The 69,434-nt window shown below is 50.9% G+C and overlaps 3 protein-coding genes across 4 annotated transcripts; all 3 read right to left on the bottom strand.

Annotated features, from left to right (window-relative positions):
• Positions 1-17,788: 17,788 nt before the first annotated feature.
• Positions 17,789-22,004, bottom strand: LOC128149661 (cytoskeleton-associated protein 5-like). The gene is made up of 2 exons (XM_052805140.1): positions 18,278-22,004; positions 17,789-17,841 (listed from the first exon to the last, which is right to left on the bottom strand). Exons 1-2 carry the CDS (start codon positions 22,002-22,004, stop codon positions 17,789-17,791), a joined length of 3,780 nt encoding a protein of 1,259 aa, XP_052661100.1.
• A 6,038-nt stretch (positions 22,005-28,042) lies between these two features.
• Positions 28,043-29,797, bottom strand: SST (somatostatin). The gene is made up of 2 exons (XM_052804040.1): positions 29,563-29,797; positions 28,043-28,560 (listed from the first exon to the last, which is right to left on the bottom strand). The coding sequence occupies exons 1-2, from the start codon at positions 29,698-29,700 to the stop codon at positions 28,348-28,350; spliced, it is 351 nt and encodes a 116-aa protein (XP_052660000.1). The 5' UTR covers positions 29,701-29,797; the 3' UTR covers positions 28,043-28,347.
• An 8,630-nt stretch (positions 29,798-38,427) lies between these two features.
• On the bottom strand, positions 38,428-57,547 carry BCL6 (BCL6 transcription repressor). Of its 2 annotated transcripts, none has more exons than XM_052803858.1 (10): positions 57,454-57,547; positions 48,496-48,534; positions 47,245-47,412; positions 45,907-46,128; positions 44,790-45,773; positions 44,004-44,185; positions 42,736-42,903; positions 41,244-41,374; positions 40,674-40,811; positions 38,428-39,748 (listed from the first exon to the last, which is right to left on the bottom strand). In XM_052803858.1, the coding sequence occupies exons 3-10, from the start codon at positions 47,403-47,405 to the stop codon at positions 39,605-39,607; spliced, it is 2,130 nt and encodes a 709-aa protein (XP_052659818.1). In that variant the 5' UTR covers positions 47,406-47,412; positions 48,496-48,534; positions 57,454-57,547; the 3' UTR covers positions 38,428-39,604. The 2 variants fall into 2 exon arrangements, with proteins under 2 accessions (XP_052659818.1, XP_052659819.1); XM_052803859.1 differs by lacking the exon at positions 57,454-57,547 and adding an exon at positions 48,657-49,505.
• Between the last annotated feature and the right edge of the window lie 11,887 nt (positions 57,548-69,434).

Below are 69,434 nucleotides of genomic sequence, written 5' to 3'. Positions count from 1 at the left end.
TACACTAAATCTGAACATTGAGTTGTATTCACTGTACATCTGGGAGGTGTTTTGGAAACCACCTAGCAGTAATCTGGCCTCTGACCCTACTCAAAATGGGAATACCCAGAAAAATCTATGAAAGATGGTATCTGGGGTCCAAACTGGCAGGTAATGGAGTCTTCAGAGCTAATAACTTCATGCCCTTTTGTTGACTGGCAGCTTCAAAATTGAATGTCTCTGGTTGTTGCTCTTGGGAGCAGAGCTTCCTGTGGCTGTTCCTCAGCAAACAGTGATTAAACTGCATCTTTATGCTGCCAGAAAAAAAAAGGTGGAGGAAAAAAAGCAGCTTTGTAAACAAGCTCTCAGGAGAAGCCCTCCGGCTTGCCCTGCTCACCTTGTGCATTCAGACAGTGAACACCAGCCTCCTTCTTCCAAATTCTGAGGTTCACTTAAAAATTGCCAGACTGAACAGGTTTTTTTATTTCAAACACAGCTGGGAAACTCATTTGTTGTTTTGATTTTGCCACTGTTCAGGTTCTTATTTTTCCAGCTTGAATGTGAGCTGCACTCACAGAGGAGAGCAGAGACAGGGTACTTGGAGCCCTGGCTGCACAGGGCAAAGACGTGGGGATCACTCATTATCCAGGTAAAGCTCTCTGCTTGCTCATTTTCTCTCTTGGTTGATCAGAGACTCTGCACCCCAAATGGGAGCTGCCTTGGCCAGACCTATTAGGGTGCTAAGGTACAGCAGGGCCATGTGGTATCACTCCTGACACACAGAGTTACTGCCCGAACGCAGCCAGTGATCCACTCCCAGAGCATCGTTTCCCTGAATTTCCCTGCTGAGCAGCTCTTCTGCTAGAACATTTGGAAATGAGACACCCATGCATGCCATAAATGAGCAATCACATTTTTTGTTTGATTTGCTATCCTCTGACTTTTTCTCCTCTTTTCTCCATTTTCACTTCGAGGTACTCGGGACCAAGACGCGACTACAATGGATGTGACACAGGAGCCACCTACAACTGCCCCATCCCCATGCAGGGGCTCTGGAGCAGGCACTGGCTGCGAGGTCGAAGCAGATGCTGATAACAATAAACACTGAGATTAAACCCAGAAGAATCAGTCATTTTCCTTATGCCCTTCAAATAAAGCCCATTCCTGTTGAACAGGGGCTCATTATTGCAGCATCATGAGAGGAGGGATGTTGCCATATAGCTAATGTGATGATTTCAGGTACAGTTGCTGATGCCTGATTAAACATCTCTGGGATCAGGCAGACTGCTTGGATTGAACGGGCCATTATTCTATCCCACTAATAGCAGACTCACAGAAGCACGTTATAATTAAAACCAGAATAGATGTCATCGCTAAACTTTGATGAGAAGAGCTTCTGGCTTTGTGCACATCCAGGCATGTCAGGTGAAATGCAGAGGACAGATTCTGCAGCACCCTCTGTTTTGGCACATGGGAGCACATTGTACTTGTGCTGCATTGGGGGAATTAGGAATATAAAATATAAGGTAATTTCAGAGACTTGAAGGAGTAGACTAGCTATATTGCTATTGCCTTAACTGATGATAACACCTGCCATGTCCTTGATTCAAAGAAGCTAGCACGGGAGGTGGGTGGTAGGACCCTGAGTCTCAAGCCCTGCTGTGGGTTTGGGGATGCACTTGAGCACTGTGGGCAGCCCTGGTCTCCACACTGATGTAGGATGAAGGGGGTTAGAGGGGCTACAGGGAAGACAGTAGTGATGCAGGGGATGGGAGAGCTGCCTTATGAGGAGAGAAGAAAAAAGCCGAGACTTTTACCAGGGAGAGGAGAAGACTTGTGAGGGATGAAATCATGAAGGTTTTAGGTAAGGTAACTGCCAACTTGTTCACCACATCCCACAGCACAGTCACTGAAACTAGCAGGATACCAATTTAAACCAGGTACAAGGTGGCAGGCTTTTGCACAGAGGTAGCACATTTCCAAAACTCGTTGCCTGGAGATTGTGGAGGCTGACAGTGTCAGCAGGGTCAGTGTGGCTGTTCATGCAGGAGCCAGTGTTATTGTGGCTGTCCTTCAACCTATGGCACAGGGCAGAAACAGCACAGAGCACAGCACTACCCCGCTGCTCAGTGCTCAGCAAACTCTCCTTGTTTCTCAGTGTAAGCTATTCAAGTAAAGGCTGTAAAATTCCTGGGGCTGCTTTGCAAGTGGGATGTTTGTCATGATCAGTGTGGGGTGTCACTTAAAACCTGATTCATCCGGATCCCCCTGGAATGACATGTTTAATATGAACTATTTTTTATCCCCCAGCAATTTTCTGACTGCTCCTCTCTATAGATCTGCGAGATATAGAAAATGGCATATATCTCCTTTCATGCAGCCAATGTGGAAATTAAACAACTTGCTTCCTCAAGGGACACATTTTCCCCCAGGCAGGAGCCCAGGTAGCAGAGCTGTCAGGCTGCTTCATCGCTTCTGGTTGCAGAGACACAGCCCTGATCAAAGCTTGGGGACACAAGCCGTTTGTGTCCAGCAGACCAGGTAGCACCCCTTCAGTTCAGTGCAGCGGGCTTCCACCTCTCTTTCCCTGAGATAAAAGCCAGCTGGGGATGCTCCAGTGCAATTCCTGCATCATGAGATCCCTGAACCTTTTTGTAAAGGTGAAGCCCCCAAAATTTTACACGAGGCATAAGAAAATGGATTCATTTGCTCATCCCATCAACACCTCCCTGCTCTACCCAGCATGGGTCATTTCCCAGAGCTTTTCCTCTTGGAAGAATTTTCCATCATTTCTCTGGGTTTTGTCCTCCAGCCCTCACCCTGGCTCAGTACCATCTCGCTAGTCCCGCTCAGGTTTCCCTCTCTGAGCTGGAGATGCTGCCCCATCATCAAGGGGGCTGCTGTGCCCCCAAGTCCCACCAGGGAAGGCAGCCCTATGGCTGGGGAGTCCCTGGCCCGTTTGCAGTCTGCAGTAGCAATACACGGAAAAAGCCCTGAGCAGGACCAAGGTTTACAGGCTGAGCAATGCATGGGTCTGGGTCTGGGTCTGGAGGAGGACCATTGCCTGCTCCGCAGGGCTCAGTGCATACCAGACACGCGTGACAACAGTGTGTAATGAGTGCGTGTAAGTCTCTGCATGTGTCCACCCCATTTGCTTGCCTCTGTGAGTACATATGTTTGCAAGCACACGTGTGAGCCTGCGTGTCCAGACTCCTAACCCCATTTCTCTGGGAAGAAGCCACTCAAGAGCTCTTTCCAAGTAACATTTCCAATAAAGAAACCTGCGTAAATGGTGCGTAAAGCTTTTATGAATCAAGCCCTTAATCAGAACTTCAGATTTCCAAGCACATCCTTCAGGCCTAACAGCCCTTTAATGCATTCATCACATTAAGAGTTAATTTACAACACGCGGTTTGAGACAAGCTCTCGGCCTTTCGGTAAGGATCCGCCTGAAGTGCAAGCCATGCGTTAACAACCCAAATGTATTCTGCTCTCAGGAAAAAAAAATTACCCTTGATATTTTTGCCCTTCAAGGGAGACTCTGGGCTGTGGAACAACATAGCAATGGTGTGACGGGACCACCGCCGCGTTCATGAATTTTAGATGCCTGAGAGAAATTATCTATTTTGCCGGACCCTTGCTGGGCTCAATCAGTTCCTCCGTAGTTGGTGACAATTAAGAGCCAGTATGATGCAAAGAGGATATTTTAGACGCTGCTTGACACCAAGGCTCCCATCCCACTAGCTTTGGTCTCTTCTCTGCCTCCCAGGACATGTCCCTTCTCTCTCTTTCCCCCAAAAGGATCAGCATGGTTGACATGCTCCCAGTTTCCAGGAAATGGGCTTTCATGTCCAAAGGTTGTGTGTTTCAATGCAGAAATGATAATTATGTTGGAAGGAGAGGAGTTCATTGCCTAACTCCATCTGCCCATGCAGGACGTTGGGAAGTCTTGTGGCTGAACTGCAGAGCACTTTGTTCCATGGAGAGTGGGTATCAGAAAGGCAGATCTTCCCTCATGTCTCACTTTTCTTCCTCTCTCTCTTTTCTAAGCAGATAACAATTTCCAGACCATTTTTCTCTTTTGAGACGGTACTATTCTGGAGCAAAGCCACAAATCTGCTAGTGAAATAAAAAGGCCATGCCAAGAGCTTTGTTAAGCAGCATCTTTCCTGGGGAGATCTTGCAAAGCTTTGCAAAGTTTGCAGATCCAGAAGGTCACAATAGTAGCACTCAATGTGGTGGTGTCCCCATGTCCTCTTTTGTCTTCTCTCTCATAGTAACAGGTCAAAAACTGAGACACAGGGGACATGAAGGGAGATTACAACACCATACTGCCAGCACTACAACAATCTCCCCCATCCTCAGTCCCACTGTCCCCCTTTGCTGCACCAGTAATGCTGCATGGCACAGCTCCCTGCCTCAGCCTGTCACATCCCAGCTGCAGACGTGGGCTCCACTGCATTCAGTAGAGTCATACCAGGAGAAAGGAGATGATAATCAGCTGTACCCCTAATAGAGATGGCCAGAAAAGCTTTACAGTTTTGGATGAAAAAAGGCTATTTTAATTTAAATGAAAATCTTTTTCAAAACATATCAATTTTAGCACAATATTGTCTAGGAAAAAGAGGCTCAAATTATCCTGTATTCATATGCTGGCATTGGATGATTTCCATTTTTCATCTGTTTTGATTCAAAACCAAGCCCACAGTTTATAAGAGAGAGAGAGAGAGAGAGATCTCATATAGCTTTAAAGGTCAAAGCAAACCGAAGCTCGAATTCACTAAAACTAAACATTTTAACTAAAACAGTTTTATAAGTTAGTAATATTGGAAAAGTTTAAAACTTTGGGTTTTTCTACTTCAGAACTGGAAAAAAAGAGGATTTGTGGAATTTTAATGAAAAAAACCATGGAGTTCCCACCCTGATCTTCTACTGACAGACGGACATGAGGAACACAGGAACCTTCACATCCCTCACCTGCTTGATTTGGACTGGAGATATGGACATACCCCTTCTACAAAAAAAGCCTTACTTATCTGTTATCTCTCTCTCTCATTGGCCCATGCTCAAATTGCTCCACTTTTCCACAAGGTAAATAGAATAGACCTGTTACACTTTGCCTGGACCCTGCTTAGAGTATCATCCCTCCAGCAATATATTTTCCCCTGCCGTGGTCTGACTCATTTTAAACAGCCAATGATGAAGATGACATTGCTTTTGCTAGGCAAAGTTTGCTCAATCTTCCCGCCAAAAACCCCATTCCTTGATATGTAATTTCATTCCCAGCCTCTGCTCATTCCTCCTGTTGTGTCTGCCTTGTGTCCCTTGCTCAGCAGAGAGTCTCTGCCCGCGAGCATCTTCTCAACATTGCAAAGCCTGGCTCACAACTGGGGACATATGCTCTCTTCGCTTTTGTATGAGGATCTCGGTTAGCTAATGCCAGCTACTGAGGTTTTCCTGTGTTTATAGAAGATGGTGAAAGCCGTATGGTGTGATTGGGAAAGCTGCAATTTCCCAGCCTGGGCAAATACTCTGTTGACTTTTGCAACAGAGCACAGACAAGTTCTCTGCTGCGCAACAGGCAGACAAATAATCCTCACGCAATTTATCGCAACTCTCTTGATCCAGTCTTTGAATTTGGGAGCCTTATATCATGTAAATACGTATGAAAGCCTATTAGCTTCTTTGATCATATTAACCTGCCGCTGTGCCCAATTAGTTTGAAATCTTTGTCTGAAAAGCTCCATATTAGTGTAAGAAGAGACGCAGGGGAGGGATTCAGCCTGTCAGAAGAAAATGACTTTTGAGAAGATGAAAATTTTGTACGATTACGTGATTCAAACATAATTCTTGCTAGTCTAACATGGAAACCAAGTCCAACTGTATCATAAAGAGCTCTAGGATGCTGCTGAGCCCTCGGCTAGGCTTGTCTCGGGCAGACACAGTGCCTGGCTGTGGGTGGACACAGCATGGAAGAGAAGATGATGTCAAGGCCTTGATATTAAAGAATTTATGATCTTATCAGTGGTTGGTATAAAAAATTCCAGATTAAATGCTGGGTTTCCAGTCCAGTATCTTCTTTTATCCATGGGATGATTGCTCAGTTTCTGGAGGGAACCAGTTTTGTGTTCTTTGAAAATGTGTTGATCAGCTCATGGGATGGAAGTTTTTGTATGCTGCAGCTTCACCTTGGCTGTTGACCATATCAATTTCATTGCCTTGAATACCCTTGTCCAGAAGGGATGTCCATCCTGTTTTCTCCAAACACTGCCTGACATCATCCTTTGAGTAATGGATTGAAATTGAAATTGAATTTCAAATTCCAAATTGAAATCCTTTGATTTTCCAATCAAAGACGCTCACTATCCTTGTGAGATCAGCCTGGCCTCTGCTGGAATGGATCCCATCTCCTCTCCCCCACATGGACCATTCACCTGACCATTTATCATTTTTAGCCTCTCCAATTAGGTGAAAGGATCAAGAGAATGACAGTGTTGTTTCTCCTATACAAGGCATGGGAATTACTGCTTCTACTCATAGATTTCTGCCTCTGCCTTGGTCTTACTGCTCGAGGTGGCTGGAACTGCAGCCTCCCAAGGGAGATATAAACCCCTCAAAGCCACTTCTCCACTTGTGCAATAGCAGCACTGTCTCTTATCTGCAAAGACCATATAAGCAGTAAAATACTCCATCTGAGCTGGGCACAGCCAAGTTTCCCGTGTAATTAAATGTGAGGATCAGTTATGGGGGAAGGGAAGAAATCTAACCCTGTTGAATGAGGGTATTCCAGAGGGAGCTGGTTAAAATAATTCATGAGGCTAATTAGCCATGTTATTTTCCTGTTATTTCTTGGACCCCTGCATGGTGTCAGATGTTTGATAGTGGCTATTCTCCAATCACCAGCAAAAGGAAGCAAAGAGCATCCTCTAAACACTCTGCTGGGAGAAAGTTCGTTATACCGCATCTTCATCTGTGCAAGACCCAGTGAGATCAGCATCTTTACACAGTTCCCTGGTCTGTCAGTGCTACTAAACCACAGTGGTTCTCCTTGTTTCATGTGTCTGACAGTGCTGATATGCTCTGGTCTTCCTGGAAAAAGCCCACCCCACACTGCTTGAAAAATCTGCTAAGCTCCTTTCTCTGCAACTCACACTGCTGTCACATCCTTAGCTGACAGTCAGTCTACACAATTAGAATTAGGTGCTTTGTTTTTCAAGAGGGAGATGGAGGCAGAGATGAAAGAGCTACACATGCCACATGTTTTGTATTTGCACACATGCTGATTTAGCCTCTTGCAAAGGTTGAAGCGGAGCAGCAAAGAGGCTCTTCTGGCCATGCTAAAGGACCTTGTTGGCAAACGGACCTGGGTCCTGACATTGCCTCACTGAGCCCTCTATGTATTTTGTGTGGCAGGAGTGCACTAAGGTGGTTAGAGGAGAATGTGAGTCTCTTGCAAACCTAACCAGAGTCTGGGAAATGTTCACCTGAATACGGCATCCTGGTTTGTGCCAGACAGCAAACTGTTGGCTTAAAATACCCCAGCCAAGTGTTTTGGTGCACAGACCTAAACCTTCAGAAGTGGGAGGAACTAGACATATAAGAAACTCAATGGTCATCAGTTACTTAGCACCTGGCTCTTTCAGAGGATGTGAGACCTCATCTTAGGCAGAAAATGTGCACATTACAGATTGAGTCCAATTTCAGGCCTGTTCTTGTGCTCCTAGATGTAAATGGAGTGTAATAACAGGCAGCGAACAGCAGCGGGGAGACAGGGGGATTGCTCCTGTTCATATAGGCAGAGGAGATGGTTCCCCACGGTTGCATGCACTTTCAGCAAAAGCAGTGCAACTTTGGGATGGGCTGTGGAAAAGCTATATCCCTTGGACAATTTGATGGGGGATGATACTGGGAATAATGATAGCATCTGAGCATTGTCATGCTTCTCTCCTAACTGAGCTGAATGACCTGTATGCTTTTTGGCACCGTGGGAGACTGTTTGCTAAATGAGACAACAGCTAGGCATTTCCAGGCTTGTCATAATTTGGGGAATTGTAAAGAAATAAATTATTTACCAGCTGAATAGAGAAGAGAAGAAAATAGCAGGGATTGCAAACACCTGATATATCTTTTCTGCCCTGTTAGTAATGGTTCTATGAGCAGTGATAATTCAGGAGCAGCCCTTTACCTCCACAGCCAACAGAGATGATTTTCCAATTAGCCAAACTTTCAGGTTACCTCCCGTGAGCGCTGTGGAGAACTCACCAATGTGTTATGCAGCCCTGCTTGTCATTTCTGTCCTTTCAACTTACCTTGCTGCTTGCTCCTTCTTGCAGAAACCACGAGAGCCAGGCATAGGTTCATACATGGACATGTCCTTGCGTCCAGCAAAATGCCAGAGAGCTGCTTTACAACAGTTGTGGCAACGAGGAACAAATGAAGGTAAAGGGAGCTCTGCTTCTCTGTCTGGGGCTTGCCCTGAGTGTTGGACCCCTGCAAATGCTACTGGATCAATGCAGTTCCAGGGACTGCTGCAGCAAAGGGGTCGGGCTCAGGGAGAGGATCTGCTGGTCCCCAAGCAAGGAGGCACCCAGTGAGCTCAGCAATCCCTTTAGCTCAATCAGCTCCTGCAGGGCCACAGAGAAACCTGACTGTCCAGGTGAAAACTAAAGAAACCCACCGTCTCATTTACAGCAGTGATTCCTTGCTGACAGATACAAATCGCCATAGCCTTATGGGCAGATCTTGCTTTGAGCACACTTGGTCTGTGAATACCAGCTTATCTAATACATTTTCTTCCCTGAATCTGTATCTTGGAGGCTTTCATGGGGCTTTTCCAACGTGGCCTGCAGGACCTTCTGTGCCTGCCAAAGTACCCTGGCTGGAGGGGACCCAGGTCTCCATACAGGCTGTTCTGAGTTAGTCTTGGAGTTGCAGCAGTGCCAGGACTTTTCAGGTTTGCAGGTGTCCAACAGCCTGAACACTGATGGGAAACCTCCCTAAAAATATATGGTCCATTCAATCAGGAGTGCTCATTGGATTTCTGAGTGGAGTTTTCTGAACTGTGTGGTCCAGAAAGTCAAAAGAAATGGTCAGATTAGTATTTCTAGTCCTAAGAATTTACTAAAATCCCCTGCTTCTCTGTTGCTTGGCTTCCCCTGACCAAAGACCAACATGCAACCAGACTTTCTACTGCCTTTAATCTTCCTGAGACTCAGAGAAGTAAAATCCCAGGGACTGACTTTCAGCTTTTTCTTTTGTAAGGACTCAAACCATCCCTTCCTTGGGGTCTGTGAGGATGCTTACTCCAGTGACCTGCCTGGGCAAAGAAGCATGCTGGGGACAGGATAAGAAATAACCATAAGGAGGCAAGTGTCACCCAATGAAAAATACTGCTCTGCTCTGCTAACCTTTAACTTTCCAATGAAATAGCCACCTCTTGTGTCTGGTGGCAGGTGACCCACAGCCAGTCTGCCTGTGTGATGGGTTCAGGGGGCTGGAGGGGGGATACTCCTTAGAGGTGTGAGCACAGAGTCAGGACATCACTTGCGTACCCGGGGTACAGTCTGCTTTCATCACTGCTAAGCGCTGCCACACGTGTTAGCAACATGATGGGGAATCTCTGAGGGGTGCCTGTCCTTGGGCACCAGCACTTGCGCTTGCATGAGGATGCAGTCATGCAAAGTGGCCTCTCAGCATGAGGCACGTACCTGTTACCAAAGCACTCTGAAGAAAGCTAAGGTTCTCATTATTTTCTGAGCCTGGCGACAGCGCTCTTGCTTCATCATCTGAGGCTCTTTCTCGTGCTTCTGAGGAGCTGACGGGAGTCCACCCACTCCCAGTCAGTGGGGAGAGCTCCTGAATAAGCACCCTGCAGCTATGTGCACTCCTGCAGGGCCCAGCTTGATCCCTGAATTGCTTTACAGACCAGGGCTATATTCACATCACCAATAAGCAGCCATGTAAGGAGGACTCTGGAGAATATCCTGGAGACCTAATCCTGGCTAGATCTATGCCAAAGACGAACTCACAGCCCATGGTAGTGTCTCTAGCCCAGGCAGCCTTTTCTAAATGGATACTGAAAGGCAAATAAAGGTGGCGAAGAGCAACTGGAAGCAGGGAAATACCTCAGCTATAAGATCAGAGCTGTCTTGATATTTCCTTTAGGTATGGAAATTGTAATTAAGCTTTTATCCTCATCCCTCAGTGGGTTTTGGTTCAAGCCCTGTAGGTCACTTTGATGAAGCAACGGTGCTGCTCTGCAGATTCCAGAGAGTAAGTGGCTTCTCTACTGGACTATTTGCCTTGGTGGCATTTAGTCACATTTCTCACACTGGCAGCACCTTCAGCCTGACCCAACAGGGAACCCCTTCTGAAGAACATCACTGCATAAATACTGTAAATCACATTGGCCCCAGCAATGGGACTTGCAGGGATAGGTGTGTGTTGTGGGAGGGCAGAGTTTGGGAGAGGCATTGGAGAGCCAGGCTGCAAGTTGCTGGTATGCTAAAAGTCCCATTACTAAAGACTTAGCCTGAGTTTCTTGGGCATAATGGTATGCTTCCCAGTTATAATGCCTTCTTTCCATGGGCTCCCAGAGTTGTAAGCCATGCCAGGTACCTCAAATGCTCTCAGATCTGCATATTGAAGTTTCTCAGAGATGAATTGCCATGTATAATTGCCATGATGGATAACACGGCAAGGTATTGAACAGGGCCCTGGAGTCATTCAGGACCTACATTCGCCCCTTTTGTTCAGATGGAAAATTAAATGATTCTTAAAATAATAAATGTGCACCCTGGAGAGAAATACTCAGCTGCTCCCTCAAGAGGTGCAGTGCTGTTCATGTGTTGAGCAAGGAATAATGAAGGTAATTGAAAAGTTATTACTTTGGGGGCAAATTTATCTTGGCTTGTATAGCCTTGCAAATACACTTGACTGGTGAAGAAATCCATGCACCGCAACAGGGAGAACAGCCGTGCTTTAGAAAAACCAGGCCATCAGATCTGGGGTCAGATTCTGCACTGCCTTTTTCTTTCTGTGGTCACAAAGGTCTTGAGCTAATCCTGTGCCAACCAGTTGTACCGTGCTACCTGATCAGACCAGGGTGAGAATGTGCAAGTTAACGTGTGTCACCCGGGCTGGGACAGGCTAAAACCTCTGCTGGCCAGGCCATGGAGGAGAACTCACTAAGATGCCAGCAACTGATCAGGGAAACAGTGTGCTTGGATATGAACAGCAGTATAAGCGCTGTATGGGAGAGGTTGGCCCTAGCCAACCCGTTGGCATTACTGAGTCACGTCAAGGGAGACCGCAAGGATTTGGCCATGCTTCCTCTCTCTGCTATCAGCCATTTGGTCTCTTCCATGGAATTTTGTCTTCTCTGTGGCAGTAGCCAAATTGTGGAGGTGGAAGCAGGATGGGAGGACCAGCAGGTGTGGGGAGGAGTGGCTGGACAATTTGGTTTGAAGCACACTGAGCTGGAGAAAGTCCGTGAGAAGCCACTGAGATGGCGAAGGCAGATGTACAAGGTGAGGTGGAAGGGTTGGGTTTGAGGCTGAAGACGAGAAGGACAAGGAGCATCTCACTGCTGGCTTCAGCTACTGATGAGGGAACTGAGAAGCTGGAGCTGGACTGACCTCAGAGATGCACAGCAACAGGACAAGAGGCCACGAGCATAGGCTACAGCAGGGGCAATGCCAATGGGGTATAATGGAAAAACACCTTCATAACAAGTGGTGTGGTCCCAAGACAGGGCAGAGGTGGGGGAATCTCTGTCTTTAGAGATACTAAAAACTCAGTAGGACAAGGCCCAGAGCAACATGACCTAACTTTGAAGTTGGCCCCTTTGTGCAGGGGGGGAGGACCAGAGACCTCCAGAGGTCCCATCCTGCCTCGGTTGTGCTGCTGCTTTGGTGCTGATTTGAAAAGAAGAGAAATTAAACTTTGCTAGTTCTGCAGAGGCCAAGGAAGATGCGGGAGCTGCACTCTGCCTCAGTGGAGAGGTGTGTCTCAGACTAAGGTACAGCTGATGAATACTTTCTGGTTGTGCTAAAGGTTTGAAAGGTTTTTCAGATTTCTCAGACTGGGCAATGACAGTGACTCTGTCCCCTGCAGCTCAGTGAGGGGTCGGAGTCTCCTACAAGTCGGTGCATTGATTCCTTGAGATGTTTTAAGAGATGGTGCAGGAGCAGTTGCGTGAGCATCCCGTGTGTGAGTGGTCCCCCCTGCCCTGCACACCCTGAAGAGAGAAAAGCAAGAAAAAAACAAAAGGGAAAATTCACTCCTCAGTGTCTGCCTGGGACCTGGCCCGGCTGCAGGGAATTTCAAAGCAACACTTCAAAAAGGGGTTTTTGTTTCTTTTTTTTTTCCCCTGTTTGTTTTTAAAAATTAATTCAAATTAAGTGAAAGTTTTCACATGTTGTGTTTGGTTTTTTTAAAAAAGCTCTCAAATGATTAGAGTACTCAAAGTAAACAGGCTTTTCATGCTTTATTACCTGATGTGTATTATGGCTCCATTAATGCACTGTGGCACTTCTGCCATTTTCCATATTTCAAATAGTTTTAAAGATGGGACTCAAATCATCAACATTAATTGCCAGCAAAACAGAAATGAACCTTCTAAAAGGCAAATAATTTTATAGCTCTAATTTGATTAAGTAGTAAAGCTTATTGTTTCCATCTTAGGTGGACAGTAAAAACACAAGTTAATATTTATTAATCTTAATGTGCAGGCCAGGTAATTACACAGCCCATTGTGACAGTGAGGACTGTGTGACTCTCACTTCTCTCGCTGTATGTTTGCACACCCTTTGGGTAAACAGGAAAGAGAGGAGGGTTTGGTGCTAATTAGAGAGATGAAATTCTCTTTCCAAAGGGCTGCTGATTTTAATTGTGTGCTCAGGACTATGGATGCAGGTAGGTAATTGTGTTTGGTGACAACAGCCAAAAACCAGGAGTGGGTAAGCAGCTCCTGAAGGAGCGGTGACTTACGCACACAGAAGTACTTGTGTAGGCATGCACACACAAACACAGAGTCACACATACATTCTCCCCATGTGGTGTTCATTTCCCACACAGAAATCTTTCCACACTTCCAAAATGATTTTTTTCCCCATGTTTTTTTTCTTCTTGTCCCTTTCCTTGCAGCCTTTAGGCAAATCCAGGTGAGACATGGAGCATCCCAATGCTGTGAGCAGGACCAGCACCGCACTGTCACCAGCATGAGCTGTGGGACAGACGTGTCGGGGGCATTGCTGGAAGCTGAGTCTTGAGCTCAGGAACTTTTGGGGCTGTTTCTGCCCTGCTGTGACTCTCCCTGTGCAGACCGTAACAAGGGGATGGAGCAAAGGACAGAGCTGTAAGGGAGGAGAGAGCTTTTGCAGCCAGTGGACAATTGCCTCTCCTTGGCTGCTGGTTCAAACCCACCTCAGGACAGCCGTGTCTGGAAGGCTTTGCCTGCAGCAGTTTTACTTGCAATGTGTCTGTGAGGTGTCCATCACTGCACTGAGCACTTGTCAGCCTCTTGGCTGGTAGACACTGGGCTCTTCTGTAGGAAAGATGTTTTTACAGGGCAGGTGTAGATACATATGTGGGAGAAAGATCAAGACAGTTGCCCAGGGCAGATAAGACCCATCACTTTGCTAAGTCAGAACCATGCCAGGTGCAGAGAGCTTTCATGTCTCTCGTTTGCCTGTGCCTGCACTGAGCCCACTCTAACCACAGGGGCTTCACATGGCAAACTGAGCATTGCCTTCAGCCACACCGTATCTGTTCAAATGCCAAACCCGGCTGGGACCTGCTGAGCCAAGGCAAGATTGGCCCCACAGCTTCGCAGACTGGGCTAGCTGGCGGTGAGTAGGTACTAAACCTGTGACCTCTGGATCGGCACTGACCTGAATTAACACAAGCTACTTCCAAGACCATTTGTGCTGGGCAGGAGCAGATTTTGAAATTTTCTAACATCCTCTCTATTGACCCAGTGAGGAAGAAAAGAGCCCCAGAGAATCACAAGTCTACCATTTGATTTCCCCACCAAGCCTGCTCAGCATCTTGCAGGATTGGCCCTCCTGCATCCTGCCTTTTAATTGCTGACTGATTGTAATATAGGATTTTATTTTCCCTATAATGACTCTTGGGGCCCCCAGATGTTCTCCTCAAGTGTGGTTGCGTCAGCACTAGAGACTGAATGACTGATACCAGCAATTTTTACAGCCTGAAAGAAGAGAAATATGTGAAGGGGATTTAATTTAGCTCCAATATTGTGTCTTCATCTTCAAGACTCTACAAGAAAACGACACCAAAAGGTTATTTTACAACAAGAGGAGGGAGAATTAGCCTGAGAGAGGGAGACATCACCAAGCTGGCTTTCTAATATCAGTTCATTACAGAAAACACGTTTGCACAGCCACTTTGCTGCTGCTGTTAATTTAAACCTGGATGATTAAAAGCTGTAATTGCACCATTTAAAATAAATGTCCGCTATCTGGATTATTATATTTTTAATTAGTGTAGCTCTGTCGAATGTTTTTATCCCTCTGATTGATTTGTTTATACTGTATTTATTTATAAGTCATTGATCTCCCTGACCCTGCTATCTCCTGAGCATGCAGTTTGGTCATGATTCCAGCAAATGGAAGAGGACTGAACCAGGAAAGAGCAAAAGGTACCAGGTCAGCTCTCCCTTATGAGCTCTTTGCAGCCCTCTTTCTTCACCTCCCGACCCAGGTGCTCTTTTGCTCTTTGCTCTTCCCTAGGGCTGTGAGGGAGGATGAACGGCCTGGAGGACTGGCTGTCTGGGAGGCAGAATAGGGGAAAATTGAATTGCCATCCAGCAAATCTCAGGATGTGGTGCTGACAGGAGCATCACAGGACCCCGAGGTTTCATCCTGTGTGTTAGGACCCATTCCTTCACCATTGCTTCGCAGGCAGGAACCTGCTCCCCTCTCTCTGGGGGACTCTCTAAAAATGTAAAGTTTCCCTGGCAGAAGGCATGATTTCCTGGCAGGCTGGGTTCAATGTGCTGGAAATAGCTCTTCCAGGGCACAGGCCTCCACTGTCCAGATCTAAGTGCAAAGCATATTTCTAAGCCTCACTCTCTTTCCTAACACTACCTGAATGTGACTGTTGGGTAAAATCCAGAATAAGCACCTAGACCCAGGCTGGACCATGATACCCCATTGCATGCTGTTCTTTGCTGGGGCAAGGAGGTGCAAGCAAGAATAACTTGTAGATCATCTTGATGTTCAGGGCACTCCTGATTGCTGCTCGGGGGCTGTGCTGAGGGGCACATGTGAGAACGTGCTGAGAATATTCAAGAGGCTGCTTGCTCCTGTAGGACTCCAGGTCATCTCTGCTGATGCACTTATCTCCTATCACATGTAATATCTGCAGGACAGGGACTGTCACTTGCTCTGACTTTGTGCTGCACCCACTACAGGAGGTTTCTGACTGCTGACAAGGGCACTGAGGCAGTCTGATAACGTGATGCATAACGATGAATAGTCTGTGGCAAATACTGCGAGGCAAGTATTTGCGTGGCAAATACTGCAAGGCTTCCAAACACTTGACTTTCCCCCATTTTCTACATTGTCTGGAACCCTTAAGGAATGGATCGGGCCTTTAGCATTATAGAAGAGGAGTCTGCCTGTGTCCCCTGGCTACAAGATAGTGTGTGGCCTCAGCATATGAGTGCTGTCTGCTAGTTAATGGCTTTTCCTCTAGCAATGTGCCAGATGCAGCACTGCAGCTGCAGCATGGGTCAGGAGGACAGCCTCGTGATAGCACATTGCCAGGGAGGTTTTTGCAAAGGGAATGCTATTACTGGGCAAGTTTCAGTGTGGACTGAGTGACAGGGAAGTAGAAGGACAGCCCTTCCAGGTAACTGTGCCAGAATGATGTTTGTGCATCTGTGTAGAGCATTTCCAGGACTCAGTGGCGAGGAAGCTGTAAAAGCTGCTGCTCCTGGGGCACTGACTACCAGCAAAAAGGGAGCACAGCATTGAAGGAAACCTCCTGGAACAGCATGTCCAGTCACCTGACCTCACAGCTCAACAGGGGTATGAATTTACTTTTGGATGTCCACATAAATGGCACCCAACTGCATTGCATGTAAGCTACACTGCTCCACTCCAGCATCAAAGCTTATGTCCTTCAGCACAAAAAGAGAGGGTGTCCCAAGGACAGAGCAGGAAGGAATCAAAGAATAGAAACTGTAGAGGCTTCAGCCATGTTCTCATTGTGAATCCTCTAGCTACCCACCCAGAAAGTAAGGCAGAAACTAGATATGGATGTACCAGAGCTTGATTTCATGGGTACTGGAGCAGCCCCTGGGCAGGTACAGCACTGGATGAATGGGGTAGGTGAGGGGGTGGCCATGACTTCGTAGCGGCATTAGAGAGAATTATATTCTGCAGCAAACAAGTCACTTTGGCCATTCAGAAAGGACAATTACACTTTGAGATCTCTGGGGTGTATTTTTCTTGTTGGCCAGTGATCAGACTGTGTATTCCTTTTTTCTTATTTTAATTAAAAATATTGGTTTGCCATGTTCACCAGGCAGCTAGCTCGCTCTGCCTGAGTACAAACGCTTAATAGCATTTTGTAATTGGCTGAATTGTCTATTAGTAAATAAGCCTTGTAATTTAGTGAGCATCCTTGAAGTGCTTACTGTTATACCCGACACAAAGCTGAAGAGTCCTGCCTTCAGGAACTTACAGGCAAGAGGGGTGTTAAAGACAAATCAAAGTGGTTTTACGTGAGAACAGCAGTGTGCTCCCTGGTGGAAGGGATGGGCTGGGATGAGGCATTGATGTTCTGCAGTTGTCCATAGCAACTCTGCTTTCTTGAACTGTTTCAGTTTGACAAGTGGAAGTGGGTTTGAAAGTCTATGTCTTATTGATTTTACCTAAGAGAAAACAGAAACTTGTACAAATCGCTTTCCCTAATGTATTTCCTATTGCAACCTTTGCCTTTGGTAGGCTCATTGTGCAACTGGTGGCCGTCGTGCAGAAAGGTAGAGATGCTGTTTGAAAGCCCCGATCTCTTCAGGGAGCTCCCAGCTGGGAACCAGGGCACTGTTGGCCTGATACTTTACTAACCATGAACGTGCTGATTGCTAGAAAATCCCATGTCAGAAGGACCTTTGTGGAGGTTGTCCAGTCAGGGTCAGCATGCCAACTGGTTCTCTGCCCCATGCCCCGGCCAGATTTGTGTGCTCTGGTTCAGTTGTGCCCCAAGGTATCTGTGTCACCCACCTTATTTTTTTAAAGGCTAAAACGTTGTGCTGTGACATGGAAACATGAAGACTTTAAGCTCTGGAAACAAAGCAAACCCTATAGCTGTTCCCTGCAGCACACAGGGGACCTGGGAGACCCTCTTCCCTTTGCCTGGGTTCCACATCTGCTGGTCTTAAGACCTACCTCCTCTTTGGCTTTGGAAAGAGCAGCAATTTGCTCTTCTTTCTATCTACCTGCACCCCTTGGAGAAGGGATCAGCCTCCGCATGCTCACTCAAGGAGCCCAGCCTGAGCTGGAGTGACACCTCCCTAGGTACACACATGCTTTTAATGCTCCCCAGCTGAGTGCCTGTGCCTCAACACTACCTGCCTCACTCTTTGCTCTTCTGAACAACAGCAAGAGAGACATCACCAGAAACTGGGACCAGCTCCTGGGGGCTGCAGCCCTGGGGTGCTAGTGCACAGATAACTCACGCGGTATTCATGCTGGAGTTCTTCTTTATTGGTTTGTGGTTCACGCCATCTGCCCGTTGATGTGTGTGTGGAGGAGGGCTGGCTAGTTCTGAAGTCCCAGTGCTATTTCTGCTGGTGGTTCTTCATGCCCCCAGGAACATCACTGTTGCGCAGCCCTGGAAAGGAGGGAGAAGCATGAGATTGGCATCCTTCGAGGGGAGCTGGCTGGCAGGGAGCCTGACGTGGGCTGTCTTGCTCTCAAGGCTGTGTTGCTGCTGCAGGTGAATGGCACATTTTCCAGGTGGCAGGTTGGCATCATCTCCTTCCCCTTTAGGGTCCCTCCTGGGTTCCCCATTGATCTAAGGGGAGATGCTTCCACCTCAGGATACATCCCCAAGGGAGAAGGAGGAAGATGCTCTCTCATGTCCTGTTCTGTCCAGATGATGGCCAGGCTTTGCTTCACATAGCTCTGCAAGAAGAAGGAGAGGTTGTCCAGGAAAGACTCCAACTTTCCCTCGGGCCATTTTTTCTTACATTCATATAACTCCTCTAGACCCTCTTTCAAACTCTTCTTGAAGCAAATTTTTTAGAAGATGCTCTCTAAAAGATTACCTGCTTTGTCCTTTGCAACCCTGCGAGCTGCCCAGGGGACCTCCTCCCCTGCTCCTACAGCTGTTTCATTTGACCCCTGCTTGGCAGTAGGACTGACTGTCTTTCGGAGGTAAGCTTCCACCTCGGAGCCAGCTGCGTCCTCAATCAGGGTGAGGTGGTTCAGGATCCTCACTCCTTTCAGCTTGCACAAGTTGTGCAGCAGGGTTTTCAGGGTCCACAGCAGAAGTTTGTTTGTGCACTGCCTCAGTTTTTCCTTTGAGAGAGCCTTCATGAGCATGTGGACATCCAGCAGGATTTCATCGAGGTTGATGGTGCTGATGGTGCCTGGGAGAAGCCATGTGGTCCTCCACAGGCACTTGACCAGCAGGTCAGAAAACTTATCTGGGCTGCCCTCAGCAGTCAGGCTGCCTTGGAGCAGCTTCAGCAAGGCACAAAAAATCCTTGTCTGGTCAGATTTTTCCAATACCCTCTTCATGAGGACATTAATGGACTGTACGAGCTTCTGATCTTCCTCTACGTCTCCGTCCAGGAAGTCTAGCATTAAGGTAAAGAGATTGTTCATTACATCCTTAAGCACTTCCACTGAGGCCTCCTGAGCCAGTTTCTTCTCCTGGAAGACACAGTTACAGGCCTGGATGACACAGTTACATTGCGGAATGATTTGTTCCTTCCCCCATTTCTTATCTGCTTCCTTTTGCTGGTGGCTAAACTTGAGTGATTGAAAGCTGGCTACAAGGAATTCATTAATGTGCCCAGACATGGCTTCTATTTTGTTCTTCTGTCTCAGGATCTCCTCAATTTCCTTCATTGCCTGGATGCTGGTGTCAGTATCACCACTGTTAATGCGACAAATAAGGGAATTAATGGTGAAGGTCATGTTATGACATGTGTCATCAGTGTCTGAGGAGATAGGCAGGGTTTGGAATTCAGGGATCGTTTCTAGCCGAATAATATCCTTCAGTCTAAAGCGATTATATTTTCTGGAGACCAGCCTGCTTGCTTGCTCACCTACACGTGGAGGCAGTGTCTGGGGAGCCACATCCACCATATTGGAATTCCCTCCTTGAGAGCAGGTGGGCTCTAGCTTTGAAGGTGCATCTCCGGCATACTGATGGGTGACTTCAGATCTTGTGTTTGAATCATGCTGAGGTTTCTCACTGAAACACTTTGCTGAAGAAACCCTTGACCTGCCAGGTTCCTGTTTTGCAATTTGTCCCAGCATTCTCATACGTTCTTCAGGAAGATCCCTAACCATTCTGAATAGGGCTTCCCCATGAGTTTTGCAAGCTGTGACCATTATGTTTAGAGCAGCACTATGAACAGCACTGTCTTGGTCTCCAAGGAAGGCAGCTATCCTCTTCAAGGCTTTGCTAGGGTTTGGGTAACATACATCCAGGCCATACATTTCAAGGAGATAACCCATCTCCACCAGGCAGCCTTCCTGCTGCTTAGTGTTATTGGACTTGATGCCTTCCATGAGAAAGCCAAACACCTTCTTAGCTGGATACACCAGGCACATCCTCTTCAGGACAACATGCACCAATTTAAGAACAGTTTGCCTTGGCTCCCCCATCTTCAGGATCAGGTATGGGAGGAAGGAAAAGGCCTCATCGTCCATCAGCTGGTACTTTTCTTGGATCAGCAAGGTTAGCAGCAGATTGAGGTAATCTAGGCTCTTGATAAGCACCCATGTGTTGGTGTCAAAGAAACGCAGGGTGAGCCATTTCAGGATCAGGTCCAGGCAGCTGATAACTCCTTCCTTCTCTGTCTCTAAGTGCCTGGCCATGATGGCCAAGGCTTTGATGTGGTGTGGGAAGCTGGAGTGGAACATTTCCACCTGGAAGCTGCTGGACACACAACTGCTCATCTGAGCTTTCAGCTGCTTGACGTACCTGTCGCTGGGAGCAGTGAAGTTCCACTGTAGCACTTTTCTGCCTTTCTCATCCCTCATTCTCTGCTCTTTCCCCCTGGGGACAACGATGAAGATAGGTCCCAGTTTGCTGACCCCATCCTTCAGGGTGGAATTCGTTTGTGCATTTCCCTTGGCTGCACCTGTGTGTTTCAGGACTGCTTCTCCTGACCTGGGCTCCCTGGGACCCTGCTTCTCCTCTCCTCTGGTTTTGGGTGCTGGCTCTTTAGCTGATGCTTGTGAAGACAAGGCTGTTGCTGCAGGTGGTGTGGTTAGAATAGAGGGGAAAGCGGTCATGGTGGTGAGTCTAGGGTGTCTGGAAAGTGACTTAGCAGAAGCAGTGGACTGGGCTGACGTACTGTCATTGGCATTCTCTAGTATCGCAAGTACGTGGTCCTTTGCAGCTGCCTTCAGCGCACTGGTGGCTTCGGTCATCTTCTCAAAGCCAAGGTGCATTATGAAGAAAGGCAGGGCTGCCTGTGAGGCTGTCTGCACATCCCTGTTGCTGTCCTGCAGGGAAGAGTAGAGGTGAGGCACACACCGAAGCAGGTCCGAGGGAGCTGACTTGAGGGTTGGCAGCTGTTCAGCCAGCCACTGCACCAGCTCTTGCTTCTGTAAAGGCATTTCTTCACCTATATCTTCTGAAATGTCCTGCCCATCCAGCCACTCCAATATGTTGATCTGTGCAGCCCAGGCATTCACAGCAGCCAGGGCAGCAGCTCTCATGCTGCTTTTGCTTTCCCTAAACAGAGCAATGAGGGGAAAGCCCAAGTCCTTCATGTGCCGTTTGACGTTTGAACCCATGGCTGTGGACAGTTGCTGGAGGACCCTCAGGGCCATCTGTACCAGGGTGGGGTTCGAGTTGCAGAGACAAGCCCTCAGGGCTCTTGGGAGCTCTCCTATGTTTGGCTGGATGAATCTGGCATCCTGAATGATGCCTGCAACCTCTTCCAGGCCCTCCCTCTGAATGGTCCAGTTCTTCTCCCGCAGCTTTGACACCAGCTCTGGTGTGATCCTGTCACTAATGTCTATGGCTTCAGTCCTTCTGTGATCCCCTGGGTCCTCCTGGGCCCTGTCATCTGGGCATGGCTTGGGATTGGCACGACTGGGAATTGGTGGGACCTGTCCATGCAGCTTCTCCAGCTCAGCATGTATCTGGGGAAGAAGGGGCAGCTCCTCACTCTCAATCAGTGCTCTCAGTGAGTCTCCCATGTACAGGTAAATAACCCCCAGCAAAGTGATGGCTGATCTCTGCACACCTGAGTGAACAGCAGCAAGAGCAATCTTCAGGGTATTGACCAGTGCCTTGGCCTCCATCCCTGCAAAGCCAAACTCCAGAATTGCATTTGACAGCCAGTCCAAGAACTTGGAATGGATCCTGGAGTTATTCTGTGAGAAGGCCAACAACATAGCCGTCTTTGCAGTCCAAGGCAATGTACATGCCTCTGCTATAGCTGTCAGGGCTCCTTGAGCATTGTTGCTGCATAACACATCTCCCACCATTTCCACCACACTTTCCAGGACAATTTGAGCAGATGTTCTGGAGAAGTCCCCTTTCTGGGCCAGCAAGGTGATGGTGTGAAGTTTCTTCTCCATCACCTGGAGCTTTGTTTCCTTGCGTCCTTGTGACAGCAGTCTCACCAGGGCTTGGCATGGTATCTCGCTTTTCTTCAACTCACTGACAGTCTTTTGAAGGATATCCATGCTGGAAATCCTCTCTTTCCAATCATTGCTTTCCAAATGCTGTATGCAGGTTTCAGGGAGAACAGATGCCACCTTTTCCCCACACTCTTCTGCTGAGAGCTCCGGTTCAAACATGTTGTTTGAGCCCATTTTTCCTGTTTGCTGTTGGCCTCTGTCCTTCCAGGGATGGTGAGGTTTCCTTCCAAGGACTCTAAGCCAGGACCAAGAGAGTATTACTGGGTGTCCCTGCCACTAGGCCATGCCGAGGGGATGGAGATGTTAGGGCAGCAGCTTCGAGCCCCTCCTGGCAGGGTGCATGGAGCCCATGGAACAGCCCCAGAGATCACCAGCCATTGTGAGGTTGGTGCGACCCCAGCTATGCTGGGGGGACAGCCCACAGGGAGCCACAATGATGTGCTGGTGTCCCATTGCCACAAGCAGCTACAGCTCTTCCCACAGGTGCATCTGAGACTCCAAGGTCCAGGACCACTTCTTGCAGCTGGGAGGAGAAGACATCAGCACAGGTAACATCACCTCCAGCCCCCATTTCCTCCACGGGCTGTTTATTCAAGCCATGGAAGATGCAGTCTCCTGCAGCCTGGAGCTCTTCTGTCTGGGAAATGGTGACTGCCACACAGTGTGACAAAGCTCCATCACCGCAGGCCATCTGGTCCTGTGAGCCTTTAACTGGACACAGCCCTTCCTCCCTCTGCCCCTGCTGTTGCTGCTTAGACTGTGAAGTTTCAGAAGAGCTGAGGGAATAAGGAGTTGTTTTGCATGCTGAACAACAAAAAATGCGAGGGGAAGGAGATTTGCATGGAAGTGATTTCTTACAGGTTGCCATTAGAACAAACCCCACTGCATTTAACCTTAGGTAGAACAGCTCACTTCTTACTTACATTCATGTTATTTAACTTTCTTCTAACCTATTAAAAATTGGCAACTCTGACAGGAGAAATGCCATTTAGAAACGAAAAGCAGGCACTTAGTTTGGGGGAAAAATCTTTGTCAGTGCAACAGCACTGCCTGCATCCTCACACAACTCTGGCCCCCGAAAGTGTTGCTCCATGGAAAGCCCCTCTTTGCAGGACCCGTCTTCAGCCGGTCTCCTTGTGGTGAGGTCGAAGCCAGAGCTCGGACAGCCCCTGGCACGGAGGACACCCATCCTAAGCATCTGCTCTTACAGATACGGACCATAAATGGGACAATCTGTGCTCTTTGGCTCTCTCTGCTGGCTGCAGTGCACCCCGTTCCTGGGCTTGTGCTCAGCAATGCACCCTTTGGGGAAGAGGCTGGTGTGGGGAGCAGAAACGCAGGGAAAGAAATATGGTATTTGAGCCTCTGGGAAGAATCACAAACCCTGACAAGCACAAGAAGTAAAATAGGGAAGAAAAGAGGTGGCAGCAAAGATTTACTAAAGAGCCTTGCAAATGTGACAGCCAATTTCCAGGGGGATCCTTTTTCTTCTTTAAACCTCAGTCCTGAGCAAAAGGAGAGATTTTCCTTGAAGGCAGAACACAGAGCTGTGTAAGGGAGCAAACGCTCTACCTCGGGGCACAGCAGCACCGGGCTTATTGCCGGGCCGGGAGGGATTCACTGACTTCTGCTCTGCACCCAGGAGAATCTCCTAACAAGGGTTGAGGGACGAGCAAGGGAGGACCCAGGAGCATGTCTCGGCTAACCTCCTGGGAATGCTTGCCAGGGCTGGAGGCCAGAAGCGCTTCCTCCGTCCGTACCACGGAGCACGGCAGGCTGCCGGCTGCAAGAGCCAGCTGCATGGGAAGGGGAGGCAGGCAACAGAGAGCATCAGGAGGGATGCTCTGGCATTGTGTGCGGGACCAAGTCCCTCTCTCTCTGGTCCAGCAGCCAACCCAGGTGATGAACAAAGTCTGGATTTGAGTGCATTGGTCTATGCTTTTTCAGAGAATGTCTCCTTAGGAAACACCAGGATCCTTCATTAAATTAATTTTGTTAATTGAATGACCGGGTGGGTTTCTTTGTCAGATAATGTTGGAAATACTAGTTCATGGCACAACTGGCATTTGTACTATACATATGAGAAAAACTGAACTTGGTCATTTTTTTGTGACCTTGTTAATTTTTTATGTGTTCTACAAGTTGTTTATGGGGTAAGTCTCCTAAGACTGGGATCCAAAAAGCCTTCTGAGTTACTCACAGCATCTGGCCAAACCGCTATTCTCAGAAGTGCAATTAGGTGTTGACAAAAAGTAACAAATAATTCCCTAATAAAACAAAGACAAAGGAGAAGAAAATGCTCAGTGTAAGTGAGTTTTATTGCATTATTCTGGTGAGAAGCTGTCAAAGAGTCAGAAGGTGTTCAGAGAGCAGATAGTACAGCCTGTTCCTTTATCATAATAACTTTTATTGCCTAGGTATAGCTATTCTCACCCTGGTCAGTAAACATCCTGCTGCTTTGCTTTCAGAGAATTAGGACTCAGTTGCAGCAGCAAGTGCTTCTTTCCAAATGCCTGGTGATGACCCATATGGGGGCTGGGGTTTGCTCCGGTGCTCCCTGGAGCTGCTGAGATTGGGCAGGATGAAAGGGAAGAAGATTCCGGTGGTGAGAGCAGCGGTCTGGGAATCCGAGATGCTCCCAGTGGCTGCGGATCAGAGTGATGGTGTAATGCTTGCTAGGAGCCACAGAGGCAAAGTAAATGCAAAGGCAGTGCAGAGCATCTTACAGGCTGTTCTGGGTGAAGGGTAGTTGTGCCCATGGGTCCAGGCTCTTGGTCTTTTCTGCAGAGCCAAAAGGAGTAAGCTGGTGTCAGAGTGGACCCAGGCTATGAAATTCTGGATGCCACAAGTATTTCCTCTGCACCACAGCTAGGATCGCTTCAAGCTACCTGTCACCAACAAGCCTTCCGGGCCAAGGAAGACTTGCCTTTTTTACCAATTTGGGCTGCACATAAAAAAAATCCTGGCCTGCTTGCTAGAGCGAATGACCCCCCCCGGCATCATTAGTGGGAGAGTTTGCTGCTGGGGATGGCTGAGAAGCTCATCACTGACTTCCCATCAGGGGTTGTGTGTTTCCAGGCCTTATACAATCTTTTCTGGTTTTCATTAAAAGCAACTCTTCAGACAGCAGTTTCAAGCCCTTTTATGTGGTTCCTCATGGACATTTCCCTGCACTGCCTCAGATGAATCACCAGGTTGAAGGTAGGTACCTGCTGGAATGGGGATTGCTCTGGGTCTGCCCGTGACACTGAGTGCAAGAGGGGAGATGAATCAGCCGTGTGTGGATCATCACAGCCCATAACCTCCCTCAGGCCCGTGCTGAGGCTGCTCCTCCGTGGAGCCTTGGCTCTGAGCTGCAGAGAACATCGCTTGAAAACCTATCTCAAAACCTGCTCCCTCCTTCAGCATGTCTGGCCCATGGAAGCTGACCGTACCGATGTGCTCATCCCAGATTCAGCTTTGCCCAGCAAGAGTCTTCTCAGCCTAGGACACTGTTTCATGGCTGTGTGGCCAGGGCTTAAATACAGCCATTTAATCTCTTTACCCCATAATTCCCACCTGTCAAAGAGAAGCAATAAATCTTTCTTTGTCTTTCTAGTCTTTTTAGCTTAGCAGAGCAAGACCGTCTCTTGCATTGTACGGCTCCAGCACCTGGGATTGCTGGCGCTGCCGCAGTGCAATTACATGTGGTGATACTGTATTTAATGCCCTGGGAGCCGTCTCCCCAAACTCCAGGAGCTCTTGAGTTGGCAGAAGGAGCAGGTTTGTCTTTCTGCCTCTAAACTGAGGACATTCGCACATGCCTCCACCAGTATATCTTCATTAAGCTTTGCAGAAGCTGCCGTGACGTGACGCCAGCTGTATTGCTGAAACAGGCTGGTGTAGCGTGTGAATCACTCTGTCTTTAATTCCTGCTTGTGCTTGAGGATCATCCGCATCCCTCTTTGTGATGAGTTTCACTCCAGCAATTGGCAGGATTAAACTCCTTTCAGAAGCACTGGCTGAGCATAGTGAACAAGAGGAAAAACCTCAGGCGAGTAGTGGTCTATTTATATCCCATGAAAGATGGACTCAGTGCATAAGAATATTCAAGCCCCTGGCACCTCCACCCCCTTTCTGTTCCTGTAGCTGCTGTCTTGAGGCTGTCTCAGCATTTAAGAATTAGCTGCTTTTTGAAGACTAAGTGGAACCTCAGTCAAGACAAGAGGGAGCAGCCAGGGATGGGGAGGTCTCTGCTTTACTGAATCCCCTAAAATCTGCTCCCTTGATGATGCACAGCAGCAAAGGAATCAGACGTGAGCTAGGACCGTTGCTCTCTCCTCAGAGAGTCTGTCTCCACACTTTCAAACAGGGTCCTATTCTCACCCTGTCTGCTTTTAGGGCTGAGAAACGATCTACATTACCTGTGCTTCTCAAATGTCTTCTTGAAGGCTTCCCCCCTGACAGTGCCAGCCCTCCCCCTCTCCCAAGGCTGAGTTAATCCTGCACCCTCCACAGCTGCACCAGCCACAGAAATCCAGGGGCTGAAAAAAGGATGCCCTGTGTGCCAGGGCTCTCCCCCTGTCCCCCCCAAAGCGCCGGGAGGATCACCGGTCCCTGCCCCGTCTGCAACACACCCAGCTCCGGTGAAGAGGGCAAAACCCTTAATCCCACTGCACCGCATGTGGGGCAGTGGAGGCTGAGGACCATGCATTTCCCCAGGTCACACCACAAAACCTGTCCCTTTTACAAGGCAGGAGGAGAGGATGCTCCCAGGAGCTGGGGAGGTGCAGGATCGTGTCACAGCAAGGCTTCTCCAGCAGGTGCAGGATCCAGCTTGGTGGGCAGCAGCCAGGCAGGGAGCAGGCAGCCCCTAAACCCGCTTGGAGCACAGGCAGCAGCCACAGCTGCCCTGCTGCAGGCAGGGAGGGCAGCATCCAGTCCTGCCTCTGGGCTCGGAGGGGCTGATGCCAGCAGCTCCCCTCCCCAGGCACGTCCCCCCCGCTGCCCTCGCCTGTTGCCAGTCGGCTGCGGAGCAGCCCAGCTGAGCCCTGCGGTGGGTGAGCGTGACAGAGCTGGGATTCCATATTGGTACTGCTATAGTTCCCAATGACAAGGGATTCACCCGCCCCCAACCCGAATCTAACAACAAACCCCTGCCCACAGGGAGAGGAGGTGCAGACCAAGAATAAAGGCAACGGCCCACAAGCCATCAAGAACGATGCCCCACAGAGAGCTACGCTCAGCACGGACCAGAGGCAGCTTAACAAGCCCTCAGCTGGGGAATCCACCTCTGCCAGGGTCATGCTCAGCCCTCCACCCATGAACATCTCTAAGATCCCCTGGTTTTCACCTTTCTTTCACATATGATGGCTACAAAATGCTTCTTACCTTTAATCCTGTATGATGAATTTCTCATCAAACTGATACCTGTCTCCTGTGCAGGATGCATGCTCTATGGCTTCAACTCACCCACGACTGCATGTCACAAACCAGCACGGCCAGAAAGGGAAGAGGCTCTGCAAAAGCACAAAGAATTTCTCTTCCATTGAGAGGAGCATGTCTTTTTCCCGATGCTATCTCCGACCCTACTGAACCTTCTAATATTGCCTTTAATGATGATATGTAGTGGGTAGAAAAACTGCTGTAACCAGCTTATTAGATGGAGAGGGGCTGATGGCATGGGGTTAACATCTCAGCTTTACAGGGATGCAAAACCTTCCCCTGCACAGCAGAACAAAGGAAAACTTTCTGAAGGAATCCCAGAAGCAGTGTTTGTCAGTGATGTTGCAAGGAGTAAAATATGCCAGGTAAGAAATACTTTTAGCGTTTGTGGCTGAGAAGGGAATGAGGTATGTGTGGGGTAAACTTGTACTGTGAACCACTTTTATGATCCCCATCGCTTGGAATACATGGCTGTGATTTATAGTGATGCCTCTGGTGATGGGTGTAAACCCTCTAGACCGACTGAAGTGCCAGCACTGTGGATTTGACTCAGCCACAATTACATGGATTTGATATCTAAAAAACCACTGTGTCTCTAGGTCCCTTAGAAAGACCACAGCAAAAAAACCCGCTTTAAGAGATACTGTGTGTATGTGCATATGTGTGAGTGTGGATGCTGTTTGCTGCTGCTGCCCTGAGACGGGTGGCATTTCGAAGTCAAGCAACCTGAGAGGTGACTTAGGTTTTCTCATTGACCACCAAGTCTCAGCATCACCGTTTGAAACATAAATTTTATTGCAACAAAGAATTAAAAATAGTACATCTGAAAGAGTTGCAGAGTGCATGTCATTAAAGAACTAGTCAGAAATCACAACTCAAGCAAATTGTGTACAATTGGAACAGAAAGTTTTATTAAAACAACTGGAAATCAAACTCAAATTTTCCTTGTTTGTTTAATTTCACCATAACCGTGGATTGTGTATTTACAGTCTTCGCCTCTTGTGGTGAAGGTTCTGCTCAGGGCAGGGGGCTAGGAAGAAGGCAGGGATGGATGGGGAGGAGAGGTGGGTTTCAAAAGCTAACAGGATGTGAAAGTTTTCCAGAAGAAGTTCTTGCAGCCTGCTTTGCGTTCCCGGGGTGCCAGAGCGGGGTTTGAGTTAGCCGAGCGCTCCAGCTCCAGTCTCACTTCATCCTGCTCAGCCCCTCGGGACAAGTCCTCAGACTCCAGGGCTTCATTTTCTGTCTGGCTTGGCTCTGAGAGCAGTTCTGCCAAAAAGTACTTGGCCAGTTCCTTGGGGGAGAAGAGAGAGAAAGAGAGCGAGAGACCACAATTACTCCGTGGCTTTTGGGGGCTCACCACTCTCTGTCCCTCTAAGACACCTTTGTGCTTAGATTAGAGACCACAGGACTCTGGAGAAGGGGAGCCCCAGCTTTCCAAAGAGCCCAGCCCGACAGCTGCTACGCAGCAGCTGCACCTACAAAATAAAGCGGAGCAGAAGAGCGCTGACATCTACCTGGTGTGGGGAAGACACCACTGTCCTGGCTGTGGCAGGGAATGAACTCATCTGAGTACCACATCACCGTCCCTTCCCTTCCCACTGCTCCAGCACACTGTGCTGGACTCAGCAAGAATGCTAAAGTGATATGGGAAAGTTCTTTGGGGGAGCTCGCAGGGGAGGCTGAGTCGGGTCACCCTCTCACTGGGGGTTATTTTTCCTCTTGTCCCTCCAAGCTCCAGTTGCCACCTTGCATCGATAAGGACATCCTCCCGCTGCACCGGGGCAGCTGCCTTGGTTCAGTGCCCCGGAGAAGCCCTGGAGAGTTTCACTAGGGGCTCTGCCCTGGCAGAGGCTGCTCCTCGTCCCCCACCAGCACCCAGCTGGGCTGGGGGGTGTCTCCCCTTCCCACCCTCAGCTGCCCAGCCTGTCGCTGGCTCAGCCCCGGCAGGGATCCAGGGGATCTGTCAGGGAACTGGGGTCTGCAGCAAGCAACTGGGGGTCTGAGACGGGGACACTGGGGAGGTCTGGTGAGGAACTGGAGGTCTGCACTGAGGGTACTGGGGTGTCCGGCGGGGAACCGGAGGGGTCTGCGGCAGGGAAGCCGTGGGTACGCAACGGGAGCGCCAGGGGCTCTGCTGGGGAAACGGAGGGTCTGCAACGGGGAATCGGGGGGGTCTCCGGAGGAGAAGCGGGGGTCCGCAGCGGAGAAGCGGGGGTCCGCAGCAGGGCCGTCGGGTGCCCAGCGGGGTGCCCGAGGAGCGCCGGGGGCGGCCGCCCCGTCGCGGGGCTCTCACCTGCTTCCCGGCGGCGGCAGCCAGGGACTTCTGCAGGAACTGCCGGAGCCGCGGGTCCGAGGGGGCGGCCGAGACGGTGCCGAGGGCCAGGGCGATGGAGAGCAGGGCCAGGGCGCACTGGAGGCGGCAGGACAGCATCTCGCCGGCGGGTCGGGCGCGGGGAGGCGGCGGCGGGTCGGCGCTGACGGCTCCGCTGCGGCTCGGCTCCGGCGTTGGGGATCTCCTCGCCGCCCGCCGCCTTTATAAACCCTTCTCCTGACGTCAAGGCGGGGGCGCCCCCCTCGCCCCACGCCGCCGGGGGTGGGTCCCTGCCCGGGACCGGGCTTGGGGGGCGGGGGGGGGGGGCGGGCCGGGACCGGGGATGCTCCGCTCTGCCCGGGGCCGGCCAAGCGTCCGCGGTGCCCCCGGAGTACCCCCCCGCCTCTGGCCAGCCCCCGGCCGCCCCCGACCCCCGGCGCGTTTTCTCTCCGAATCACCGCCCCCTCCGCAGCCCCCGATCCGGCTCATCCGCTCCCTCCTCCCCAGCCACAAGCCCCCCCGGCGCGGCGGTGGGGGGTCCCGGCTGTGCACCGCCCACGCCGCGGGTCTGAGCCCCATGCCGGAGGGCTAAGCCCCCCAGCAGTCCCGCTGCCAAAGCCCCTCGCCCTAGCGCGGCTGCCCGCCCCGTCGGGTAAGAAACGGCTGCAGAGTCCGGGGAGCTGGAAAGGGTCCCCTAAGGGGTGGATTTACCTCCGGCTCCAGCAGGGAGTGGGGGATGCTGAGCTATTGGGGGTCCTTTCTGCCTCCCCGGCCCCTGGGGGGCTCTCCGGACCCAGTCCTTGCCCAGACACCCCCACCCCCCCCCGCAGCCCCGGCCAGCTCCACCGGCCGTCGGGGCAGCTTCGCTGGCAGCCGGCGGCTTCCCCGGAGAGTGCCCCGGCTCTGCCATAGCTCTGTAGCTCGGGGAAGCAGCGACAAATCGGTATCTTGGTCGGGGCATGCAGGTCCCTGGCTGAGCCTGCAGGGACCCCTGTCTCCATCCCAGGGCCATTGGACCTGCTGGCCCCATGGGAGATGTGCCTGTCCCGCTGGGATGGTCAGTCTCCCCCACTCCTGTCTCCCCCATGCCTGTCCCCGTGAGCTGGCTGATGCCCATGCTGGGCAAAGCTGCTGCAAGCCCCTGTCACCCCGAAGGACAGGCCTCTTCAGCTATCTCCCAGCTGGCAGGAGCAGAGCATGATGTGCAAGGAAGAGGCTCTGCTACCACCCAGAAAAGGGGTATAAGGGGCTCTCCTGTCTCAATTTCCAGCTGAGGAAAGTCAAAGGCTTGTGGGGACAAGGACCCAAGTACTGCACAAAGGTCTCCAGAAACCTCTAAAAGGATGTTTTGTTTCATGTCGAATTAATGTCCCTTTCCCCCTTCAACCCTGGTGCTGCTGGCTGGGTTTGCTGAGGCTGACCTGGGAGCATGGAGCATGGAGCATGAACCAAGGTGTTCCTGCTCTGCTTTACAGTCCAGCAAGACGAATTGGTGCTGGTTGCCGGTTCCAGACCAGGCAGACCTCTGGGCTGAACTGGGACTGCCTTCCTTTCCTTTGTACAGGCATCTGCAGCCACTCATAGCCTTCATCCTCTGTGTCCTCCCCAAATCATGGTGCAAAATGAATGACACCCATGAGAGAAGAAGCCTTCACTTGTAGTCTAGGAGACCCTGTGAGTTGGGTTGACTTCTGCTGCTTTTACAGCCAGCTTTTCCCCAGCTGCCTGACCTGAACGAGGCCAAGCCTTGCACTCCTGGGACCCTATCTGTCTTCTAGCACTGGTGTTGCTTTGGGGGAACTGGTAGAGAGGAATCTGCCCCTGCTCTAGTTCAGACACATTCCCTTGTTTCAGGCACAGGACACAGCCTCCTGCCAAGGCCAACAGGAGTGATTTGGATCCAAAAAGAGCAGATAGGCTCCAAGGGCCATGACTCCCAGAGCTTCTCTCTCCACCATGTTCCTGTGCTAGCAGCTGGACCAGCATCTCTCTCCTCCTGCAGTCAAAGAAGCGGAGCCAGTCCTGGGCGTGGCAAATGGCCAAGGCAGCAGATGCCAGGGCAGCAAACCTATCCTGGCCCTCTTGCCTGCATTCAAGAGAGATTTCCTAGGGATGGTTTCTCCCAGCAACAGTAATTTCCCCACTTCTCCCAGCTGTGCCAGTAGCAGCAAGCTGGGCTCTCCCAGTTTGCTTGCACTGGGAATAGACTTCTTTTGTAGCCCCCAGGCTCTCATCCTTGGCACAGCACAACCCAGCTGTGGCACGCTGCAGGGCCAGCCTGGACCATCTTTGGAAAGGGCCCCAACTCCCCAGCAGCTCATCCCAGCTCCCACAGCCCAGTGCAGAGCAGCGTGCTTGGGTGCCATATTGGGGAGGAGCAGAGATGGAAATGGGAGGCAGCACTGGGTTATTCCAGACTCCCCTGTGGCTATTGGAAGCCATTACCTAATGTCCCCTGCCACTTCACACAGTAGGTAACTGTCCAGCCTGTCACCCTTTTCCCATTCAGATTGTCACCCCAAAGGGGAGGGGACACTGGGAACCGCCATCGCTCCTGAGAGGGGAGGAATGGCTACCAGCTCCTTGAGCTGCCACAGCTATGGATTTGCACTGCCATCCTGCAGGGATCAGTTCAGTGTCTGTATTTCCCAGGGTATAGCAATGGGCTAGAGTGCAGCCTTGGACTGCTGCATGGGATGGAAAACTGTGCTACGTTTCAGCACCATTAGGACCCATCTGTACACCAACATGGAGATGGGAGCTGTAAGAGTTGGCACAGTGCAGGAACAACCCCCTTGATGAGTTCCCCATCTTTCTTGTTTCCTGCCAACTTTGTGTGGGGCCAGCAAGACTCACACATTTAAGGGGATTTTGCAGAGGTGCAGAGCTCAGTCTGAGACGGAAGGGTTCTGGGTGGGCCAGCAGGGCTGGTTTTAGGAAGCTGGTATGGTCATGTTGGCATAAAAGTGGGGAAGATATCAGACTTGAGTCCTGAAAGGGTTTTAAGAGGCCAGACTGCTCATCACCCCGCTCTTTCCCAGCTACCTGCAGCACCTCTGTGTGCATAAGTCCAACCCTACTAAAGACTTTCAGCCCAGAGCTGTTCCTTGTTAGGCCCTGTCTTCACCCACCCTTTGTTTTTCATTTTAACATCTATCCACCCCAACCGTGCCCTGCCAACTGTCCCTGGCCATCTGCCAGTGCAAGGAATCCTGCTGCAGAGCAATAATGCCCAACAGGGCTTCGGGCTAGGAGCAATGTTGCTGCAGTTGGAGATGTGCTCCCTACAGTCAGTTCCAGGCAAGCACAGACCTTCAGTCACATTGGGGATCCTGGTATTTGATGGTCACTCTGGTTACTGTGGCTCTTCCAGCCACAGGGGGACAAGATTTGGAAGACCAGGTTGGGTCTGACTCCACCTCTCTGTGCAGCACTGGAGCTGAGTGGCTGTCCCCCTGCTCCCCACCCCTGCTTGGGGGAGGCTGGAGGAATTGGCACCGGTGTCCTCTAGCAAAAGGAAAAATATTACTGCAGGGAAATATCTTGGATTTGTCTCACTGAATTTCAGGCAGTTACCTGAGAAAAGCAAGGGTGTGTTCATTTTCTGCTCTCTGGTGCTGTGCACCATCAGGAGATCACGTGGCTCTTGAGCCAGAGCAGCCTCAGGAAGGCTCTGACATCCACCTTGGCTGTTTTTCCCCTCTTGGGATTCGGCTGAGGTTGTGAGGCTGGTGGAGGCAAGACCAGCGCCAGGGCTTTAGTGGGAATGTTCCCCTAGAAACATCTCAGCCTGTTTAAAGGAGAGAAACTGAGTTCCCATCAGGTCTGAGCCTTGTTGATGGATAAAATGTTGAATGGACCAAAGCTCTTTGTGATCTCATGTGGTATTTGGGAGAATCACTCTGATGTTCTCCATCTGAAAAGTTTTGACATTTCATTCCAAGGAAAACCTAAAGGAAAAATACCATTTAAACGAAGAGGAAAACATGTGCCTTGGTTCAGAAAACCGTTTTGTGCTGACCTGAAGGAACCAGCAATGAGGGAGGAGAAAGGGAGTCGATCTGCTCCATACATCTTTGGACTGTCTCCTACTGAGGGCTCCTGGGGAAGGGATAAAGGCAGACCTCCAGACATCCTTATGACTCTGGCACAGGCATGGAGCACAGAATAAGTTGCAGATTGATTTCCCAGTTCCCCCTCCCCCCGCTCCTCTATGGGATCAGTGTGCTCTGAATTTTTTTACGCTCATTCCCCAGCCAGATAAATCCATCATCCGCTCGGCTGCGGTGAAGGCGATTCTGTTCCTTTCTTTTTGCCGCAGCGCTGCAGGGCATGTGGCTTTGCAGACGATTGAATTGCATTGAATTCCTGTGACTGCTTCCTTACCCCCACGCTTCCAGCTTGGTCCACAGATCCAGAGCAGTCCAGCCATGCCTGGGACTGTGTGCACAGGCTGCACGTTCAGTGCTGTACCAGCAAAGCGTGCCCTCTGCTGTCACCAAGGCCACAAGCCTGGTTCTCATCGCATCTTGCCTCCCTGGTTATCACCTGCAAAATGCTCTCCAGACTCTCTCAGCTCAGCTTTCATGAGCAGGACAGTTTTGCCATGTATCACTACCTTACAAGGAAAACCCCTTTTTCTTATATTCTAGCACTCAACCTGGTAGGGCTGAGCTGTGTTCTGGGAGCCAGGGCCATGAAATTCCTCATCTTGGCTCTGGACATGCAGCCGGTGCTGTGGGGCAGTGGGGAAGCTGCCACAGCCCCACAGCTCTTGCAGCTTGCTCAAAACCTAATAGAGCAGGTTCATGCTTGTGGAGGAATGATGCTGCCCCAGGAGATACAGATGAGTGGAAGAAGAGCAGTCGGTCATGCCTGAGTGATAACAAAACACAAGAGCTCAATAAGTGGTGGTGTCAGGATTGTACATGGACTTGCAATAGTGCTGAGAGGTTTCTGAATAAAATGCTGTTTCTATAGTAAAACTTGGGCACAAATCCAAAAGAATTGGACTCTCCATTAATTACAGGCCTCTGGGATTTCTGTTCCAGGTAGCAAAGTGGGAGGGGAGCCAGGCTGTGGAGGTTCACAGACAAGGGATCCTGCTACCTAATTTTTGCAATGTCTCTGTCTAAGAGCCCCAGCTGTGTTCAGGATTTCTGCTGCTGCTACCTGAGATTCATTCGCAGACTCAGCCTCCTAGGATGCTGCCATGGCATCTGTAGGGCTGAAAGCAGCCCCCTTGAAGTCAGGCAAGGGAAGGATCAGCACAAACGTGTGCAGAAGCAAAGGTGAACAGGACGAGCTAAGAGCAATGCTGCAGTGACTACTAGGAGCTATGGACGGGGCTGTGTTAGGGACCGTACAAACAGACGCTGACCCGTGCTGTAAGGATAACTAGCATAAGGCAAGAGATGATGGATACAGATGGGTGAGCACATGAAATAGTACGGGCCTCTGCTCGCTCTCCCCGTATAACTCTCCTCTACGAACACCAGCTCCGCAGCAAGAGCTCGGGCCTCCCTTCCCTCCGGCTGTGACGCTGGCCCCCTCTCAGAGAGGCCAGGCCAGGAGGCTCCAGGTGGCCCTGGGCCCTTGGGTCCAACCCCACAAACAGGCAGCGTGCATCCCAGTGACACAGGATCCTGCCGGGGGGATCGCAGTGGCTCTCAGCCTGCTCCCGGCCACCTCGGGCTGCAGAAGGTCATTCCCCGCAGCAGACCCACACCGGGGGGGGGACACACGACGGGCCGGCCCTGGGGACAAGCTGCAGGCAAGCACCTGCCTCCTGCCTGCAAACCTTCCCCCGGGTTGTAAGATTTTCCCCGACAGCAGCGGATATCCCAGGCCGGGCTACAATACTCTTTTTTTTTTTTGACCGATCTCTTTATTCCGAGGGACTCCTCGCTTAAACCCCGTCTTCGCCTGCCCTCTCGTGGAGACCCGGCAGAATACAGCAGAATCCAGCGGGAGGGTCCCGAACCCTCCCGCCGGGGCGGTGCGGAGCTCGGCCCCGCCGAACCGAACGAGGGGCCGGGGCTGTTGCGGGCCGGGCGGTACGTGGAAGGCAGGGACAAGCCGGCCAGCGAAGCTGCCAAAAGAAAGCAAGCCCCGACGGTGTTGCTGAGTCCAGCTATACGCCAATCACGCATCCACGTTGCGGAAAGTCACAGCCTCGGTGCCTACATTTAAGCCTTCCCCATTTTAGTGGCATTTTTACTCGGCACAGGTTTTTCAGCACCAAAACCAGGCCCGAGGACTTGAGAATAAATTGGTAAGTGCAGCAAGTTCAGCACAGCCATTCACAGCATCGCTGTGGGCATCCCTAGAGCCCTGCTCAGCCGCAGGAAACGTGTATCCCCATTTCTCCGCTGGGCCTTTCCAAAGCCTGTGCTGAGAAGTAAAATGTGGAAGGAGCTGGCAGTGTGGCAAGGGTTTTTTTTAGTGCAGAAGAAATCTGAAGAAAAAGAAAACCCGCCCACATCCCCACCTATTGGGCAGGTCTTTATGTAGGAAGAGGGGGAGATGATAGGTACCAAAAGAGCTGCTCAAACACATTCTGGGAAGCTTCCTGGAAACCGGCCAGTTCATTGGTTTGGTGGTGACCTTTCATCTGAGGCTTGGCAAGAATCAGACCCTGTATCTGGAGCCGGGTTTCCAAAGGGCAAATAACCCAGCGGTACCAACACAGGCAGGCCTGACCAGTTCAATGTCTGTGGACTCCACAGACATGAAGCACATGTAGGGGCATCCCTGTGTGTGACTGCTCCCTCGTCTCTGCAAACAAGCTGAGCAAAGCTCACTGGCACGGACTGGCTGTGCAGATGCCTGCAGACCTCTGCCCTGCAGATAGTAGGGGAGCGATTGCTATCGCTTCAGCTGAATTGCCTGGAAAAGCCATGACATCATTGTTTAAAAAAAAAAAAAAATCTGTCAGGAAGAAATGCAGCCATGATCCAGGAAAACACAGTATTTATTTTGCAACTGCAGCCGAGCAAGTCAATGGGAAATAGAGGTCATGGCTACGCAGCCTGCTTGTCTGGGGCAAGCAGGGCTGTCAGCCCAGCCACTTCCAAAAGTGACAACTGCAGTAATCAGAGAGGTAGCAAGCTCAAAGACAGGCAGCTCCTGACAGAGAGGGGAGAAACCTCAGTATGTGTGTCAAATGAGGACAGTATGTGTGTCAAAACCCCATCATGAGGACAACCTGCTTCACTAAACATTAAAAATCTACCAGGGAGAGGTGGAGAGGGGAAGCAAATGAGGGAGCAAGGTGGGAAAGCAGGTTTTTGCTATTCCCAATGCTCAGGCAATGCTCCCACCCTGTGCCAAACACGAGTGAGCTGGTGAGGGCTCATGCTGGGCTCAGCCGTGCCAAGCAGTCAGCAGGGTGCACCTAGCCTGCAGGGTGAGAAATAGGCTCCTGCCCTGGGAGGATGCATGCTAAGAGAGGTTTTGTGGCTGAGAGGACCTCACCCCATGAAAAGCCTGGCCCACAGCAGGCGGGCGCTTGCTGCAGGCTGCCAGGCAGCTAGCTGTCTTGCCCTGCCAAATCCAACAGCAGGAGAAGGAAGAGGCTGGCTCCAGCTCAGTGTTCAGTCCCCACGTTTTGGGGGGCTTCTTCATGTGCCAGCAGATCTGGTCCACTGGGAGACAAGCTGGAGAAGCTGGGGCTCCTGCAAAGCAGTGCCACAAATTGGGTCTCACCCTTCTTGGCATTTCCCTCCCATGCAGGGCTGCTTTGGTTGTCTCATGTCCACCTCTGGCCCCTGGTGTGTTGAAAAGCCTATCTTCCCCTACACCTCCAGCTCTTCCTTACTGCAGCCCCTCCTGACCCTGCAAACAGCCAGGCCCTCGCCTTCCAGCTGGTGTTTCCAAGTCCCCCCACTGTGAGTCATCCCCCCCCCGCCAAGCCCTGCAACAAAATTATCCACGAATTAACTAAAAATGAAACAAGCCCTGTGTGGCTCAGACCCCACCCCAGGCCATGCTGAGCTGTGGCCAGGCTCCACACCAGCACTGGTTGCAGCCAGTCCCGCCTGTGTAATTCAGAGCAGCTTTTTGCATGAGGCTCGCTGGTTTTCTGCAACTAGTGAGCCCTCAGCAGCAAAGAGCTGCGAGGTTGCTTGCACAGAGCACAAGGCGTCGTCACCCCGGTGGCTTCAGCCCACGACTCTGCACAGCCACCCAAATGGACAAAAGTGTCTCCTCTCCCTGCTAGGGGAGAGCAGGGAGAGTCCCTGAAGCTGGGCTTTCTCCGCTCTGACCCACAGCCAGCACGCAGTGGCTGGAAGCCCAGTGAGGCTATTGACCAGTGAGTTCCTGGAGGGGGTTACAGACCCCACTCCACCAAACCATTGCACAAAGCAGCCAAACCAGCAGCCCCCCCCCCACCCCCGCCAGGCACTGGAAAGCAAGAAGAGCAGCAGGCAGCCTCCTTCCCTGAGCAATTCTGGCAATTGTGTTGGTTTCCAGGAAATATAAATAACTACCCGGCCATCTGGAACCAGCCCTGGGCTGGTCAGCAAAAGGTCTCTCCCAGGCTCTGCTCTATTTCTGCCAGCTACTCTGTGCAAATGCAGAAAGTATCAAGGAGGTGGCACAGTGGGCCAGTCCCCACCAGGATGCAGAGCAGGGAGCTCAAGTCTTGCTCATGCCAGAGACCATCTTCACCTGACCCTAGAAAAGGCTGCTTCAGCCAGCCCTGCCTTCAGTGCAGGGACAGAGCTGCACCAAGCCAAGAGCTCGTACCAGGGCTCAGGCTGCTCAGCCCCTTCCCAGGACACCGACTGGCCTTCAAGGTGCTTAAGGAGAACCACAGGCAAGAACAGACCCCTCACTCCATCATACTTCACTTTTCTTCATTTTATTCTTTTATTTGTACAGCTATATTTTACAGAACGCATTAATGCAGTTTAGACACAGCCCAAACCCTGTCTCCCGAGATTGTTTGTAACACAAGCATGTAAAATAAGACCAAAAAAACCAAAAACAACAAAAATAAAACATTCCCCGATACAGAGTTCCACCAAAACTCCTTTTGCAACATCAGGCTGTACCTTGAAGAAACTGAGCTCAATATAGTCCATACATTGAAAACTTCCATTGAAAAGAAAGGCACCGTGCGAAACCACATTTTACATATATACAAACTGAGAACTAGAACAAAAAAAAAAAAATTACACTTTATTATTATTTTAAATTCCTTCTGCAGCTTTGTTGGTTTAATACACACTTTTTTGTAAATTGTAAACCTTCACTTGCAAAAAAATACAAATACACTGATGCATTTAGACAAAATATTTTCTTACTTGTACAGATGCAATACTTTAAAATATCTCCTTAAGTGCTCTATCATAATAAAGATTCTCAGAGTGGCTTCTGCCTGCAGAGTCCAACTGAGCCTTTAATGCATTTTATATATTTTTAATATAGCTTTTTTAAAGGTCTATATATATTTATTTTATATATATATTTATATATTTATATCTATATATATTTACAACTCTGCCATAGATTCCTTCACCTTTGGTTAAAAAAGTTAAAGCCCTCTCTTTAATAGCATACTTTCTCTTTAAAAGAACACACATTTTGCATACAAAAGAAAAAATCTGTTCCCATAAATCAACATTACATTCCTCATCTTCAAACGGCAAAGGCTGTGAAGGTTAGACTCCAGAGTTTATCAACACTCCACTGCACAGACATTTAAAATGACTATTTTTGTTTTTTATGTTTTATATACAGTAAGATCTGAATAATTTTATTTTTCTTTTAGTTTCACATAACTGGGAAAAATAAAACCCGTGTATTTGTAATTTTTTTTTTTTAAATTTCTAATGTTTGTCCACCTATCTGCACTATGGGTTTAGAGGCACTCCATCACGTGATGTTTTTTTTCTTTCCTTTTTTTTTTTTTTTTCCTCCTTTTTTCCTTTTTCTTTTAAAGTGTTGCAAGTATCCTTTGGACAGCTGCTCCCACCCACCCCCTCAAGATGACCTCCTCCTGGGAAATCCTCTGCCTTCAGCAGGCCTTGGGGAGCTCTGGAGGCACCTCGCTCGCGGAGATGCGGTACTGCACCTTGGTGTTGGTGATGGCCCCGTGCTTCTGCCGGAGGTGAAGCCGCAGCTGGCTTTTGTGGCGGAAATGCAGGTTGCACTTCTCACACTGTGGGGTGAGAGGAAAAGGCAGAGGGTGTGAAACATGATGGTAGGGGACACATCCTTCCCTTCAGGGTGGGGATCCTGCAGCAAATGCCTGTCCTCTGCCAGCTACCCCAGGATGCTGCACCCATTCTACCGGTGGACGAGGGAAAAGTGGGGACATGGTGGGAGAAGCAGCACCTGGGGACACCCCATCCCAGGCTTTCAGCAGCACTTTTTGGTTTATGGGATGCACAAAGGCTGAGGTCCCTTAGGAGAGGGACCTGGCTCTGACAGACATAGCACCAAGCTCCTTATCTAGATGCTCAAACCAGCTACAGGGCTATTTCAGGAGCTGCTTTTGACCCCTGACAAGCTAGATGGCTCCAGAGGGATGTTTGGACGATAACCCGTGCTCCGATTCTCTCTCTAGCGGATGGGGAGAGGCAGAAAAGCCTCAGCAAAGAGATGGGAGCCCCCAGGGCTGCAACTAAGGCAGGGCGGGCTGCTCGCTGGGCATGGATGCCACCAGCACAGGGGACCCCAGGCCAGGCTGGGCTTTCTGCTCCTGTCCCCCATCCCCGCACACAGCGGGTGGCTGTAATTTAAGCCACAGCTATTTGGAGAAGTGTGACCTTGTTCCAGATGGGGTGGAAGAAAAGAATTGCAGCTAAGATGTAGCCAGCCTGGGCTGCACGTCAGTGTTTCCAATGCAGCCGCTCACGACAAAATACCATGCCAGCATCAGCTAATGCATGAGAGGGGGATGGGGCACGAGGAGCTGGGACGTGACCTTGGCGTGGGGCCTCATGAGGCTGGCAAAGGGCATTGGGGTGCTGCAACCAGCCCACGAGAATGCCCCGGTGTCTTCCCAGCTCCCCAGGTTTGGCAGCATCCTCCCCCAGCCCCAGCTGAGACCCCCCCCCCAAAAAACCCCCAGGATCACTCACATGATATGGTTTCTCTCCTGTGTGGATTCGAAGGTGACTTTTGAGGGTCTGCAGGTGCCGGAAGCGCGTGCCGCAGATCTCGCAGGGGTACGGCTTCTCCCCGGTGTGAATGAGCACGTGAGCACGGAGGTGGGCCACCTAGAGAGAGCAGCTCTGGGTGAGGACAGCCTCAGGGATTAGGGCATCCCACCAAGAGCAAGGGCATCCCCATGGGAGCAAAGGCATCCCACCAGGAGCGGGGTTCTGCCCAGCTGTATTTTTTTTTTGCTCTATTGGGTTCTAGCTGGGAGTCAAAGCCACATGTGTCTGAGGTCTGATATCTCCAATCTTTAACAGCAAATGGAGGAGAGGAGCTAAAACCAGCAATCAGGCTTCCTACTAAGCCAAACTGGCCCACATGGGCCTTAAGGCCCCTCTTTATCCCAGAACACCACGGGAAGAGCTGCCCAAGGCAGTGAGCATGATGGCCCATCAGCCTCCTCCCTGCCATGAGGCGTCACCGGTCTCAGGCAGGAGGTCCGGCCATGTCCCACCTCCCCTGGCACTGCAGGTCCCAGAGGCCACATGCACCTGGACAAATCTGGCCCCGCAGGTCTCGCACTTGTAGGGTTTCTCTCCGGAGTGGATGCGTGTGTGGGTTTTCAGGTTGGCTGGCCGATTGAACTGTGCCCCGCAGATGTTGCAGCGGTATGGCTTTTCTCCTGCAGAGCCCAAAAGAAAGGGTGAGGGATTAAGTACAGGTGTGCTCAGTCCCCATGATCTATGCCACTCCCCAAAGCTAAGGCCCTTCAGGCGCCAGACCGATGGCATGAAGCAGTAGCCCTGACTCCTGTCCTTTTTGGAGATGGCTGTGGACAAGCAGTATCGGTCAGGACAGCTCGGGGTGTCCCCAGAGCAGGATGAGCTCAGGAGGTACCCAGGCACGACGGGTAACTTTTCTTCTTTGGGTTGGGAGCTGCAGCCTTCAGGGCAAGAGAGAAAGTCGGGCATCTCTGCCAGCAAGGATTAACAGCATCACTCCTCCTGGCCCCACGACAGCAGCTGGCGCCTGTGTCTCCCTACAGCTGTCAGTAAGGACACAGGACCACCTGGCTCCCTTCGGGCTCCTCGTGGTCCCCAGCACATCCTGCCTCAGCCACTCATCACCTCTTTAGAGGAGCAAAAAGAGCTGATAGAGCGGAAAGCCAAGGCATGTCCAGCAACCTGGCTCCCAAGTCATTATTCGGTTACAATCACCAGTGCTGGTCCCCGGCGATGGGGGGAGCTGCAAAAAGGTTTTAACTAGTTTCTTTAGGATGGTTGAAGATGGGCATGACGGGGAGTGGGAAACAGCCATCGTCTATCTCTTCCTGCCTTTTTCTTTTGTTTCCAGGCTTTGACCCCATGCATCCTCAAACCCTGCCCTGGCACTTGTGTCATCTCATTCACCTGCACAGCCCTCCTGGAGCTCAGCTGAGACTGCAGGAGTTTATGTCTAATTCAGTGCAGTAGCACTGAGTCGTCAGCACAGACTTCCCTTCCCCAGCTAGCAAACTGGCTGTTGACACGTTAAGCACTAATAAAAGCATAAAAAAAAAAATCCCTAGGTTTGTCAGCAAATGACTAAACCCTTAATATCCCCTTCTTTTCTCAGCTTTCATTGTTCCGATTCACAGAGTCCATCCATTCACAGATTTTCCCATCAGCAGAGTTTCTGCCAGGCTAGATATGATCTGGATTTCTAGGATGTAGGGGAAGAAAATCCCAGACTTCTTCCATCTGCTCCCAGCCATGCATTTTGCAAGACGCCTTTAGAAACAGTGGTGCCCAGTGCTTTACAGCAAAGCAGCTTGAGCTCCATTCCTGCTGTGAGGCCTGGCAGCATCTTCGCCATTCCCAGGTTTGCTGCTCTGCCCAAGGGCTCCCTGGCAGTGCCAAGAAAAGCACCTTGCTCTTCCCATCAGGGACAGCAGGTGACACAGGGCTGGGGACACCCCGTCTGGGACAAACCCAGCCATAAACATCCACATGCCCAGCAACCCACAGCCTCCCCAGTAAGTTGTTCCCATGGCCAACACTGTACCTGTGTGGACGGTTTTGTGGCTGGCAAGGTTCCCCTTGTAGCGGAAGGAGGCCTGGCAGCGGTCACACTTGTAGGGCTTGTCACTGTGGACTTGCAGAGAGTGTCTCTTGAGAGAGGCCTCCTCAGAGAACCGGCAGTCACACTCGTTGCAGAAGAAGGCTCCGTTCTCTGGGAGGGCAGAGAGGAGAGCAATGAGATGGGCAATGCATGGGCCAGCTCCTCAACGGGCCACAGAATGGGTTTGGGATGGTGGAGAGGGGTAGCCAGAACAAGTGTTGGAACAAGAAGCCAAGTGCAGACATTTGCGGTCAGCGGCGCTTGCACCGTGCTGTTACCTCCTGACCTCCTTATGCACGCAGCAACAACATGCATGGTTTGAGAGAGCAAAGTCATCATGAGCCCTCTCTCCTTCAGTGCAACACAAGCTGCTTCCAGGAAGCCTGCATCTTGCCTGGACATCTTTCAGAAAGGTCCACAAAGGCATCCAAGTTATCAGGCATCCTCCAAAGGATGGATGTTCAGCTCTGGAGCAACTTCAGCACCTTAGAGGTCTTAAACCTTTACATGTACAGAGGTCTTCCTTGAGCATGGGAAGACCATCATCATCTGAAGCACAAGGCAGGTCCCCCCAGTAGGAGGGTGCCTAACTCTTAAACACTGTATGTAGCTTTGAGCATCACCACAGTGGGGTTCCCTCTGTGGACCTCTGCCCACACCACAGGTGACAATTCTGCATTCCCCCTTCCTGAGCTACAGGCAGATGGGTGCACAGATACTTGTCTCTGGGCTTGTGGAGTTTGGCAACAAGATTGCAAGCCTCATTATCTGCATTTCTCCAGATGTGCACATTGGGCTCCCTGATAATGAAGACAGCATGACGGATGCATGAGACACACCATCTTGCCCAATCCCCATTAGGGTCATTACATCTGCCAAGCTTGTTCTTCTGTGGTTCTGGTGGGGTGGGGTGCACTTTGTTTCCTGTCCTTAGCTGCCAAGTTTGCAGCAGGTGACTAACTCCCTGCACAAGCTATCTGGATGGTGCTGGGGAAGGGGAGGAAGGAAGCAATTCCCATGCGTGTGTGTCCCTCACATGCACACAGCTGGTCGGCCAGTTAAAAGGGGACTGTAAAGCACCTTGGGATCCACCAGCATCAGGAACATGCCTGACTGCCATTTGGACACAGGGCACTGGGTGGACAGGTCCCCAGACTGCACAGCCCCTTTGCCTGCTGGTTGAAAAAGGCGACCAGGGATGCAAGACTCACCGCAGCTGGAGTCAGAGTATTCAGACTGGGTTTCCCCCATCTCCTCTCCAAAGTTTGAGCCAGGGGTATGAAGGCACATCTCAGCATGTTGTGGGGACTGGCAGCCACAGGAGCTGCACTTCGACGAATGCATGTACAGCGGGGACTGCCCTTCGCTGCTCCGAGGGGACCCATCCCGGGACCTGTAGAAGGACAGCAACGTGCACAGCCATGAGACGGCTCTTGCTGTGCTTGAGCTACTGGGCCCTTGTTTGCACCCTGTTGACACGAGGGACACTCATGTTTTATGGGGACACTTGTGGCGAGACGCACACATAGCCCTGATCAACAACAGGTCCCTGAGCCTCAATCCTTCAGGTGCCTATCACCAAACAACCTCAAAGCTCTCTAGGAACATCCAGGTCCAGTGGATAGAGTACTGTTCCCTGGTAGTTTGGCCATTCCAACACTTGTAGCCAAACAAAAGCTTGAGGGCACAGGGAGTCTGGTGAAAACCAGGCTGGGCAAATCCAGGCTCCAGAAACCATCCACAGCTGCCAAAGTGAGCTAGGGATTCCTGACCCAGTGTTCTCAATTCCATCACCAGTCCAGGCTGTCACCACTACGGTGGGGACAGCTGGCACTCAGCTGATGTCACTGGCTGTGCTCCACCAAATGCAGAGGCTTCCATCTGCTCGTGGCTGGATGCCCCAGCCCAATGCTACGGCTATTTCACACACTTCCAAGCCCTCACCAACAACACAGGGAGTCCTGTCTCTCATGGGGTGGGTGGTGGGGAAGTCTCACCTGTTAACAATATTGTTGAGTCTGCTCGCTTGTGGTATAGTAGAGTCTTCTCCATTCACGCTCATCTTGGTGGGGGATTGAACGTTGAGATGCTCCGGCTCTATGGACTGCTGGCAAGTGGACATTGGCATGTAGGTGCGAGGAGAGAGGGTTCCCATCTCGTTCTGGTCAGTGCTGTCTTGCTTGGTGTTCTGATTGAGAGAGTTGAGGACAATGAACTTGTACTTCTTCCAGTTGCAGGCTTTGGGGTCTGTTGGGCTCTTGGTGAAGAGGGAGCTGGAGTTCTGACTGATACGGGCATTCTTGCTGCTGCTGGACTCAGTTGGCGAGTTGGGCTGACAGTCTGACTTCTGGGGGCTCTGGGGGCTGATGAGTCCCTTGCGGTCCAGGGGGGTGTTGGTGGGCTCAAAGTGCTGGCTGATCTCATCCTCTGAAGAGGTCCGCTCCTCCTCTTTGGCCACTTTGTCGCAAGAGAAATAGGGATTGTTCCGGATCGAAGGGACGACAGGTTTGGGACCAGAGGCTACGCTGTAGTGCATGTCACTCCTGGCTTCTTCAGCAGCACCTTCTTTCGGAGCATAGATGGTAGCATGGCACATGTTGGCTGAGATGTCGGTAATGGTTCTCATGTACTCGGTGGGGATTGTCCTGGAGCTGTCGCATGGCAGGATCCTCTCCTTGGGGAAGGCACCCGCCCTTGAGAGTTCGGAGAGAGGCATCCTCATCTCCCGCAACTCATCATCCACAAGAAAGCTATTCAGAGGGAGAGGGCTGTATCCATGGTAGGAAATGGGGGATCCAGACAAACTATTGATCAAGCCAGGTGCAAAGGCCCTTCCATTGCAGAGGGACCCATTTTGGAGAGGCATGCCGTTCTCAGAGACATCTCTGCTCCGATAAGCCATCACTTCTGGGTGGTTCAGCATACGTCCAGCCAAAAACTCTTCCCTTGGGGTCTTCACAGCAGACACCATCTCTGCTTCACTGGAACCAGGCAAAAAGGAGACACAGTCATTTTCAGGCAATGAGGATAAGTTTGCAGGTACTTTGTCAGTTCTCCCCCCTCCCACCCAAACACACAATTCCAGGCTCTCCAAAGGTCACTCACAGCGCTCACCTAGACTTGACAAACCTTCGGCAGGTATCAACCACATGCTCCATCTGCAGGTACAGTGCTGTGGCCATCACGGCCATGATATTGCTCTCCCTCAAGTTCAGACGGGATGTATACATGAAGTCCAAGAGGATGCAAAACCCCTCAGGGTTAATTTCGGGGTCCAGGTTGATGACATTCAAGTTGCACTTGAGCTGGTCAGTGAAGATGCTGTAGAAGAGGCCACTGCAGAGAGGAGACAGGAGAGAAGACAAGTGTTACGACAATTCAGAGGAAGAAAGGAGAATTCGTCTAAAATGCCTTAGGACAGAGGGGTTCGTGCATGGGAAGGGAGGAGGAGGCAATTACAGAATTCCCTGAGCTTCCCCCTTATTATCAAGCTTGGTTTCTCAGCTTAGTAAGCGTCTTCTGCACTGCACTTTTCCCAACTGGAACAGCCTGCTTTTAGATCTCACCTGCTCAACAACTCCCCACTGCCTCCATTTAGAAATTCTCCTTTTTTTTTTTTCGTTGTTGTTCTTACCACCACCCCCTTCCCACTGTGACTCATTTCTTTCAGAAGCCTCTTGGGGCATCCACACTCACTCTGTAACCAGGGGAAAAAAAAAAAGAAAAAAAAAAAAGGAAATGTTGGCAAAACATTTTTCAGATGTCTTAATAGTCAACCCTTGGCTTTTTCAAATCTTTATACTTTATCAGCAGGAGACCCTGGAAGGCATCTGCAGTAATTCAACTAGGCAATGGTGGGATGTTAATTAGCGTTCACTAGGAAGCAATTCCAGCAATCCTAGGAGCTGGAAAGGGATTTCAGACCCCACCAGCCTTGGAAAACATCAACAAAGGTGGGTGCAGCCAGCAGCCTGGGAGCCAGGGAGGAATAGCTCTAAAAATAGCAGCAGCGGCAGGGTACACTGCGGTCACAGAGGACTCACTCACCCCAGCGAGCATCCAGCCTTCCCTCCCCTGTCCTGTCCCTGCAGAGCACTTGTGCTTTGCCTTCGGGGATGTGCCTCATATCTGCCGTGCTCCTGTTTGTCTCCATGGGCCGTGTGTGGGCAGATGTGGGCATGCAAGCAGGAGAGAGGTGTGGGCATGCAAGCAGGAGAGAGGTGTGGGCATGCAAGCAGGAGAGAGGTGTGGGCACCGTGCTGGAGGCAGAAGGTCTCAGCTCTAATCCTATTACAGGTACAAATTTCTTGGCAGCTCCTTTCAATTCTGCTTCTCTGTCCCTGTTTCCCTGTCTGTAAAGCCCACAAGCCTCCCTGGGGCTGTAGCAGCGTTGCTGGTGGCCAAAGGCAGAGGGAGCGGGGAAAGGAGGCAGGGAGGGGACCCTGCTCTCACCTGCAGGCCATCAGGACTGTTTTGTGGGCTCTGAACTGCTCCCGGTTCACAATGATGACGACATCGGTCAGGATATCCCGGCTTCTAAGGCGGTTGAGATTGAGGAGGACATCGCTCGCGTGGCGGGTGAACTGGATGCAGCTGTCTGCCGGTGAGGCCATCTTGAGTCTGCTCAAAACAGAAGCCAGAGGAGGATGGGAATGGAGAAGCAGCCAGGCAAGTACCCTAAACCCAGCAAAGAGACAGCTGCTGCTCTGGGATGTGCTCAGAAGGCCAACTGCTCCTGCTAGGGACAGCACCAGCTCCTTGGTCCCAAGGAAAACAGCCCTGCGCCACGCCAAGCACCTGCCAGGCTGCCCAGTGAGGTCTCTCGGCCGACAGCGAGACCTGGCATGTCTCAGTCCCACCCAACAGGCTGGCGGGCGAAGGTGACCAGACCCTCCTGAGGATTAGCTAACCAGCTCCTCTTTCTCCCTGCCTCACCCATGGCAGCTCCACCCCAGCCCACTCCTCCCACCACCACTCGGGTTCATCTCTATGAAGCTCCCAGTACAGCTTCCTAGCCTTCAGATCTTCCTCAAGAGCCACCCCCCTCACCCATCTGCTGGCTGGCAGTATATCCAGCCACAGGAATCAAAACAAGCCTTAAGGTCCCAACTGAAGCTGAAGGATTTCAACACCTGGAAAATCCATCCCACAGTGGAGCACCAACCCTCACCCACCAGCAAACTACTTTCCTGCTCCCAAGTGGCCACTCTGGAGAAGACCTGTCCACAATTTCCCAATGAATCGGTGGTGACAATGAGGAGTAGAACCCATCTAACCTGCTGGGCTGCTACCCACACCGCAGCCCAGTCTCTCCAGTGAGCAAGGCTTGGGTTAGTCGAGGAACATGAAGCCTTCTCCAACACAACACCCGTTGACCCATCTCAGAGGTGTTCTCCCAACTAGCACCCACGAAAGCCCACACATCCCTGTGCCTGAAGTTTGGGCTGGAACATGCATCCTCAGCATCAAATTCCTCCATGATCAACCCCCTCCCACAACCCCAGCTCCTCCTCCTTCCCCAGCAGCATATGAACGTACAGTATTTTCTACAGAGCAGCTGCTCTCCTGAAAACAAATTCCAGCTGGGTCTAATGAAACATTTCATTCAACATGGTAAAGGAAAGGCGGGGGGGGGGGGGGGTGGTGGTGGTGGTGGTGGTGGGGAGGGTTAGGAGGAGAAGCACAAAATTTAAATTTACATACCCAATGCCTCAATTCACAGTCCAAAAGTTTCTTTCAAACCTACAAATAAAGCACAAGAAAAGAAATACCACATTAGCTGGTAATTATGAATTGGCCATGGCAGGACACAAGCCTGCTGTTTCGCTTGAGTATCAGTTGGATAAAAGCTAGAGATAACAAACCTTTCTACTCTCCAGTAAGGTTAACATTTGTTTCTTCCGGTACAGTACGTTCTTATCACAACCACAGGCTTTGAGAATCCAATCATAGCTTCTTCCACACCCTCTAGCCCAAACCATGGGCGTATGCCAAGGAGATTTTAATTTTCATGACTCAGGAACTTAAAGGCAGGTGGGGAAGGGAAGTCAAGCGAGAATTTTCTCACCACTTCTTTCGGAGATAACTCTTCCCCTGCCAAGATTGAATTCCTGGCCCGTGCCACATCCAAGACCAATGCCATATTCCCAGCACCTTGTTAACAGGTATGACTTACACACAAACATCTGCTGCCACTCTGCTCAGAAACCTGAAAGGAGCCCGAACCCAGTCCTCCAAAACAGCTACTGCCCTTCTCAGAATACCCACGTGCTTCAGCCACCGGTGAAAACGCCCTGGGACGGGACTGCCGAACAGACTTGGGAGGATATGGGCGTCAAGTACCAAAGTGACTTGGCCAGGATCACATAGGAAGCCAGTGGCGGAGACGGATGAGGACCCAGAACAAATGCCTTCCTCTGGCTGCTGGAAAAGCCTTCCCCTAAACCGCAAGCTTTGTCTCCAGCCGCTGGCTTCACGGGCTGGGGCAGCAAGGCAAGGAAATCCAGGAGTTAACTGCCTTCCAGAACTCATGCTTTTACTCCCAAATTTACTTAAAACCAACAAAGACAATTGACCTGGCACCAACGCAGGAAGAAGGTCCTCAGGCAGACACCCCAGCAGGGAGAAGCGCAATAAATAAGTGAACCAACAAACCCCAAGACCTTAATCACATTCTTTTGAGGACCGATCCCCAAAAACTAGATGGAGACAGTAAGACTGCCAGCACTTGGAGAGAACCCACCCAGCCCTGTGAGGACAAGTGTCCCCTTCCCTCCCCCTTGTGGGAGATGTGCAGATCTGGAGCCCAAGCTCCCCTCACGTCCGCGGAGACACCAGGGTAGGATGAAGAAGTGAGATTTAAGGCAAAGTATCACATGCAAAACCCAGAGGGGTGTCTCACAGCCCCATTCCAGCCATCAAATGCAAATCTTCAGAGTCACTCTGAGCCTGGCTAGCTTAAAACTTTACGCACACACAAAAAGTGACTCATTTCCCAAATACTGCAGACTCTGACCTTTCTGTACATGCTCACTGCCAGCCGCTCGCTACCCTCAATTGCAAGCCAAGGGACTCGCAGTGCTCTGCAAGGGGCCCAGCACGCATCCGTGTGTCCATACGAGTGGAAGTATGCATTTGGAGCAGCCGGGTGGCATCCTGACCTCGGCCACACCAGCAGACATGCTCTGCGGGGCTGCCGGGGACTCACCCCGGTGTCACAGACACGGGGAGGTGACCCATCCCTAAACCAACAAAGTTACAAACTGCGAGATGAACTCTGCGCCTGTGAGCATCACGTGAGAAGCTGCTGCCGTCGCCAAATTCCCTTACCCACAGCGAGGCCGCAGCGCTGCCCCGGGAGACACCCAGCTCCTCTGCCAGAGCGGGACCCCAGCACAGCCCTCTCCCCACCTTCCCAAATTATCCCTCCCTGGCACAGCGCTGCCACAACGCCCACAGCCCTGGCCCGGGAGCCAGGCAGGTGCATCCCAAGCAGCTCCCGGCTGCAGGATGTGGGCATGCAAAAGGGAAAGGGACCTTCCTTCCCCTCGCTATGCTGAGCTGGGTTAACCCTGCCCCTCCCGGCCTCTGCACAGCACGGGCTCTGCACCCCAGCATGGGAGGATGCTCTGACCAGAGACCAGCAGAGAAGGGGACAGCAACAAGGAGCAGAGACCAGCGATGACCACTGCATGCTCATCACCATCCACACCTCCCTCAAAGCCCATGAGGCTCCCCCAGGCTCAGCTGGGGCCAGAGCATCACCCCAAGCCCCCCCCCCCTCCAGTTTTCCTGCCCAGTACCTTGCAGGTGTGGGCTCTCCGGCAGTGCTCGAGGCTGCACGCCGGGGCTTGCTGTGCCCAGAGAGGAAGATTCGGGCCAGGCACGGGGCTCATTTCAGGGGTGGCCACATGGGACTGTCACTGCTGCTGCCTTCCAGGAAGGCAATGGGTCTGCCCCAGCGGTTCAGGGAACAGCCCTTCCCTGCCGGCACCTCCCCGAGAAAACCCATTCCTGGAAGGGAGCCCAGGGCTGGCTCTGCTCTCCCTGCAGCCAGCTCGGTGAGCACGGAGGACGGTGCACCTGCGTGTGGGGGAAGCCCTTTCAGCCCCACCCCATGCAAAGGGGAGACCCTCACAGCTCCCCCACCCCAGGGCAGAGGGGAGAACCAGGGACTTCTAGCCCCTACCCCCAAATCCATCTTTCTGCCATGCACAGGGAAACCCCTCCATCCACCCGCTCTCCCATTTATAGGGAATTCTTTTTCAACCATCCTCCTCCCACCCTGTGCACAGGAGGGACTCCTTGCTCCCCTACCGCTCTTTGCATGGGGGATACCCCGTGGTCTTTGCCCCTCTCCCACCCCCAAACGCCTAGTCTGGGGGAGGGCACCGATCACTCCCCCTCCCTGGGCCCCAGTCTCCTACCCCTTCAGAGCCTGCAGCGCCGACTCCCTCACATCACCCTGGAGGGGTGGCTGGGTGAAGTCTCCCTTCCCCACAGCCTCATCCCACACAGTGCTCCGAAACTGCCCGCCCAGGGGAAGCTCCATCCTGCCCCCCCTTCCTCCCCAGTCCCAGCACCCTGCAGGGTCCCAGCCCCACAGGAACATCCCCTCTGCCTGCCAGGGCACACTGCCAGCTGCCTCTCCACCCTGCCGAGAGATGCCTGGTTTCTCCTGAAGTGACCAGAGGGACAACCAAGAAAAATGGGGTGGTGTTGGGCCCCCACCCACCGCAGGCACGATCACGGGTGCTACAAGCCACGGTGAAGAGGATGCTTTTGGCTGGGGGTGTGCAAGCACCCAGCTCAGCTTTCCCGATGTCATGCAATCAGGGGGCACTAAGTGTCCTTTAGCTGTCACAGCAGAGTTTTATTAATTTAGTAGCTTCTGTTTGGCGTCTAGGCCAAAACGTGGCTGGGTTAATAATAACCAAAGAAGAGACCGAGAGAAGTCCTAGTGCACTGTGTCAGCACAGATCAAAAGCAGCATCACTAGTGCAAGCCCTGTCGTATTTTCCATCGTACCCTTCCGTGAGCGGATTGCACTCACTCTATCGAGCGGTCTCTGCTAACTTTCAATCTGATCCAATTTCCTGCCAGCAAACAAATGTTTCTAGGAAATGCAATACATTATCTGGAGGGGTTTATTATCAGCATTTGGAACCAGGAAAACTGCATATTTTCTCGAGCGCTGCAGGGAACTTTATAGTTTGTACTTCAAAAGAGGGTTTAAAAGGATTGCCCTTGAAAGCTGGCCCGGCTCAAGTCTCCACATTGTTTTGGTCTTTGCAGAAGAAAACACAAAGGAGGAGGGGGGAAAGCACACTAAAACTGCCTCTAATGTTTTCCACTAAAGAGGACTCCCCTGCCCTCTACGGAGCCAAGCTCTGACTGCGAGGCAGAGGCAGTGCATGCCCTTGGGAAGCGAGGAGTCAAGCCTTCTTCAGCATTTCAAACAACCCCAAGCAATTTGGTCCATTAATTTTTCAAGGGAAGGCAGGAGCTGCGTCCCGGCTGAAGCCAAGGGAGCTATTCCAGAGAACAAGGGACTAACACCATGCCCTGCCAACACCAAGCCCTGCACCGAGGTGCCGACCCGATGGCAGGGTGCAGCCAGAGCCAGGCATCCCCAGCAGTTGAGCCTGGTCCCTGGCCCGGCTGGGCTCAGAGGAGGTGTCCCACCATCGCTAGCCCGCACCGGGGCGGTCAATCACCAGCTAGCACCAACCCTTCCCTCCCTGCCTCTGTCCTCCTGGGGCTGAGGGTGGCACAGCTCATTTTGGCAGTAAGGAACTGCTTTGGCATCCTGCCCGGATGGGATGAGACACATATGCAGCTTGGGGTCCCTTGGCCAGGGAAGAGACACCCTTCTCACCCCTCTATTTAGCCAAACAGATTTAAGGAGACCCATTTCAGAGGGTGTCCAGTCCTACAGGACACATTCTTCAGGACCCACTGTCCTGCTCTGTGCTTGTCCCAAGCTCTCCCCTCCATAAACAGGGGTCCCACATTCCTTGCAGGTACCTGGGGTGCAGCCCAAAGGCAGCATGCTGACCAGGAGAAAGAGGGGGAGGAAAACAACACAGCCCAGAAATTTCTCCCCTCTCCCAATGCCCTTAGCTCTCCCTGTGTTTTAGATGTGAAGCTCCACTGAGATTACTGGGGTTTTAAAGCAATCCTGAAGACTACACACTTGCTGATTTAGGGGTGTGTGTCTTTTGGCTGCCAGCGTCCTGCAGCAATGGGAACACACAAGATCTAGCATGGATTTAAAAAAAAAAAAAAAAAAAGAAAAATGCAGGGAGGACTACATTTGCAGTCTAAATTTACAGTCTGAAGGAGTTTACTGGTCAGATGCTGACTTTTGGATACTCATCTAACCAAACTGCAAACTGTGAACTCCTGAGGTTTGCCAATGCCTGCTGTAAACATGGAAACCAAGTGTTACTTTTTGCCAAACAGAAGAATGGTTTAAAAATAGATCTAGAAAAGAATACAGGCACTCGGCATACAGGGCTCCCGTTTATAGACTCCTATGCTACTATAAAATGGAACAAGAGGTTATGAGCATGCAGGCAACTTTTCACCAAATTTAGACTTTACAAACTTCTTAGAAACCTGAAAACAACATTTCAGGCTCCAACTGAACCAGTAAAAGCTCTTTGTGTGGATTTTGCAGCCCAAATATTATAGCACATGGACTAAAACAGGCGTGAAATGGTTCTTCAAACTCAACGCCACGAATACGTGAAGATACATAAGCCGCACACTGAGAAATGCACCTACTGGTTAGAGCTTCATTTTACTCACCTATAGACTTTGTAACAAGATTTTCTTCTTAATGGAGCATTCACATAAAATGAGAGTATACCCACCCCTGCTCCTACAACACAGGACTGCCTCACAAAGTTTTACCACCTGTATTTGTAATGGGTTTTTGAGGGCAACATTACTGTTTACTAAAAAAAAAAAACCCAAAAACCCAAAACCCAAACCAAAGCAAAACACCATTCCTACAAATTAATATTAGGCTGCTGCCATCAGGGGCTGAAAGCTTCCCCCTGCCCCAGAAAAAGAAAAAAAAAAGAAAAGAATAAAAGCATAGCTTTACAGTACGTCCTAAATTAGGCAGAAATTCAAGGGCAGATTAACACCACGACTCGGAAAGATTTTCACATGTGATTTCATGACCAGACCGGAGAGAACTCCATATGGAAATGTCAGTGACTTTAATAAGCGCTCGGTTGTTTCCAATTAGGCTCCTTAAGTAAGTTCAGTGGCATCCAGAGTTTCCTCTGCCACCTTCCTCCTAGCTGGCAAGCTTTTTTTTTTTTTTTTTTTCTTTTTCTTTTTGTAACGAGCAGTTAATAAACATGTTCCCCTCTGCCGAGGCTCCGGGCTCCGCCAGCCCCTGCCCTGGCCGGGGAGGAAGGAGAAGGCATGACACTAGATGGCACCAGTTAGCTGTGCTGCAGGAGCAATTTTTCCCCTTGGAAAATAAAACACCCCAACCAAACCTGGAAAACATATAATTTTGTCGATGTAATTCTGTTTCTCTTAAAACGCGTCTGAGCAACATTATTTTTATGAGCTTTTCCAGCCTTGTTTTGAAAAACTTAATGTTTCTGTTCGGTTTATTTTTGTCTCATCAGACAGCAGGCTGAAGTCCTCCCAGCACCGCAAACAGGGATGTCTAAAAAGTATCATAAAGACTTTTGACTGATTTTTTTTTTCTTTTTTTGGGGTGGGATTTGTAAGAATCACTTCTCATTCCGACTTCTTCCTTCGCAATAATAACTAACCAGTTAACCTCCACTTCCTCTCCCAATATTGACTCAGACAGTTAGAACTGAGGGGGATTGGAAATTGGAATTGAAAAGCATCCCAAGAGATCTTTGATCTGTTTTGCCAGTCAAAATTGAACGCTCGGAGATGAAGTCTTTTCTTACTGGAACAATGTAATAATCCATTCTTCTGGAAAATTGCTAGACACCCTTTGAATATTTTAATAGCTTGATGATTTGTTTCATGGGGCAAAAATTGCCATCTGTAATGTACATTTTTAAACCTGCGATGCTATCGTTAGAAGGAAATAGCAGAACCCCAGGTTCTGCCTCTCCACATACATATAAAGAGAGGTTTCCCCTAAAATGTTTTTAAAGCAATTTTTTAACTGTAACCCCCCAAGGACTGCAGGAAGAAGCCCTTATTTGCTCTTAAAGCACTTATCCTTTAAACCTTTGAAACAATACAGCAAATAATAATTTTTAAAGCATTTAAAACCTCAGGAGAGGAATCAATAAGCATCCCCAGATCGAACGAGCGCCTGATCCCATACCCGGCCCTGCTGACACTTCCACTGGCACAGGTACGAATTTGGCCCCAGACAGAGATGTTGGACCAGCGCAGTGCTTCTTGCTGAGCCTCATTTGTCTGGCCCCAGCCCCCCTTCGCACTGATCCTGTGCCTACTGAAGTCAGTGGAAAAAACTAACCCGTGCCGGGTTTGTTTTTGTTGCTTTTTGACTCATGATTTGAAGCCCAGATTTGCCTCTTCCCTGGAAATGCAACAGGGGGGTCAAAGGCAGCTTTTTAGGCACATCTGAGAGGCTGCCGCAGATTTTTCTAAACAAACGCCTTGCTTTCTGTTTTCCTCCTTCCCAAGAGGCGATTTCATAACATTTCATACTGTGACTTTGCAAACTAAAGACCGGGGGGTGGGGTGGGGGGGGTAGCAGGATGGCGAGGTGGAGGGCCGGGGCGGGGGAGGGGGGGGCGGCCGGGAGAGGTCGCTGCCGCCCGACCACTAAAGTTTTCATAACAAAGTTGGGCTTTTTCGGTTTTGTTTTGCCCCCCCCCCCCTTTTTTGAAAGGGGGGGGGTTAAAACAAAAATCGTATATAGACACACACAAAAATACACACCTAACAAAAAAGCAAAAAAAAAAAGAAAAAAGCCTCCTCCTCCCTTCCCCCACCCGCTTTCGGTTTTTTGGGGGAGCCGGCGGGAGGCTGTGGGGGGCCGCGCCGCGGGCCGGGCGCGGTGCGCGGGGGTTGCGCGGCTCTCCGCGCCGCTCGCTCCAGGAATAGCGTGTGGCCGGGGGCCAGCCCCGCGGCTGCCGGCGGCAGATTTACGAGCGCCTGTCGCCGCGCCAAGTCCGCCGCGGTAGTAAACACAGGGGAAGGGCTGCGATGGGGGCACCGGGGGGGGGGGGCTCCCCCCGCACCGCAGCCGGCACCCCATCCCTTGCACGGTCGCCCCCCGCTTCCCCCGCCGGCCGCCCTTCTGCTGGCGGAGGACCCCCCTCTCCTCCCCGCGGGGGTTGTTGGTATTATTATTTTGAGCCCTGCGCGTAATATTCTGAGTTGCCCCATCCACTTTCCCGAGCTTTGCATCGCGTTTTATTTTCCAGCCGGCAAAAGCCCGTCGCGGCCGCCCCGGCACACACCGTCGAAGCGAGCGCGGTTCTTCCCCCCGCCACCGCCTCCCCGGCCCGGGCCGCCGCTCCGCGGTGCTCCGGGGCCGGCAGCCGACGGCCGAGCCTCCCCGCGGGCTCCCCCCTTCCCCGGGCAGAGAAATGCCGCAAGTCTTCTCCATCACCGCCCGCTCTTAGCCCGGGGCTTGACAGATCACGGCGCAGCCCCGCCACAGGTTGCAAAAGGCACCAGCCGTTTCGCAGTTGCATCGGGGACGGAATAATAATAACGATCGTGATATATTAATATAATAACAAAAATAGGGAGGGGGGAGGGAAAACGATGCGGAAAGGCCGGAGCGGCGGTGCCCGGTGCCGCCGAGCCCCCGCCAGCCCCGCTCCGCGGCGGCTTTGTGCGGCGGCGAAACGACAACAGCGACACGACACGCACACACAAAAAAAAAAAACCAACACAAAAAACCAAAACCCCCCCAAAACCAACCCCCCCCCCAACCAAACAAGAAGAAGGAAAAAGAAAAAAAAAAGGGGGGGGAAGAAAAATAACACACCCCGACCGAGGGATCCAGCCATTGGGAGCCGACCCCGAGTCACGCAAAACGCCACAAGCTCGGCGGGCGGCAGCCGCGCTCGCCGCCGTCCTGCGCCCGCGGGGCGGCTGCAGGTGCAGAGAGGAGCCGCCGCCGTCCTCCCCGTCCCCACCCGGGCGTCACGCGTGCGGGAAAGCCAATAATCCCAGATAACCGATAATCCCCGGGAGAGGACGGAGAGGGGAGACACCACCACCACCACCACCACCCCCCCCTTCCCGCCCCCGGCACCACCGCCACCAGCTCCCCTTCTACACGCTCCCCGGCGTTAAGACGCGCAGGCACCCCTATTTTTCTCGCCTGACAGCAGGCAAGGAAGGGGGGGGGGGAAATGTGTGTGAATTAAATAAATAAATAAAGCGGGGAAAAAAAAAAAAATTTAAGCGATAATAAAAAAAAAATTAAAGGGCTGTCGGGGCACCTGCCGCGGGAAAAGGGGGGGGGGAAGGAAAGAGGGAAAAAAAAAAAAAAAGGGTAGAAATATATAGAGGCGGCTCCGCGCCAGGCGTCGGAGCGGGGCAGGGAGGGAAAGAGGAGGGAAAAAAAAAAATGGAGAGAAAAAAAAAAAAAAAAGAGAGCGAGCGAGCGAGAGAGAATTAAAGGGTAAAATCGGCCGCGGCAATAGAAGCAGCAATCACCTGGTCTCCGGGCTTTCCTAGAAACTCCTTGCATCACCACTTCTAAGAACCCCAGTTCTAAGAATCAACAGAGCCCAATTCTCGGAATTTGAGCTGCAGACTCTACCATTGCGCTAAGCACGGGGAGGGCCGCGGACCTCCCCCCGCCGCTCCGTCGCCGCCGCCGCCGCCCTCCCGGGCCGCGCGCCCCCCCCCGCGCCGCCCCCCGCGGGGGCGGCGCGGGGGGGGGACGCGCGGCCCGGGAGGGCGGCGGCGGCGGCGGGGGTCCCATCGAGTCGACCTCCCTTCTTCACTCCCCCCCCCCTCCCCGTTCCCAGTGGTCGCGCCCGGGCGGTGGGTCACGTGGCGGCGGGTGCTGTGTGTGACGTGGGGGCGCGGCGGGGTGGCGGCGCGCGGCCGCGGAGCAGCGCGCGCGGCGCGGAGCAGCAGCAGCAGCGGCGGCAGCGGCGGCGGCGGCGGCGGCGGCGGCGACGAACGGGGGGTCCCGGGTGCAACGCTCGGGCGGTGCAAACACACATCCCACCACCCCCACCCACCCCATCCCTCTCCGAAAGAGAGAGAAAAAGGAAGAGATCTGAAAAAAAAAAAAAAAAGCCTTTTACTTTTTTTTTTTAATTATTATTTTGTATTTAAATTGGGGCGGGGGGGCCACTTTTGCGTTTAAAAAGCAACCCTCCCCCCCTAAAAAAAACCAACAGCCAAGCGAGCAAAGCCAGGATCCTGCTGCATTGCACTGGATTTTTACTTTTTTTTTATTATTATTATTTTTCCCTCAATCAGCTTGTTTTATCATTTTTGCAAACAGCCACGCTCGGCTTACGGCCTCCGACAGGATTTACTCTCGGGGAAAGAAGCTTTTTCCTTATTGACACCCTCCCCACCCCCTGCGCTCCCCTTCTCTTGTTTCTTTTTGCTTTTAATTTTTATTTTAATTTTTTTTTTAATTTCTTTGCCAGGATTCTCCAGACCAAAAAAAAAAAATTTTTTTTTTTTGATCCTTTTTCTCTTTTCCTTTCCAGGACTCTGGAGTGGTGGGTTAATTCTTTGTAGCTGTTGTTGTTATTGTTGCAAAACAACCTGTAAGTCTGTAAATACTTTGCTTGTATGGAAATGTCGGACCGTGCCGGGGCTGCAAAACCGCGTTGGCTTTTCTGGAAGGGCTTTTTATTTCGGCACTTTTCGCCTATTGCTGGGCAAAGGCCTTTGCTGGGAGGCGTGGGGCGGCGCGGGGGGGGAAACAATGCAAAGCCTTTGCAATCCGTATCTCGGATGGGTTTTGCTGGGGGGGTGCGGAGGGAGGGGGGCCCGTCACGCCAGCCTTCCCCGGGTCCTGTACGGAAATGTATCGCCCTGTCTGTAAATCCGAGGAGATTCATGCCTCTTTATCCCCCAGCCTCGCGTATTTATTTCGAGCGGGCCTGCTGCGAGGGTTTGTCGGGGGGGGGGGGGGGGCTGCATCAGCAGATCGCAAGTCTCTTTTTTTCTGTCCCCACCGGTGTTTTGGGCTGCGAGGTGCCGCGGCCGCTCAGCGTGGCGGGGAGCAGAGGGAGGGCGCGCTCCGGGCTGCGATGGCATTCCCGGGCCGTCGCAATTAATAGAAATTTGTTGACGAGAATAACCACCGCGGGTCACGGTGCCCTCGGTCGGCTAATGCAATTGCTCAGAGCTACTGATTCAGCCACCGCCGAGCCCCACGGAGCGGCCACCTTGGACGCAAAGTCCTCGGGTGCTGCTTTTTATTTTGATTTCTCAGCTGAGCTCCTGAACCGAAACGCTTTAAAGCAACGAGGGGAAAAAAAAAAAAAATTAGGAAGAAAGCCCTTCTGCTAATCCGACTCATCTTATCATTAAAAATCGCCCGGTGGCAAGACAGGGATGGTACTCCCGAGACACTTGAGATGGTACAGATATGCTGGAGAGACGGCTTTCCTGTAGTTAAAAAGCAATATGTAATTCCCAGGGAGCGAGCGCAGCTCTGAGCTGCGTGACTCCCATCCCGGCCCCGGGCACGGAGGGGGCTCCCTGGGTGTCTGCGAGCGGCCGAAGGAGGAACGGACCCAATCATATAAACTCTGCTCTGGGATTTTGATTTTCTTTTTTTTTTTTTTTACAGCAATGAAATTAAAAGGAAGGGGGTTGGGGCGGGGGGGGGGCAGATCTTTTCTGTTTGTCATTTCTCTGCAGCGTGTGACGCTTTCGATTTAGCCGGAGTGTGTGCCCGGAGGAGCCCAGCAACTGCGGGATGTTCGGGAGCAGCGAGAGGGCTGCCGCTTGGGGTTTTTATTTTTTGGTGGAGACCCGAGGTTGAGCACAGCTTCTGTTCAAGTAGCACTTTTGGGGGGGGATTTCTCGCTCTGCCTGGCCACTGCCAAGCTGGGCTTGCATCAGAGTTTCCATTCTAACCCCCTTCGTTACGGGGATGTAGAGAGCAGCCACCAGCATCCCCTTCGGGCTGGGAACTGGGCGGCCTGGGCACCTTCACGGGGTGTTTGGCCTTTCCTCTCTGGTTCCGTACCTTCTCTTCCCCCCTCGCCGTCACCCAGGGCCTGGCTGCAGCTCCCCAGGGGCTCCTGCCACCCGGCCCCACCTCCCACCGCTTCCTTCTGCCCCCCAAAAGCAGCCGCGGTCCCTGCGGTGCCTCGCCGAGGGCTTCGGGGTGCCGGGGACGGGGTCATTTCCCCGGGACCCCTCTCCCCCCGCCTTGGCCAGAGGTGTCAGTGCCGAGCAAGGCCTTGTCACCCTCTTCCCTTGCCCGTCCCATCTGGGTCCCAGCCCCGGGGACCAGCTCGGCAGCCGGTGGCGGTGGCGTTGGCTGCCAGGCAGGCAGGGTGGCAATGCCCCGGCGGGGCGGCCGCCCTCGCCTCCGCCGGCTGACAGCAAGCGGCTTCACTTGTGGGGGGAGAAGGTGGCCCTGTGGTGGGGAGGGTTGCTGGGGGAGGTGGGAAGCCACCAGCAGCCCCCATGTTGGCTGCGGGACGGTCCCCGCCGGCCTCGGCCTCGGGACGGCTCCCGCACACCCACGAGGTGCCTGTGCCGCACGTGGAGGGGCAGCAGCTCGGCCCAGCTGGTGGGGGGCTGCGGTAACCCCGCTGTGGGGGGCCAGCCCCACGCACCCCCCTCTCAGCAGCACCCCCCTACCCTGCAGAGAGCCCCTCACCCAGGCAGGGGTTTGAAGCCCGATGCGCCGCCCTGCAAAGTGGTGGCAATGCCGGGATGGGCGTGATGCTGCTGGAAAACAGTCCCCTTGGATTTGGCAGGGGTATTCCTGGGCACACCGGAGCAGCTCTGTGGAGTGGGATGGGAGGCAGGAGCAGTGCTGAGCATGGCTACAGGTGCCGCGAACCCACCCGCGGGGCATCCCGCTCCAGCATCTCCACCCCCCACCCCTGGCAAAACTCCACAGGGGAAAAGCAACCCCTCTGCCTGCGTGTTGGCATGCAAGGCATAAAGTGGTGTGAAATTATTTAGCTCTCCCTGAGAGTGCTGCAGTTTGATGTTGAAGGCCCTCAGAGCTGGAGGTGCTGCTTGGCGGAGATGAGAGCCCCCAGGGGTTTGGGTTGTCCCCCCCAGGGGACATGGAGCGGGTTTTTAAGCGGTGTTGAGGCCAATGCTTATTTTTCCTAGGTGAACTGCACCTCTGGAAAGAAGTGTCTTGTCTTTTACAAAACACTGCTTAAATAAACAGTGCCCCACTATAATTTTTTCTTTTGAAATTAACTCCTTCAGGCCATGAGGCTTACCCATCCCCTCGCAAAATAGCTGCCAGGACTTTTAAAGAAAAAAAAAATGTGTCTGGGTGAGAAAAGTTTAGCCTGACAGAAGAGAGCCCATAACTCTCTCCCCTTCCCCGTGGCAGTTGAGGATGGGTTGCGGGAGCAGCCTGTCCGTTTCAGAGCCGGGTGCCGCTGCATGAATGTTACTTAAAAGGAGTTTTGTGCATATTAATGCGCGTGCACTGAGGCCAGGCTGCACACTGCACGGGGACAGCCTATTCCCTGGCTGAATTGAACTATCTTGTTTTCTAATCTAACCTACTTTTTTTCTTTTCCTTTTTCTTTTTTTTTTTTTTTTTTTTGTCAGAGGTTGGTGCTTTGCAGGAACCTGTTCTCAGTGCAATCTCAGAGCTTTTTGTGGGTGTCTGATTTCTGTAACACGTTTTGGTTTCCAGTATGAATGTAACGTACAAAGAATATCATGACACTGCTCTAGGTGTATGTGATCTTATCTACCTGACATTTAGGGTTTTTTTAACCGTCCAATTCACCTGATTTGCATAAAAATCACATGATCTTTCTCTTTTTCCTCCTTTTTTTCATGCATCATCATAACAAACTACTCAGGTTTACCAGGCTGTTTTCTGCCTGTCAGCATGAACGCAGGCCCCGTCTCTTTCCCCCTCCTTCCTCCCCAGTGGAGGTTGGGGATGTTAAAGGTAGCACTTGGAGGGGACCTGCGATCCCAGACAGCCACTGAAATCCTTAATAAGCAAATGCGTACAGTTTAACTTGCAAGAAAACAAAGCAGCTGAGCATGCATTCCATCCGGTTCTTGTTAACTTAAATAGACGAGACTTCTTTTTATTGATAAGGAAACTCCCCCGGAACAGCCCCCCGGATCCCAGAAGGCTCCCCCTGCCGCAGCCGTCCTCATTACAAAACAAGGCCGCAATTAAAATAAACTCCAAGAGCTAAACAAACTGCTGCCTCTCGCTGGTCATGTGTTAGCTTTAGCCTTTAACGCAGAACAAAATGTTTTCCTGGGTATCGGAAGAGGCATGGGCTCTGGCTGGGAGGAGAAGAGGGAGCAGCAGCCGGGCGTATGGAAATGGCAGGGAGGGGAGTACTGCGATACTCATCGGGGCTCCTTTTTCTTGCTTTCTTTTCTTTTTTTTTTTTTTTTTGGTTTTAATTGGAGTGTTTGTGATCTGGCTGGGTCCTTACTGCTGGGGAAAGGACTGGAAGTGGAAAAACTTGAATGTCATGGTAAAGCCTGGCTGTTCCAGCACGCCCTGGGCACACCTGACCGTACCTCACCCCCGCCCAGCCCGGCTCCCAGTCAGCCCACCAACCACTTGCCCATCCACGAGCCCCTGTCCCAATTTGTTTTGGTCCCATCACGCTTTGTGCAGAGGCTTTAGATGGCCGTAGGTACTGCTCGGCATCTGCTGGTATCTGGAGCTGGACTGGTATGGGGGGGGGGAGCACGGGGTGCCCCGGAGGACAGGACCAGAGGGATGGAGAGATGGATGGAGGGAGGGACAGCCAAAGGCTGCGGAGGGGCGTGGGGCCGGACGGCCCGCAGTGCCTTCGTGCAATGACACGGCTCCCCGCACCGCCTGAGAGCATGTTGTCACCTCCGTGCCACGTGCGGACACCCCGTTTGGGGTAACGATTCGCACTCGGACCGATAACCCGTGAGAAGAACCGCTCCGATGACGGAGGGCTGCGCATCTGCGCTCAGATAAAACCCCAGGATAATATTCCTGCAAAATTGCCCAAATAACTGGCATATCTGCTCGGCTCTTGCTGCCAGGACACAGTGGAGACTTGCCTGTCAAAAATGACTTTCCTCCCACATCGGCAAAGGAGTGAGATATCTGCCTCTCTGCCTGCCTCATCTCCCAAACACTGACTATGAGTAAACATCAGTTACCAGGGGGTGCGTAAGGATTGTCCCCGTCCTGCTGAGCACCAACAGCCCCGTGCCATCTCTGCTCCATCTTTGATTTAAAAGGGAAACTTCATCCAGAGGTTTTCCATACACAGATTATTACCTCCCACCCCTCACCAGTCCCAATCAATTTTTAACCGATTATGGACCAAAGCCTGGCAGTGCCTTGGAGGGGCTGTGCCAGGTGAGAAGCCTCCTGGCAGGGCACATGGTAGGGGACCCTTCGCCGGGTCAGCATCCCCAGCCCCGTCCCTTGCTTGTCCCCAAATCTTGTCATCCTGGCACCCACAAAAATATAAAGCGTGTGACCTGTGGAAGCTGAAAATCCCTGGCCCGTGGCTGAGCGGCACCACTGACCTCTTTCCTTTTCAGCAGACCTGTCAACTTTCAGTTGTCAAGATTAAAAAAACCTCACTAACCCCTACAGATACTTTCCTGATAAGGAGTTATGCTGAGGTAGTTCAAACCTAATACGAAAGTAGTTGCTTTGTTGGGAAAAAAAAATAAAAAGAATAAAGGCAGCGCTTGCTTTGGGTGGTTAATAGTATGATTTATTACTGTTATGCCTTGGAGAATGTTGCAGATCCCTGACATTAAAAAGCAGAAGAAAGCCTAAGAAGAAGGATGATGCCTCAAAGTTTTACAGACACAAGCACATTGAAATTAAGAGGGATTTGCATTGATCCTGATCATTTTGAAACAGGCCTCTAAAGTTCAGGCTAAACCAGCCTGGGTTTGTGTTTTGGTTTTTTTTTAGTAACTCCTCGGACGTCTCAGCCAGTAGAGTGCTACGTGAAATTCAATTTCTCTCTTCAAATAAAATATTGACGTAATTTTTATATTCTTTGAAATGATCTGTACAATTTTGTTCACTGAAACCCTTTGATTTAGGCTTAAAGGATTTAGTGACTGGATTGGAGGGTATCTGGAAGTAATGGTGAAAATGGTAATTATTTGTTTTACTGCCTCCTGAAATTCTTTTATTTCTCTGTACTATCTTTAAAAGCATGTCTGGCAATAACAAGCTGTCTCTGAAAAGAATTCAATTAAATGTATTGCCAACAGAATATTTTATAATTTTTTATACCAGTAGTTAGAGTGTTAAATAATATATTAGTAGATTTATAGACTACATTTAGATACGACTACGAATAGCTACAGTAAAAACCAGAATATTCATGTAAAAAGAGAGGGGGGAAGTTTGGTTTCTGGGTTTTAAGATTTTTTTTCTCCTCGTCCTTCTTATTTGAGTTTCAGTTTTAGGACTTAAAAAGAATGAGATTTTCTCATCTTTTTCTGTTATTCTCAAATGACAAGAATAAGTCAGCTATTTTTTGAGACAAAAATTCCCGTGGGATTTCTCCTTGTTTTAAATAATTAAATATTAAAGGAGTAAGAAAGAAGCAGGCAGATTCAACGATATGGACATGAATCGAATGGGATATTTATTTGCATAGGTACATGGCAAATAGGGAAGGATCGATCCCGAAGCTGTATGAAACTGCCAGTTACTCCATTACAGTGTTACAAATAGATTATTACCCATAAGAACGTAACTCTTAATGTCCTAAAAATAATTTAACTCTAGAATTATTTTTATTTAATCTAGTAAATGACAAATATATTTTTAATTCCTATAAAGCAGAAATAAAAAGTCTCCCAGGAGCTGGAAATTAAACCCAACTGCTCCCCCCACCCCTCCTATATTTTTATGGACATTTCTTTCCTTTTTTTTTTTCTTCTTTTCTTTTTTCTTTCCGAAGTCTCATCAGCTCTTCTGAATTATGCAATTTATTTCTCCTTCCTTCTCCCTCAAGAAAAACACTTTTCATCAGAAAACATGATAATTTTTTTCTGCCGAGCCTCCCTGCAAATTGCCTCGCTCTCTCCAGGCAAGTTTCTAGGATCAACAAGTTAACCTTCAGAAAGATTACAAAGGTACAAGTGGGCTGCTTAAGAGGTGAATCATTAAACATAAGGTGAAGTATACGACTGCAGAAGGTTTCAATTAAAGTGACAGTTCAGGCAGCCTTTGCCTGCCCGGGAAAGGTATGCTTTTATTGTCAGTGCCGCGTTGAGAGCTGCATCCATCCCGGGCAGGGAGGGTTGGTTCTCCCCGGCTGTGTTCTGCATTGCCAGGGCTGCTGCTGCAGTCCTCGCTCCTGCAAACAACTCCACCGGTTTCAGCGTGATAAATTCAATTGTGACAGCATTAAATATGGGAAAGGGGCCAGATCTCCTTTCTGTCCCACCCAGACTGGAATGAAGGAGCCTGCCTCGGACCTGCTTTCCCAGAGGCTTCGCCCAGTGCTCCTCATTACCCCGGCCTGAGGGAGAGCAGGATCAGGCCCACAAACTTCTCCATTACTTCCCCGAATCCTGCTCGCTTCTACTGATTATTATTTTTCAGAGTAGTTTTGTTTTAATATGACAGCATATTTAATAAGCAGCCCCGGGGTGGAGGGAGGAATGTGAGATCTTTGCCGAGTCGTGGAAATCCTGCGCTCGTGCTGCCTCGTCCTCGCATCCCTGCGGCTGCTCGGAGTGGGGCTGGCACATTGGCACCTCTGGCCCCCTTGCCAAATTTCCTGTGGGTGCCCGGGGACTGTCCGCCCCCCAAAGAGCCTATACCTATGCACAGAGGGCAACGTGTGGACGACCAGTCCACAGGCAGCTGCCTCTGCTCTGTCTGCCCTGCACAGAGGTCTCGCATGCTTGGAAGGGGTACGTGCAACCTTGGGCTTGTTTTTCCTGGCTTCGGGGAGTAAAGGCAGCATGGTGGTGAGGCAGAAGGCAGAGAGGGGCCAGGTCAGCCGTTCCCCTGACCTGGAGCAAAGTTGTGACATTTTCTGGCAATTCCCTGATGTAAACGTTAAGTATTTCTGGGTTTTATATTTCACTCCGGCATGTTCCCGTACGGCAGCCCCAAGTGTGGATGAGATCCTCTCCACAAGGATGCTCCAGCGATTGGGTTAATTCCCTCCTGCTAATTCCTTACATAATCATGTGGGCTCAGATCCTCAAAAGTATTTGTGTGCCTGCCTCCCTTGGAAATCAGGGAGTTTAATTGTCTGCTAAAATTATTGTGTTTTGTTTTGAAAGCAGAGCAGGAAATAACAAACTTGGGTTTTATGAGATTTGTTTGCCTCTCTGTGGTCAGAGAGCATTTTATCTACCTTTGCAAATAAATTCATAGTTAAATAGTGTAGTGCCCAGATTACAGATGGATTTTTAGGCTGGGACCAGTGGGAACTGGTTGCCAACGTAGGTTAGGGGAGCTGGGTCTTGGCCTGTTGGTGCTTCTGGTCCCAGTTGGTAAAATGCGTATAGGACAATGGCACGGTCTCGCAAAGATGCTGGAGGGAAGAATCTATTAAAGACTGCGAGATGCTGAGATAGGAGGATAATAGAGATCACGTCAGTGAGAGATGCCATCTATTACAGATAACTATTGCACAGCTGACTGCATCTCCCTCTTTGGAAATGGCTCCTTTCTTAGTTTCATTTTTGGCTATACGACCCAAAAGAATTCTTCTCACTCCTTGGTGTTTGTCCCCTTCAGATATTTCACACAATACGGAAGAAGGAGGAATCAAAATACCATGACATTGAAGTGTATTGCCTATTCTGCTCACGTCGGTTGAAATCAGTCAGTAATACCTCAGCCTGCAGGACCCCGTGCTCTGTATTTTTCTTGTCTAGGTAATCGCGATGGCAGCAGGGGGAGGTAAGTAGAAGGGAAAAAGACTGATTTTATTAGGTGTTAGAAGAGCTTATTAGAAAACAGGGGGGAAAAAAGCAATAAAATTATAAAGATGGGAATTAAAACAAGTGATGAAATCCAGTCCCTGCTGACTGCAAGGGGACACTTCTCTCCTCATGTACCCTTTCTCAGTTTGGAAGATGCCCAGGCATTGATAAACATTTTACAAGAGCCCGACTCCACAGCAGCAAGCAATGGCGAATACCAGGAGAAAAAATACTTGGGTGCCAGGATCAGCCCAGCAGCTTCAGAGGCAGTGTTTAACCTGCTGCCTTGCAGCCTGTGGGCCCTGTTTGGGTTTGTTGTCAGTGAGCAATTTGGATCTGCAGTATACCTGGGTTATATTTAGGCCAATTAAATTAATTGCTGGAACAGACAACCCGTTTTAGACCCAAGGCAATTTTTGCCCCCCTTCTCGATACTGTAGGGCTGATGTAGTGATTCTGGGTCTTTGGTTTGGCAGTCAGAGCATGTGTGTATTCCACGTAAGAAACAGCAGCAGGGATGGATGCTGCTAGACAAATATTTGGTTAGTTTTTGTAATTATTAGTAACAACAATACTCTGCTCTCTCAAGCACCTTTCATCTCCGAGCGTTTTCGAAACGCGAGTAAAGCCAAGCCACGCAGCTCCGCTCTAGGGGCTGTAATTAGCTTTAGCTTCACGTTGTAGATGTGGAAAGTGAGGCGGAGGGAGGCGGGAGGATCGGAGGTGCAGCAGAGCCGGGGAGCAGTGCCCTGAGCAGCAGCCAGCAAGGCCTGCCTGAAGCAAAGGTCTGGCCACTGCCAGGCTCTTGGTGGACCTCTCCTGCGAGGCGAGCTCATCCTACTGTGCTGTGCTGATATTCAAGCCAGCTTCTGAGCCAGGAGCCTGAACTTTCCCTCCTGGGAGGTTCAAACGCACCCTGGTCAGGAGGGTATCCCTTGGCCACCAGCCCATGTCATCTGCTCTCAGTGTCAAAAGTGATGACACAAGACAGTTTCATGTGGTTCCCCTTCCCAGCCCTCCCAGTGCCTGGGCTCCACACACCAGAACCCCACGAGATGAGGACGGTCTCTCATTGACCAAGAGGAGGAGGAACACGGTGGGCTTTGGAGCCCAGTCCCACACCTCTGGGCCACCACATCCTCTTTGGCAGCTACAAACTCGCCAGGTTGGCTTTTTGCCTCTGGCTGCCTGTTGCAGGACGTCTTTCCTCACATGATTAGCGTGCTTCTTCCAATTTCCACCCCCTGTTTGTTTAGAGACCGTTGGTCCCCCACCATGCTTAGGTCAACTCTGTACCAGCTTTGCCCTCCTGCTCCTGTATGCTCTAGGTCTCTTGGACATCTGTGTCCAGGCTGTGTTTGTCTTGCTTCGAAATGGCAACAAAACTCAAGAATTTGGGATTATGCCTTAGGAAATTCAGCATCTCATTCCAAAGTGATTTAATAGATCTCTGCCCATTTCTGACTGACTGATCCCTGCCCCTCTTTTTGGCCCTGGAGCAGACGTAGCAGAACGCACCATGTATCCTGCAACCTGGCTACAAACCTGGCAGCCTGCCCCATGCCCTTATCACAACCTCCTTCTGCACTCAGTATGTGGGGCTTTGGTTCATGACCCTTGTCGGATACAGCTGTGGTGGCTGAAGAGGTTGCCATTCCATGCTGTGACTCGTGTATGTATGCGGAGGACACAGATCTCTCAGGAGTGAACCCTCTGAGATTTCAGAACATGGATAAAGTGATTCGCATAGGTTCTTCCAGTCTGTACTTCTTTTAGTAGGGTCATGACATGTTAGCCAGGATTGAGGCCTAAAAAATAAGAGAAAAAAAGACTTAATAACCTGAAATTTCTATTCTATTCTATTCTATTCTATTCTAATGCATCACGGATGTGTGTTCCTAGCAAATTTCCTGGTTTAGGCCCTAAGTGCTAGCACAGAGATCCTGGCTGTAATGCTGGAATTAGTTGAGCCCAGCAGATTGTCAGAGCTTCGACCCGACACAAGGATTCAATCACCTAAGTATATTTCAGACCCCAATTGACCCGGTACTTCTCTCTTTTATTATCTGTGCACAATCTTTCCTGCTGTGCCAAGATTTCTGTGTTCTTCATTTCTCTTCCGTCTCTGATGCCACAAAGTCAAGTGAATGTCTTCAAGGAAATCTCAGTAATAAAACCTATTTCCTCCTCCCTGCTGCAAAGAGAAAGCAGAGTAATAGTTTCTTTATCCATCAGGGACTAGTTAATGCCTCACTCCTCATCATCACCAAATGCAACTAATAAAGGAGTAAAGGAGATTTGGCAGTTTAATGCAGCAGCTAATTTTGTGCCTGCTGCCCTGCCAGAAAGTATTTTCACTTTTGGGTGATGCCAGAATAGCAGAGCTGATTAATTAGCCTTCTCTTGAGCAGGAAGAGCTCAGCTAAGACGCCTGCAGCCCCCAGACATCCCAGGCATTGGCCAACCTTGTTAGTAGCCGGTGTTCCCAGTACTACAAAGGTTCATCGGTCTGTCTGTCTGGTTAAGGCAAAAAGATGATGGTGCAGAGCTTTCCCTCGGGA

The sequence above is a fragment of the Harpia harpyja genome, chromosome 12 (genome assembly GCF_026419915.1).
Source record: "Harpia harpyja isolate bHarHar1 chromosome 12, bHarHar1 primary haplotype, whole genome shotgun sequence".
In the NCBI taxonomy this organism is placed as follows: Eukaryota; Metazoa; Chordata; class Aves; order Accipitriformes; family Accipitridae; genus Harpia; species Harpia harpyja.
This window is presented reverse-complemented; position numbering and strand designations above follow the sequence as displayed.

Coding starts and splice junctions, on each gene's coding strand:
- LOC128149661 (XM_052805140.1), bottom strand. CDS start 22,004: ATGTTTGAACCGGAGCTCTCAGCAGAAGAGTGTGGGGAAAAGGTGGCA. Junction 17,842..18,277: donor GGTTGCAAAGGACAAAGCAG/GTAATCTTTTAG, acceptor CCTCCTTTCCAG/GGCTGCGCAACAGTGATGTT.
- SST (XM_052804040.1), bottom strand. CDS start 29,700: ATGCTGTCCTGCCGCCTCCAGTGCGCCCTGGCCCTGCTCTCCATCGCC. Junction 28,561..29,562: donor CTGCCGCCGCCGGGAAGCAG/GTGAGAGCCCCG, acceptor TTCTCCCCCAAG/GAACTGGCCAAGTACTTTTT.
- BCL6 (XM_052803858.1), bottom strand. CDS start 47,405: ATGGCCTCACCGGCAGACAGCTGCATCCAGTTCACCCGCCACGCGAGC. Junction 46,129..47,244: donor ACAGTCCTGATGGCCTGCAG/GTGAGAGCAGGG, acceptor TCCTCTCTGCAG/TGGCCTCTTCTACAGCATCT. Junction 41,375..42,735: donor CCACAAAACCGTCCACACAG/GTACAGTGTTGG, acceptor TGGGCTCTGCAG/GAGAAAAGCCATACCGCTGC.